This window comes from Puma concolor, chromosome A3 (genome assembly GCF_028749965.1).
Source record: "Puma concolor isolate L17-30 chromosome A3, mPumCon1.1.hap2, whole genome shotgun sequence".
Lineage (NCBI taxonomy): Eukaryota > Metazoa > Chordata > Mammalia > Carnivora > Felidae > Puma > Puma concolor.
This window is the reverse complement of record NC_141669.1, coordinates 20,082,706-20,154,749: the sequence shown is the minus strand read 5'-3', so window position 1 is coordinate 20,154,749 and position 72,044 is coordinate 20,082,706. Positions and strand designations below refer to the sequence as shown.

The 72,044-nt window shown below is 41.7% G+C and overlaps 1 protein-coding gene across 2 annotated transcripts; it reads left to right on the top strand.

Annotated features, from left to right (window-relative positions):
* Nucleotides 1-23,203: 23,203 nt before the first annotated feature.
* Nucleotides 23,204-56,240, top strand: DNAJC27 (DnaJ heat shock protein family (Hsp40) member C27). Of its 2 annotated transcripts, none has more exons than XM_086700137.1 (7): nt 23,204-23,470; nt 28,874-28,956; nt 33,221-33,290; nt 46,572-46,736; nt 47,247-47,369; nt 50,592-50,752; nt 53,617-56,240. In XM_086700137.1, exons 1-7 carry the CDS (start codon nt 23,393-23,395, stop codon nt 53,747-53,749), a joined length of 813 nt encoding a protein of 270 aa, XP_086556263.1. In that variant the 5' UTR covers nt 23,204-23,392; the 3' UTR covers nt 53,750-56,240. The 2 variants fall into 2 exon arrangements, with proteins under 2 accessions (XP_086556263.1, XP_086556262.1); XM_086700136.1 differs by having other exon boundaries at nt 23,204-23,479.
* Nucleotides 56,241-72,044: the final 15,804 nt, after the last annotated feature.

Below are 72,044 nucleotides of genomic sequence, written 5' to 3'. Positions count from 1 at the left end.
TTTGAGATGTACTGGGGGGGGGGGGGGCTCATTCTCGTGTTCCTGTCCTCTAAGTCACTTCCAAGAAAAGCAAAACAGACCAAGAAAACATGTCACAAATAGTAAAGGTTGGCCTGTATCTTCATTATTTCTGCTCCAGATTATTGAATTCTTCCTCGTCATAATTGGTGCATGCATCAATTTGCTTTTGAGGTCAACAGCAATCTATTCTGCTTCTGGAAGCTCTTGATTTCTGAGGGATTTAAGGAGTCCAGGGTAAAGGGGCAGGGATCAGGGTTACCCCTGGACACAGAGCTGTTGACATCCACTCAAGGACCTGTTGAGTTAAAAATGTCAAATGCATTTGAGGAAACTATCACGGGATATTTTCTAGCTTCCACCTTACATTTCTGGAAAATTCCTCAGTGAGGCAGGAGAGGAGGTAAGAGAGGCAGGGCTTCTAGAAAGTGGCCTGCAGAACTTGTTGACTACAAAGGGGGAAAGAGGAGAGTCTTGGTTTGCAGAAGATCCCCTCACATCAGCCCGAATGGTATCCTGTGCAGCTATTTTACTGAGTAAGAGAAATAGCCAAGTTCTTTAAGAAGAGCATTTACATGACTTTAATTTGAATTAGCTTAATTAGATGTTTTTCTCCTAACTACTGGCTAAGATAAATCACTCCAAGGGAACAGAGTTTTGATGAAGTGTGGAAGAGGAGAAAAGGAGAAGTCAGTGTGCATGGCTGCCCCAGGAGGTCTGGCTGGGGCATTTCTGGATAGAGCAGTATGGGGAACATAATTCCCTGGACAGAAGCAAATTGGGAGGAAAGGACAATGTAAAGACAAAGGCACAGGGAAAAAAAATGAGGACACCCAACAATAAACAACAATTTCTCTGCAATTTCACTTAAGAATAGAGCTGCTGGGCTACCCCATATTTTGCAGGGGTGAAAATGGCAAAAGAGTCCATGATGCTATGTCCCTGAGTTTGGTATGGCAGAAAGGGAGATGGCCATCCCCACCTTCATCCCCTAAGAATCTATTCCAATCATGGACTTTAGTTTTTCTGCCCATTGCTACTAAATTTCATGCTGGGGCAAGAGGCAGAAACCTGGCTTGGAACAAGAAAGGTGGATGGAGAGGAGCAGGGCTTATCTCTTCACACCTGCTGCTGCGATCCCTCAGCAATGGGGTGGGGCGACCCTTGGGCCCCCAGGAGGTGCATCTCTGACCTGGAGGTGCTGGAAGCCACACCCCCAGGCATTTTCAGCATTTGTGTCCTTTACTCAACAAAGCAGGGGACCCCGTTCTGCCCTGGACTCTAAGCTGAAGAAGACATTAAAGGGTGATGACCATAAGCTTCAAAAGGACAGCACCCAATTTAAAAAGCAAACCCTAAAACAACTTGGTGAGCTCAGGGAAAGGAAGGAAAAGAAGACTGGATTCTGAGAGCACACTTACTTCCTTAGGGTCCCCTGATTTATATAATTCAAGTACCTGAGGATTCCCAAGCATGACCTCATAGCATCTATGCAGAAGCACCATGAGCACTGTCTCCCCAGAGGGAGTGAGAGAAGGACCAGAAGTGAGACACAGAGGAAGCAGAGGGAAGGTCAAGGGCTGGCACACCAGGGGGTAGCCTCTTATTCCTCCGGGTGCCTATCACAGGGCACAATGACACCACAGGCCAATGAGTCACTTAATATCTGCACCGTGCATCACGTTCAGAGGAGGTTTCTCCAGGCAGCCAGGTGAGAGCCCCGATCTGCCATTCCACCTGTGCACCTGCCGGGTCTCCGGCCACACGGCCCCTCTGGCCTCCCCTGCGCAGTCTCCATCAGCTTGCAGCACTGATTCTCCCGTGGTCACTGCTGCCACCGTGGCCGTCACTGCCACAACTCCTGAGGAACCAGGGCTGTGCAAGCTGCAGTCTCCCCAGATGCCTGCAGAGAGACAGAGCGGCTGCACATGACTCTCCTGGCAAGGGAAAACCAGGGGAGAGCTGCGCCTGCATCCCTGACTAATGATCACGCCTTCAGGAGGGGAGGCAGTGACTCAAACTGTGTGGAGGCACAGCAAATGGAAGAAAGAGTGGGAGGGAGAGAAGGGACAGGGAAGAAAACACAGAGGCAGGGCGGGGAGGAAGGAGAGAAAAAGCAAAGGAACAAAGGCCTTGGAACTCTGAATCTATAATGATGCTCTACCCCATGGCCTCTGCGATCATTAACGTACAAAATGGTGAGACAAAATATCTTCACACAACAGTCCAGCAGTCCAGTTCGATGTCACTTAGGAAGAAAGAGGGGACTAATGTTAGAAAAGATATTACTATAATTGAAATGACTGTAACTTGCAAATATATAATGTATACTGCATAGGCAAATACAGTGTTCTACCAACTGTGAAATCTTAAGGACAAGAACCATGGCTCCTTTTAAGCTAGAAAAGTAATAACATACACTAAAACTGTTTTACTTTGGTCTCATTCCAAGGATGCAAGTCTGGCCAGGAAGTATATTTAAAGACAAATTAGGTTCAGTTTTTCCACAGGAAGTTGTTATGTCCTGGGGTATATCATTTGACATGTGTTATATCTGATGCTTGTAATAATAACAAGCTATGTTATAAGAAGGGATTTGCTATGTTTGTGCAGTATATATGGACATATGGGTGTGTGTGTGTGTGTGTGTGTGTGTGTGTGTGTAAACTAGTTTTACAGCTATATTTATTTTTTTTAATTTTTAAATGTTTTTATTTAGTTTTGAGAGAGAGACAGAGAAAATGGGAGAGGGGCAGAGAGAGAGAGAGAGGGAGACACAGAATCTGAAGCAGGCTCCAGGCTCTGGGCTGCCAGCACAGAGCCCGACATGGGGCTCGAATCACCAGCCCTAAGATTATGACCTGAGCTGAAGTTGGAGGCTCAACCGACTGAGCCATCCAGACATCCCTACAGCTATATTTAAAAGTCCATTTTAGGGGCGCCTGGGTGGCGCAGTCGGTTAAGCGTCCGACTTCAGCCAGGTCACGATCTCGCGGTCCGTGAGTTCGAGCCCCGCGTCAGGCTCTGGGCTGATGGCTCGGAGCCTGGAGCCTGTTTCCGATTCTGTGTCTCCCTCTCTCTGCCCCTCCCCCATTCATGCTCTGTCTCTCTCCCAAAAAATAAATAAACGTTGAAAAAAAAATTAAAAAAAAAATAAATAAAAGTCCATTTTATATTGCAGCCTAGCTGTTCCAATCCTACAAGACCTAACATTAGCTTTTTATTAAAAAAAATTTGTAACGTCCTGAAATGAAATTCACAGGAAATATAGACCACAAAATCACACCATTTCCTAAAATTGACATATTCCTGTGATGTAAAGAGAAATAAAGGAAAGTAATTTATAATGAAACACTTTGTGTTTTAATACATAAGTACTCAGGCACAGCTAAGCCAGAAAATACTATAAAACAGGCATCTGCTTGCAATGAATAAGTTTGGATTTAAGAAAAGTAAGATGACATTCATCTGAATACTGTTGATCTTTTATCTTTCTAGTTAACATTTAGAAGTAAAGATTAAACAAATACGCTTCTACATATCCATAAAAACACCATAGATTAGATAGACACAAATGCAAGCTGATACAGGTGTGTTGACTCAAATACCATGAGCAACATTACCATAAATGATACGATTTTCTGAGCGTTTGAGCAACTCTTGGTAAAGTTCCTGACAAAACAAAAGGCAATATTCCCTCAATTTAACCAGCACCGGCACTGGTTAAAGTATATAGTAAAGCCATGTAAAGTGTGTGTGTGTCTGTGTGTGAGCGTTTTCATATGTAAAATGGAGTCTGCCTCTAGGTTTGGATAAGTATAAGGTTTTCTCCTGCATGAATTTCTGGCAGCATTGGAAATTTGTGGGGGCTTTGGGACAGTCCTTCATTGTGTGGGCCTGTCCATGCATTGCAGGGTGTATCTCCGGCCCCTGCATGGCAAGCCACTGGGGTTCTCCAATTGTTGCCGCAAACAAAGTGGCACCCACAGATTTCCAAACACCTCCCAGGGAGACTGTTCTTTTTCAAGATTGTTTTGGCTATTTAGAGTTCCTTGAGATTCCATATGAATTTTAGGATGGGTCTTTCTATTTCTTCCAGTAAAAAGGTCACTGGGATTTTGACAGGAATTGCATTGAATCCGTAGATCGCTTTGGGTAGTATTGATATCGTAACGATATTCAATCTTCCAATCCATGAACACCAGATGTCTTTCCACTCATTTGTCCCATGCCCTTTGTGAATTTTTAACTATTGGATCAAATTCTCTTTTCTTTGTAAGGATCTGGCTTTCTTAAATCTAAGGTACTGGTCTTACCACGTCCCAAATTCCCACCCATTCCTTCCACTTTCTCGTGACTTAGGAGTCAGTTCTTTCTCAGTATTTCCTGATAGATTGTTGGCAAGGCAAGTCAACAATCTATCAGATGTCCTCTCCACAGACTAAGACTTCCAGCAGGAATGCTAACGAGGAGTTTCCAGAATTAGGTGAGAAATTGAAATTGCTGACTTACACACTTTTCACCAACACCAGGATTCTAAGATCTCTTTTTTCCCCCTTAGACCATGTGTCAAAAACTTTTTTTATAATGCTTAATAAATATTAGTAAATATTTTAGGCTGTACTGGCCATATAGTCTGTCACAACTATGTAACTCTGCCAATATAGTGCAAAAGCCTCCACAGAGCAATATAAAGAAGCACTGACACATGCCACAAGGATGAACCTTGGAAACATCACACTAGAAACAGACACGAGAGGCTGTATGATTCCATTTAGATGAAATGTTCAGAATAGGTAAATCAATAAAGACAGAAAGTAGATTAGTGGCTTCCAGGAGCTGGGTGGGAGGGAGAACGGGGAGTGACTGTTAATGACTATGTGTTTTTTGGGGGGAGGGGCGGTAATGAAAATATTCTAAAATTAGATAACGGTGATGGTTGCAACTCTGTGAATATACCAAAACCCACTAAATTGTAAACTTTGAAAGGTGAGTCTTACAGTATGCAAATTATATCTCAATAAAGCTATTTAAAAAAAAACAACAGGGGCGCCTGGGTGGCGCAGTCAGTTAAGCGTCTGACTTCAGCCAGGTCACGATCTCGCGGTCCGTGAGTTCGAGCCCCGCGTCAGGCTCTGGGCTGACGGCTCGGAGCCTGGAGCCTGTTTCCGATTCTGTGTCTCCCTCTCTCTCTGTCCCTCCCCCGTTCATGCTCTGTCTCTCTCTGTCCCAAAAATAAATAAACGTTGAAAAAAAAATTTTTTTAAAAAAACAACAGTCATAGGGGTGCCTGGGTGGCTCAGTCGGTTAAGTGTCTGACTTCAGCTCAGGTCATGATCTCACAGTTTGTGAGTTCGAGCCCCGCATCAGCTGTGCCGACAGCTCAGAGCCTGGAGCCTGTTTCAGATTCTGTGTCTCCCTCTCTCTCTGCCCCTCCCCTGCTCACACTGTATCTCTCTCTCAAAAAATAAATGAACATTAAAAAAAAATAAGATAAATAAAAATGAAAAAAAAAGTCATAGACAACACGTAGACAAATGGGTGTGGCTGTGTGCCGATAAAACTTTATTTACAAAAACAGTCTGGATGTGGCTGTAGTTTGCTGATCTTTACACTAGACAGCAAGATTCATATAATCAGAGCTGTGCCTTGTTTATGATTAACCTCCAGGACTTAGTATGATACTTGCGAAACAAGTAACCATTTGACACATGTTTGCTGAGTAAATGAATTCAAGAACAACATGGAACTTCCATGCCTTTAGTGAATGTCTTAATAACATCCTTCCTGGTGTCTGTGTAAAACCATGTCCAGTTCCATCTGCCTGGACTTAGCTTTTCTAAGCGACACAACCACTCCTATTATTTATTTCAATTCTTGTCCAGCCTCTCCTCCTCCAAGAACAATGACCCCACTTGCCCATTCATTGCACTACTGTTATGTAACAACCTTACCTCTTCTTCAGCTTATCCCTCTTATATTTCATCCCTTCTTTTTGCTACCTGCAATTTCACATTAATTGATTCATTTATTTATTCAACAACAAATATTTGTGAAGCATAAAATACTGTCTCTTACTTACATTCCTCCCTGCTTCTAAGAAAGGTGGAGACTGGGGTAACCCAAAAGTTAGCCTGAGCTCCACAGTCCCCAGTCTCTGCAGGGTGTCACAGTCAAACAAACAGAGTCTAGCAGCAAAAATTATTTAAAAGAAATTGCAATCTCTATTTGCCTCCTTTAAAGACTACTTGTAAACATTTATTCATAACTTACAGTAATATTTCATAAAAATTTCCTTCTCTATCATTCCTCTGATCTTCATGTCTCTCCTTCCCCCCTGTCCATTCTTTTTCTTTCCCTCCAGCCCAACATTTGTGCTTCCCACAGTGTGATACATAGCATTTTTAGGCCATCCACCGTTCTTTGTATTTATACTCCAACCCCCTGTTGGGGGAGTGAAATCTTAATGGAGGCTTCTAGAGCTGCTGCCAGATTCTTGGTTATTCATAGTTTCTGCCTGAAATCCTTAAGGTTAAGGAATGTAGAATTTCTCTAGGAGGAGTTGCCTCATCATATGCAAGAAAGGATATGTCCACTGGGTAAAAATCCTCAAGATTGCAGGCTCCCACTAGCTGTTCCTCTTTGCCATAGCTGGAACAAATATGGGCCCATCTCCCATCAGCCCAACTTCCAACTGTGGTCAATAACTTGGGGTCGGGGCGCCTGGGTGGCGCAGTTGGTTAAGCGTCCGACTTCAGCCAGGTCACGATCTCGCGGTCCGTGAGTTCGAGCCCCGCGTCAGGCTCTGGGCTGATGGCTCAGAGCCTGGAGCCTGTTTCCGATTCTGTGTCTCCCTCTCTCTCTGCCCCTCCCCCGTTCATGCTCTGTCTTTCTCTGTCCCAAAAATAAATAAACGTTGAAAAAAAAAATAATAACTTGGGGTCGAAAAAATACCAAGGGATCAGTGACCAAGTATTCACAGTGAAACTGCTTGTGACACACTCTACCACACTGAAAACAAACCAGGCCATGAAGTCTCCTATCTGAGTTCAGTTGGCTCTCAGAGCCCCTTGACTGGGTTTGGAGGGCAGCTGACTGACAAGCACTGAGACTTACTGGCCAGATTCTGACTTAAGGGACAGAGGCCGGGCTACACCACTTCCTTTGCTGCTCGAGGCCCTAAACCCTCATCCATTGTCTTTTTCTAGGGGAGATCCTGGTTGCTTTTTTGCTTATTCAGCCCTGAGCCATTCACCAATACTGAGAATTCAATGTGACCCTTGAGGTTGTGATACATCTTGATTCCATATTTTCTAGTATACAATCATCCTTACGTTATCTTGATTCAAGTGCCCTGATCTGCCAGACCTTGTTCCATGGACTCTTGAGAATTTCATGCCACTCCAGCAGGAACACATTGTAAATCTGTTTACCTCTTCTTTCTGGTCATAAATTTAACAGTTTGATCCCCAAATGTATTGATCCACCTTGCTGTTCTTTCTTTAGAGAGTAAAGAAGCTTTACACCAAAATTCCAGTTTTTCTGTTTTTTGAAGTCCATGAGCACCTTCTCAGGAGGGGACTCTGGAGATTGCCACTTGGCTGGTGGCATTTCTCAGCCCCCAGGGCTTTTCACTCCAGTACCAGTGTCCTGGCATGTGTTGACCACGACTCAAGTACTTTTCTCAGATCCCTGACCTTGCCCCTCCTGTAAATTTCTTGGATCTCTGGTAATCATTAGCCTGAGCCAGTAGTTCCAAAGCCCACTTGAGAGCAAATTCCACACCTGGTATCTGGTCTTCATGGGTGGAGTCGGGCAGAAGCCTTGAACTGTCACAGATCTCCTCTCCCTTTGCAGCAGAAGGCAGGTGAAAAACTAGCATCCAGTCTGCAACTACACAGGGGCATTTCTCAGTTTCCTCAAGTTAGTGTGATTATTAACGTGGTTCTCTTTCTGGAACCAAATAGCCAGTGCTAAGCAGCCCATTCTCCCAATCATAATTCTGATGCTAGTATCTTTTCAGAGGTATTTAATTTTGCATCTGCAGCTTGACTCTGTCCTTCCTCTGCTTCATACTTCAAAAGGTTTTGCTCAGGTTAGAAGGTCTGCCCTGAACACATCTATCTCCATCTTAATGAGGAGCATCCTGTTTCTTGCTAACATTCCTTTTGGCCTCCTAAGATGTAGCACACAAAAAACCCAAATTCTCTTCTTTGGCACCACCTCATTGGCTGTTTGTTTCCAATATCTTGCTTCTTATTATTTTCTCCTGAACATTTATTTTTTGAATAGTCAATAGATGCACATGGTACCAAATACAAAAATACCAAGGGATATTCAGTGAGGTCTCCTGCTCTTACTTCCCAACCCTCAGCCCCTCCCCTCAGGCCCCCACAACTGCCAGTCTCTCTGCATGTTCAAAACCTTGGGTGTGCATATTCTTAAAACAAACAAACAGACCAACAGGAAACCTACATATGGTGGCGCTGCTTTGCACCTTTTTCCTTATCTATCTCTTGGAGAGAATTTTATATCACTGACACAAAGCTGCCTCGTTCTTTTTCCTAGCTTCCTGTGGTCATACCATAATAGAACTGAAGCCCCTCCCGATGGACATATGGATTGTTTCTGATCTTTTAGTCTTTGTTTTCATGATCAAAACTGTTAGCCAGATGAAGAGAGGTGAAAATAGCTCTTGAATACCAACAACATCCCCAAGGTTGCAACCAATCCTGTAAGGTTTTATTGGCCTTTATGACATCTCCCACACAGATCAGCTGGTGAGTGTTTAATGACTCTTGGCAGGCTTTCTGTCAGATCTTGGATCCCTGCTCAAGGAGACTGTACGCCTTCTGATGGGGGATAGCAGGCTTACATACGGCCAAGTCTGAATACCCATCTCTAGGTTCCTTTCTCCCCTTTCTCCCCTTTTCCCACATATAGTCTTTATGCTGTATGTGATAAAATAGCAAAATAAATGACAAAAACAATAGGGGGCATGAGAGTTTGGAGGAAAGAAATTTACATGAGCTAGAGAAAAACAAAAAAGAAGATTTTGGAGACAGTATTTGAGCAGGGCCAGGCCAGGGGCTGGTGATGAGGATGGATTTGTGAATTAACGGCAAGAAAAACAAGGACACCTGGCTGGCTCTGCTGGTGGTGCAGGTTGACTTTTGATCTCCAGGTTGTGAGTTCAAGCCCCACACTGGGTGTAGAGATTACTTAAAAATAAAAACTAAAAAGAAAATAAAGGCAAGGAAAACAGAAGGAGCAAAGGCAGAGAGAGGGGAGGTAATAGCCCAAACTTAGAAGATAGGGAGAAGATCAAACAGACTGAAACGAACATTTCATGTTGAGGAGCGATGGACTGTGAGATAGGTTTCATAATGTGGGGCATAATTATGGACAATCTGAATTCATGGATGGTAAGTTTATACTTAATGTTGGAGCCTCTAAAATATGTCTTGCTATCTGGCAGAACAAGTTTCACAGTAATTGGTCCTTTGCTTTTCCCTATAAAATTTAGAATGATCTTGTCAGGTTCCTTTTGGGATTGTACTAATAATGGCATTGATTTGATAGATTAAGAAGAACTGACATCTTTATATTTTTAATTTTTTTTTAATTCTTAGGAGATTTCATTTTAATTCTCAGGAGATCTCTACAAATACGCTTCCAAGTCAAAGTCAAAGATAATGAAGCATGAAGGGAAATAAGACAGCATGAGGGGAGGCCGGCAGAAACAGGAGACAATGGAAACAGACCAGCAGGGACTTCAGACATAGAACTTTTAGATAGAGGTTATAATATGCTTACTATAATTATATATATTTATATATAATATGCTTACTATAATTATAATATGCTTACCATATTTAAATAGGTAAAGGAATGGCTGAGAAATATCTGCAGGGGTAAGGGAGCTATAAAAGTTAGCAGAAATTTGGTTTTGTTCATTGTTCAACGGCCAGGGCCTGGACCATTGCCTGGCGCCTAACAAGTACTGATTGAACAGTTGTTGAGGAAATGACTGAATATCTATACCCTAGGTCTCCTGCCTGGGCTCTTACATATCCAACTGTCTGTTGGTCATCTTTATTAGGATGTTCTTTTGTTTGTTACCCTCAATTCATGCTCAACACATCAAAAATCTACAACATGTTCAAGACAGAGCTCCCCAATGTCTACACTGCTTACCCTTTTTTCTAACAGTATGATCATCATTATCTCAGTACTCCAGCTCTAAAACTTGGGGTCATGCTTTCCCAGTCTGTTGCCCCCATGCCTAGCAATCACTGCGTCTTCTTCTACTTCTCTTCTTCCATCTGTCCCTTGCTGTCCATCCCACTGTCACTAGAGTCTAGGTTTTTTATTACTACAGACCTGGGTAACTACTGGGCTTCTAATTGCCGACCATCCCTACTTCTCTTTATGCTTTCCACCACTCCTAAATTAATATTTCTGAAATGGTAATCTGTGCATGTGAATCCCCTCTCCAAAATGTCTAACAGTTGCACAGAACAAAAGCCAAGCAAGCACCTTGGCCCACACAGAAGTCACACACTCACAGCTTTCTCAGAATACCTATCTCTTTTGGTGTTCCAATTCTTCAACAAATACTAATTGGGTTTCTATTCTGTACCAAGCTTTGTGCTAAGTGTTAGGAAATAAGCAAACAACAGAGACCTAGTTCTTGCCCTCAGCAAACTTCCTGTCTAGAAGGGAAGATAGCCACTTCAGATAACAATTACAGTTCAGGTTGACAAGCGTTATCATAGAGGAAGTTCACAGCTGGTGCAGAAGCCCGTGGCAGAGAAATTGGGGAGGGTAGGTAAAAAACAAGTGTTGGGGGGGAAAAAAAGAACAAGTGCTGGAGAAGGCTTCCCAGAGTAAAGAACTTTTAATCTCATTTCTTGATATACCCCTACTGCAACTTTCTGTGCATTCGTCATCACTCCTTCTATATATTCTCTTTCCTTCAAGATGCATGTTAATTTTTTTCCCCCAGGTCTCACACCCATGGATGCCATCTTCTTCTTAGCTCTGATAGCAATACTAAGGTGGTACAGAGGCCATGCTAGCTTGAATTTATGTATGTATGGAATGCATACATACATCAGGTTGAATCACACAAATCACTGAATATTTAACCATTTTTAAACCCACAAAAATGGCAATTCCTTATGGTCCAACCATATGACTTGAAAACTTTGCCCAGAGCTATCCCTACACGAATCCATCATATACACTTACAGTTTAGCTCAAAGACACAAACTTGTAAAGCAGCCCCACAAATGCTCTCTTATCCATCCTACAGATTTCCATAAGTGTAAATTTTCATTTACATATTCCACATCTGATCACATGTACGTATATAAAAACACGAAGTGACAAGCTCATTCACAAATGTCCTCACATACCACACACCCGCTACACACACACAAAACCAACAGACGCACGCGGTGTAAATCTACACATGCTCTCTCACACACGTTCATCATAACCAACGCATTGGTATACACAGAGACTTCCACAGATACACTTACGCATATCCAGATATATCCACAATCATTTGCCAACTTAACAAAGCCAGATACACATGCACCGTTAGGGGAAAATTTCACCCACCCACTTTTAATTTGTCTTTTTACAGACTTAGATAATGAAGTGATAGAACTATGTTTAAAATAAGAATTAATAAGCTCTGAGCAAAGACCTGAAGAACTCTACTGTAAGTACACTTCATATGTGTGAATGCACTGACTCTGTAACAACACTCTGTTTCACTTCGGAGCTGAGGTCACCCCATAAGCAAGCTCTAGTAGGGAGGTGTTAGCATGTGCCTCATCCAGAGAAGACTTTTTCTATTTCAAGCCCCTGCCAGGCCAACACTCCTGCTGGGTTAAGTAAAATGGAAACCGGTCATGGAGAGGGTGAGCCGTAGTTAGTTCTGCGGTGGATTCCCGGTAAGTTATGACAAGCAATCTTTGTCACAGTTGTCATAGACAGATAGTTGCATGGGCAGGGAACTGGCCATAGCTTGAGTGGGATTTGAAAGTATGTTGGGGGTGGGGGGAGGTGCCAAGAGTGTTCTTTTGTCGCATGTGCCTCTTCCCCAGGCTCAAATCCCTTCTTACTTGGTTCCCCACTGCATACTCTGGTTTCCATGGACACCAAGATCTATCACAGCAACACCATGAGAAACTCTGAGCGGAGAAAAACATCAGGTCAGATCTGCTTTTTTAGCTCTTAGGCCCTTCTGAAAATTAGGTGAGAATTGTTCTTGCAAACTTTTTTTATATGGAAGTGTAACATACTAAAGCGCCTAGTGTGTAGCCCAGGGAATTTTCACAACGTGCACACACCTATGTGACTACCACCCAGATCAAGATACATGACCAGCATCCAGAAACCCTCTTTACACCCCTTTTCATTCACTATGCCCAAAGATAACCAGAATCCTGACTCCTAGTATCACTGATCAGTCTTATCTGTTCTTGAATTTTATATAAATGGATCATCCAGTAATACTTTTTTGTGTTTAGCCTCTTGACAAGGTTTTTTTTTTTTAATGTTTATTTATTTTTGAAAGAGAGAGAGAGAGAGAGCGCAGGCAGAGGGAGGGGCAGAGGGAGAGGGAGACACAGAATCTGAAGCAGGCTCCAGGCTCTGAGCTGTCAGCACAGCTGACCCGGACCGTGAGATCATGACTTGAGCTGAAGTTGGATGCTTAACCGACTAAGCCACCCAAGCGCCCCTGTGCTTAGCTTTTTGAAATCAATATTATATTTATGAGATTCATACCAGTAGTATTGTATAGTAATAGTATAGGTTTCCCAGTAGTATAGTTTGCATAGCAATAGTATAGCATTCCATTATAGGAATATACCACTATTTATGTATCCATTCTGCCATGGCTGGACAAATGAGTTGCTTCCAGTTTTCAACTACTATTTACGGTACTGCTACAAATATTCTTGTACAAGCTGTATATACCTGATAGAGGATATATATCTAGAATATATAAAGAGTTAAAAATCAATAAGAAAAAATAAACAACTCAATAAAACATTGGACAAGATGATTGAACAGACACTTCATATAAAAGGAAATGGCGGGGCGCCTGGGTGGCTTGGTCCGTTAAGCATCCGACTTCGGCTCAGGTCATGATCTCACGGTCCGTGAGTTCAAGCCCCGCGTCGGGCTCTGTGCTGAAGGCTCAGAGCCTGGAGCCTGTTTCAGATTCCGTGTCTCCCTCTCTGCCCCTCCCCTGTTCATGCTCTGTCTCTGTCTCAAAAATAAAAAAAAATAAAATAAAATAAAATAAATAAATAAATAAAAGGAAATGGTCTGTAAACAGCTGAAAAGGCACCCAACCTCATTAGTCATCAGGCATAGACAAATTACAACTATAATTAGATACTAATACAAGCCTATAAGAGGGGCAAGACATGAACTGATAAAATTGAAGGCCAATGAGAATTTGGAAGAACAGGAACTCTCATTCACTGTTGGTGAGTATAAATTGATAAAGCCTACTTTGAAAAACTGTTTGGTACCATCTACCAAAGCTGAAAATACATCTACCCTGTGACAAAGCAATTCAGTCCCAGAGACATGTGGACATCAGTAATTTGATGGACTTTGCAAAATGTTAAAATTACATCAGGCTACTGATATGCGTGACCAATCAGTAGCAGATTGGTCATTTAAGATTTCCTTTCCAACACAATCAGCAGACTGCCTATTTCTTTATGATTATCCACAAGTCTTGTCAACCTCTCTGCCATATCTTGACCTGAACTGCTAACAAGAACTAGGCAAAAAGCAGAGTCCTATGGCATAGCCCTAGAGATTTCTTTCCTTCTTTGCTCCTATTTCTTGTCATTCCCTTCCCTTATTTCTTTCTTAAACTTGTTATTAGGCAATTGAGTGCCATTAACTGCATCTAGGTATGCAGGTGTAAACATTGGTTTGTGCCAAAGTCTCTCCTTCCTGGGGAGCAGCCGGACCAGTATGGCTAGAGCACCTGGAGATCTGAGGAAGAACATTTTAGGAAGAAGGAAACTAAGTATAAAGGCCAAGGGGTTCAAATGAACTTGGCATTCCAAGAAGGAAGGAAGATGGCATTTGAGCTCTTTCTTTAATTCACCTGGTATCCCAGGACGTCTCCCCCCAAATTGGCACCTTGCTCTGAGCTCAGATTCCTTCAGGGGATGATTGGCAATTTTCTACCTGTCTATATTACTGAGTATCACCTGCTATATATTTCTTAATTGCTACATTCCACTTCTTGCCGGCATCCTTGTTTCATTGCCTTGGCACTTTCAAGATGGCTCAATCCCATGGCTGGCAAGTTGGTGCTGGTTGGCATATGGGAACTCAGCTGTGCTTGTGGGTGGGTGTGGAGGGCCTCTGCTCCTCTCTATGCGGGCCTCTCTATGAACTGCTGGGGCTTCTTTACAGTTGATGTCTCAATTCGAAATGTGAACATTCCAAGAAAATTAGAATGTGCATCATCTTGTATTAGTTTTCAAAGCGTCATAATGTCACTTACACCAGTTCCAGGACTGCCCAGGTTCAAGGGAGAGGGAACATAGACCTCCCACCCCCATCAAGGGGAAGAATGTCAGTCCCATTGTTAAGAATGTCATGTGGGAACCTTGAAGTCATCATGCTAAGTGAAATAAGCCAGTCACAAGAGGACAAACAGCTGTATGATTCCACTCATATGAGACACAGAGACAGAAGTGAAATGGCAGTTGCCGTGAGCTAGGGGGAGGAAAGATGGGGAATTAGAATGGGTACAGAGTTTCAGTTTGAGAAGATGAAAAGGTTCTGGAGATGGATGGTGCTAATGGTTGTACGACAGTGTGAACATACTTAATGCCACCAAACTGTACACATAAAAATGGGGAGAATGGTAAATTCTATGTATATTTTAATTTTACCAAAGTAAAAAAAAAAAAATCCTATGGGATGGTAGATAGTGTTTCAGTCATATTTGGAAAATGCAAACTGCCACACGGTCCTCAGGATGGTAGTAGAATGAGCGTGTAGAAGTCTTTGTAGTATCCTAATATCCACGTCCTTTGATACGGTCTAGTGCAGGCTCAGAACTAAAATCCTATACACTAATGGGTAAGACAGAAAGGGCCAATCAGAGTTGGTGTGTTCTCAGGTCCTTACATCGCTCAGGAGAAACTCATCCCATGCCAGTCATTTTTCCAAGGTTGTTACCTCCCCCCTCAACCATCTATCTGATTTTTATTACTCTTCAGAAGCTCCAGATAGTTGTTTTGCATTTTCCCCAGAGTTTATAGTTATCAGTGGGAGTGTTGGTCTATAAGGACTTGTGTTGCCGTACCAGAGCAGAACTTCTCAAGAAATGGAATCTGGAGATAAAAGTGTTTCATTTTTCATTATTAGTTTTCTATTGCCATATAACAAATTGCCACACATTTAACAGCTTCAAACAACAGGCATGTAACATCTCACAGTTCCAGGCATGGAATAGCTAGGTTCCGTAGGCCAGAAATCTCACATCAAGATATCAGAGGGGCGCCCGGGTGGCTCAGTCGGTTGGGCGTCCGACTTCGGCTCAGGTCATGATCTCACGGTCCGTGAGTTCGAGCCCCGCGTCGGGCTCTGTGCTGACAGCTCAGAGCCTGGGGCCTGTTTCGGATTCTGTGTCTCCCTCTCTCTCTGACCCTCCCCCGTTTGTGCTCTGTCTCTCTCTGTCTCAAAAATAAATAAATGTTAAAAAAAAATAAAAAAAAAAAAGATATCAGAGAGCTATGTTCTCATCTGGGGCTCAGGAGCTCTTTCCCATCTCATGCAGGTTTTGGCTGAATTCAGTTACCTAGGATTGAGGTGCCCATGTTTTTGCTAGCTGTTGGCCAGGGGTCACTCTCAGCTCTGAGAGGCCACGCTTAGGTCCTTGCTGTGTGGCACCTTCCGTCTTCAAAGCCAGCAATGGAGAACCTCCCTCGTGTTGAATCCCTCTCACTCTTTTGAATATCTCTTGCCAGAAGAAGCCAGTCCATTTAAGGACTCACTTGATTAGGTCTGGCCCATGAAGGATAATCTCCCTTTCTTAAAAACAACTGATATTGTTGCTGTAGCTGAAGCTGGGAAACGAATACATGGAGCGCTGATTACATTATTCTCTCTACTATTGCAAGTGTATGAATTCTGTCACATAAATTATTCCAGAGCATGGAAAATGAGACAAAATTTCCAAATGTTTTTTATGAAGCAAGTATGACATGAATATTTAAACCAGCTAAGGTAGCACAAAATTACTTAATTCATTATTATATTATTTAAGAATATTATTTAATTCCAATTTTAATTAAGAATATTGAATAGATCAATGGAATAGAATAGAAACCCCAGAACTAGACCCACAAACGTATGGCCAACTAATCTTTGACAAAGCAGGAAAGAATATCCAATGGAAAAAGGACAGTCTCTTTAACAAATGGTGCTGGGAGAACTGGACAGCAACATGCAGAAAAATGAAACTAGACCACTTTCTTACACCATTCACAAAAATAAACTCAAAATGGATAAAGGATCTGAATGTGAGACAGGAAACCATCAAAACACTAGAGGAGAAAGCAGGAAAAAACCTCTCTGACCTTAGACGCAGCAATTTCTTACTTGACACATCCCCAAAGGCAAGGGAATTAAAAGCAAAAATGAACTATTGGGACCTCATGGAGATAAAAAGCTTCTGCACAGCAAAGGAAACAATCAACAAAACTAAAAGGCAACCAACGGAATGGGAAAATATATTTGCAAATGACATATCGGACAAAAGGCTAGTATCCAAAATCTTTAAAGAGCTCACCAAACTCCACACCCGAAAAACAAATAATCCAGTGAAGAAATGGGCAGAAAACATGAATAGACACTTCTCTAAAGAAGACATCCAGATGGCCAACAGGCACATGAAAAGATGCTCAATGTCGCTCCTCATCAGGGAAATACAAATCAAAACCACACTCGGATATCACCTCACGCCAGTCAGAGTGGCCAAAATGAACAAATCAGGAGACTATAGATGCTGGCGAGGATGTGGAGAAACGGGAACCCTCTTGCACTGTTGGTGGGAATGCAAACTGTTGCAGCCGCTCTGGAAAACAGTGTGGAGGTTCCTCAAAAAATTAAAAATAGACCTACCCTAGGACCCAGCAGTAGCACTGCTAGGAATTTACCCAAGGGATACAGGAGTACTGATGCATAGGGGCACTGTACCCCAATGTTTCTAGCAGCACTCTCAACAATAGCCAAATTGTGGAAAAAGCCTAAATTTCCATCAACTGATGAATGGATAAAGAAATTGTGGTTTATATACACAATGGAGTACTACGTGGCAATGAGAAAGAATGAAATACGGCCCTTTGTAGCAACGTGGATGGAACTGGAGAGCGTGATGCTAAGTGAAATAAGCCATGCAGAGAAAAGACAGATACCATATGTGTTTACTCTTATGTGGATCCTGAGAAACTTAAGAGAAACCCATGGGGGAGGGGAAGGAAAAAAAAAAGGAGAGAGAGAGGTTAGAGTGGGAGAGAGCCAAAGTATAAGAGACTCTTAAAAACTGAGAACAAACTGAGCGTTGATGGGAGGGAGGGGAGGGGAGGTGATGGGCATTGAAGAGGGCATCTTTTGAGATGAGCACTGGGTGTTGTATGGAAACCAATTTGACAATAAATTTCATATATTAAAAAAAAAGAATATTGATGCAAAATTTCTCAAAACGTTATCTTACAGAATTTGGTAATATATAACAAAACTAACTATGCATTTACCTTTGACCCAGCAATTCTGTTTTTTTTTTTTTTCAGAAATTTACTCTAAAGACATACCCCCAACAATATGGAAAATACATAAATGTTCATAAATATATTTATTGAAAAAAACATGGCATATCTGCACAATGAAGTATTGTACTGTGTAGCTATAAAAAAGAATGAGCATGATCTTTGTGAACTACTATGGGGTGCTTTCTAGGGTATATTGTTAAGTGAAAAAAAAAGTTCAAAGAACACACACACTTTTGTGTAAGAAAGGATGAATACGAATATATACATGTAACTGCTTACTTTTTATAAAAAGAAACATAAGAAAGAATAAAACAGATTCTAGAGTGATTGGTGGCCCCCAGAAGGTAGGTGGGAAGAGGGAAGAGGATTGGGATGCGGGTGAAAGTAACACTTTTCTGAGTACACCAATTTGTATCATTTTGACTTTTGAAACTACATTAATGTTTTATCTGTTCAAAAAGATTAGTAAAGTCAGCAGTAACAAAGGGGAAAAAACTAAAGGACAAACAGAAATAAATGAACTTAACTGCATTTCAAATGAAAACTCTAACCAAACTAAAGAGGGGAAAAAAGGATTAACCCAATTAACTTTTGAACATAATACTTATACTATATGAAACTAAATGAAACACTGTGTTTGTCAGTTTAAGACAAAGATGGCTATAAACAAATATGGAATTCTAGTTTGAAATGTTTCTATTTTTTGAAATGGTATGGATTAGCAATTCTGAAACTACTTCCTGTGTACTGTGGGTTGGACAAATATATTGAAGGTAACAAGAGCCAGATTTCTCACTGTCAAAGTAGAGAGTTATAAATATGGAAAGGGGGAAGACTAGAATGAATTGTTATGCTAACATGCATTGGGGATATCAGTGGAACTATGCTTTAACATATGAATTTAAATGCATGTACATATATGTATATGTATACATATACATACACATATGTATGTATGTGTATATATATACACACATATGTACATGTATATACACATATACATGTATACATATTTTGGCTTAGTCAACTGAAAGGGCCCAAAGCAAGGGCACCCGGATCAATGAACACACCTAGCATCCAGATCTTGGTTTCTAAATACCATTCTCCACTAAAAGGACCTAGGGATCTAGGGCTCATTGCTGTGCCAGGAAACAAGGAAATACTCAAAACAAAATGGTAGGAACATATCAAAAAGACATAAGAGTCAGCTTTAGCATCAAAATAAATAGTATTAACAGAATATTCATTGAGTAAAATAAGTATATATGAGTGCATCCTGATATAAATTAATAAATGAATGAATGAGAAAGGAAAGCTTTCCCTTAGACTACCAATTAATAAATGTAGGAGGAATGATGGAGTTAAAAAAAAAACCACCATTTTGCATTCATCATCATAAAAATCTCTTCAGTCATGAATCCTTGTTGAACTCTGAAAATTTGTGAAAGTCCAGTGGAGAAAGAATATCTATATAATTTCAAAGTGCCCCTTATAGTTACTTATTATAAATGGAAAAAAGTAACTTTATTGTGGATTAACCTAGTTAACACTACACCTTAACTAAAGTTAACATTATTAATAAGTGGAACAAATTGACATCACCATTTTCTAATATGATAACCTTAAAACTACATAATGTCTTTCCTGTGGTATGTCAGCCAAACCTTACTAAATCTAATCATAAGAGTATACCAGACAAACACAAACTGAAGGATATTGCAAAAATAACTGTCATTTTGGAAGATACAAGCTGAGGAACGATACTAGGTAAGAGAAGAATAAAGATACATCACAACTAAATGATGCTGGATTAGCCTCCAGACTGGGGAACAGGGGAACAGAGCTATAATGGATTTCACTGGTACAAATGGTGAAATTTGAATATGAACTGTGGTTTTGATCCCAGTTTCCCAAATGTTCTCGGTTCAAGGCACCCTTAGTATCACAGTAATTTTTTTCATAGTGTTCCTTGGTCAAGAGAAATATCCAGGTTCAAACAACTTATTAAATATTTATGCACTAACAATTTAGCTGCCATTTGAAAAAAATAATACACATAAATTGAAAGTTTTATTTCATCTTAACCACAATTACTAATGGGATTTGTGCACCTGTTGGACACTGTACAACTTCTCAAACCTTAGAATCAGATTGGACAAGAGCACCCTCATTTCCTGTTTCACATTGATTTTTGTGCTGTACTTGCTTTTTTATCACAACCATGGAAAAATCCAGCTTCCTAAATATATGATATATCCAAGGAATATGGTGCCACCTATTGTTGAAATTGTAAACAACCTCGAGCTAGTAGTTTTGCTTAGTCTTAGATTTCATTTTGTTTGCCTTGAAACCTTAGAATGTAAATTATCCCACAGGTATCCCCTTGGATAACCCTGTGAGGCTGTGTGGCACCCCAGTGCACAGTTTGAGAACCACAGGATTAGATAACAGTGTTACTGTTACACTGTTACATTTTCTGATTTTGATAAATACAGTATGACTACATAAGAGAAAGTCCTTGCTTTTAGGAAATACACATTGAAGTATTTATGGATAAAGAAACATGCCTGTAAATTAATCTCAAATTATTCAGAAAAACATGTGTATATATATGAATATACAGACAGTGGGCACGGTTGATATAGTAAATGTTAACAACTGATGAATCTAGATAAAGGGTATACAAGATTTTATTTTTTTGCTATTCCTAAAGCTTTTCTGAGTGAAATTACTTCAACATAAAAGATTTTTAAAAATGCAACACAATACTACATTTTAAGGTGCATATACATATGCAGTGAAGCAATTTTTAAATGCCTGGAAATTAAAAGCACCAATTCAGACAGTTGCAAGCTTTTATAAAGAGGGAGGATGTATTGGGAAAGGATACAGTATAGCAATCAGTGATATTGTTAAGCTGTATGGTGGATACATAGGTATTCATTATATTACTCTTTATACATTTTATGCCCAACATATTTCATAATTTACTTTAAATATACACCTTTAAAATATGTGAAATCTTTAATACACAAAAATAAAAAAACCTGGGGGTGCCTGGGTGGCTCAGTCGGTTAAGTGTCAGACTCTTGATTTCAGCTCAGGTCTCGATCTCATGGGTTTGTGAGATTGAGCTCCGTGCTCCTTACAGCACAGAGCCTGCTTGGGATTCTCTTTTTCCCTCCCTCTCTTCCCCTTCCCTGCTAACACACTCTGTCTCTCAAAATAAATAAACTTTACCCAGGGCCAACTGCAGAGCTCATGTTTCTAACCCCCACTTTCCAAGTTCACGCTATACACAGCTAATCCCATTTCTTTTTTCTTTTTGTATTAAAGACTGGAAAAGAGAGCTAACTTTGTTTTTTGATTCCACACTAATTTAACACACCCAGTAGAAAATATGTTTATTATGTTTTCGAACCTCAGGAACATCAATATGAAAAAAATGGTAATAAATTTTAATCTTTGGCAAATTTTACTGCCCATATGCCTAATAGTATCGTATCTAATCAGTCTTTTAATAATTGAAAATTTGACATTTTACAGTTATTCTTTCACAACACCAGTTCTATTACAGAGCCCACGGTGAACTAGCAAAGAAATAGATGTGTATTGATTTATTAAATTATGCTGAGAGATCACCTTCTAGATTTGTGAAAAATGAGTATAAATCCAATTATTTTGAACTTTATCAAATTTCTAACCAGGACTTCTATTTCATGGTTGTAAAAAATCCTAGAAGTTTCATTAAATGAAGTTTTCTGGTTGATTATAAATACAACTCAGAGTAAGCTTCTTTCTTAAAAATAATTTGTTTTGGGCCACCTGAGTGGCTCAGCTGGTTAGGCTTAGGTGTGGAACTTTGGCACAGGTCATGATCTCACAGCTCCTGAGTTCACCCCCCAGGATGGGCTCTGTGCTGACAGCTCAGAGCCTGGAGTGTGCTTCAGATTCTGTGTCTCCCTCTCTCACTGCACCTCCCACACTCACATTCTATCTCTCTCTCTCTCAAAAATAAAATTAAAAAAAATTTTTTTTAATCACTTAAAAATAAAATATTTGAGGGGCACCTGGGTGGCTCAGTTGGTTAAGCGACGGACTTCAGCTCAGGTCATGATCTCACAGTTTGTGGGTGCAAGCCCCGCGTTGGGCTCTGTGCCAACAGCTCAGAGCCTGCTTCAGATTCTGTGTCTCCCTCTCTCTCTGCTCTTCCTCTGCTCATGCTCTGCCTCTCTCTCCTTCAAAAATAAATAAACATAAAAAAATTTTTTTTTGAATTAAAAGAAATAAAATGTTTGAAAATCTGACTTATGATAGCTAAGAAATTTTGAGGCTTTATTCACTGTCTTCCTACAATGTATTTCTTTTATGATGCTTAAATCTATCTGAGAACAGAAATAATGCTACTTTTGACCTTGTAATTTACTCAGAAATTGGCAGCCATTCTTTTTCAGGGCACTAAATAATCACATGTCAAGTTCTATTTATCTTCTGTAACCCAAGATAATGACTTAAAAAATCCCTGTTCCTCTCATACATTTTATGCTGTTTTTTTAACCAAGCAGATGTTTTTCTCATCCTCTGGAATGAGACTAGAAAAGTGGTTCTTAGGATTTATTATTATTCTACTGTCATATTATCAGGGAAGGTGTGCACAGATGATGGGGTTAAGTCTGTGAATGGGAGGGAAAGGAAAAATGAAGGAGCATATAGGTACAATCACACAGACCATCCTAGAACTGGAAGAGTGTAAGAAACATCTTGTTTGAGCTTTCTTCCGACAGAGAACTCTGGAATAAAAGAGCAATGACTAAAATAAAACCCAGACTACCAAATGGACAACCTTTTTTTTTTTTTACGATAGCAACGGGTTTCAGATTTTGCCTAACGCCCCTCTTCCAAAACCTGAGCCCCAACTTCCCGACTTCTCCCGGCTCCTGACTTGTCTCTCTACGAGCCCGAGCAAGAGAAACATAGTATGCGGTGGGGGACTAGTAGTGTAGACGGGCTTATACGGGACGGGAGAATTCAGAAAATAACACCCCTATGGTCTACTTCGAATTTTTAGCGGGACTGGGCCTGGACCCACCATTCTCAATACTCCAAGCCTGAGGATCTGCCCCAAACTGCCAATACATTTCTACCACTCGGCTGCAAACGTTAACAGATGCCGCTGTCCTGGCGCCCCTGAAAACCAACCGCGCTCTCAGGGTAAACCCAGCCTGACTTCCTGCCGAGGGACTCAGCGCCGCGCGTGGGCGCGACTCCTGGGAACAGGTAATCAAAACCTCGCCTCTAGAGCCCGGTGATGACGTCACACCGCCCCTTTCTAGCATCGCGAGACTCTCTTCTCCCACCCCCAGTTCCCAGAGCTCCCAACCGCCCGCGCCCGCTGCTAGGCAGCGGCGGGGATGGCGAGCCGCGGAGCTGGGGCGGTGACGATAGCAGCGGTTCCGCCATTGGACGAGGAGGCCTGAGGGACGGGCCAGCCTGGTGAACAAGGAGATACCGAGGCGGGTGGCCCCGAGAGAGCGAGGGCAATGGAGGCTAACATGCCGAAGCGGAAGGAGCCCGGCAAGTCCCTGCGCATCAAAGTCATCTCCATGGGCAACGCTGAGGTGGGAAAAGTGAGTACCGCGCTGGGAGGGGCGGGACCTCAGCGCGGCGGGACGACCTGCCGATTGGCTGGGAGGGCGGCCACTCAACAGCCCGGGGCCCAGCCTCCTCCCCGCCCCTGAGCAGGCCCAGGTCTCCTCCTAGGGGATGCGCCTGGGTGAGGAAAACTCTCGTGACCTTTTTGACCTTTCGCTTGCCCCCCCCCCCCCCACCGACGTCACTCTCCATAAGAAGGTGTCTCATATGGCCGCTAACCCTTGAATGTATCCCAAAAAGATTAAAGGGGCCTAGGTCCTTATCTAAGATCGTCTGCCTATCTTCGTTCTAGGTGACCTGTCCAGGACTTAAGAGGTCCTTAAGAGAATAAAAGTTTAGTTACCCCAGCAGTGCTTGGGAGCCTAAGGGAACTTACTGGGGTGCATGTGAGGATTGGAGCTTGTAAAATGTTGCTCTGCAGATACGGAGCCCAGAATCTACATTGCAAGAGCGTAGCTGATACATTTTTCACGGGGGAAGTGCCGTGGATGTCAAGGAGCCTGCATTATTTTGTTTTGTGTGTTGGTTTTGTTTTTATTTCTGGTAGTTTCATTATATTCATTTTCTCTAAAGCCGTAGTTCTACTGCCTTTCTTCTGGATGTACTGGGTATAAAGCTCTCCCCTAGTGTGTGTGTGGAGGGGGGCGGAAGGAGGATGAGAAAGAGACCCGAGGCCGTCCCCCAAGTGAATTTTAAACTGCCTCCTCTTCACCTAAATTGTCTCCTCTCCCCTTCTGGGTAAGTGGAAGCTGTTGGTTAAGAACCTCCCAAGGTCATCAAATCAATGGCAGAGACCAGATTGGAACTTGGGTCCTCACAGTCTACTGCAGTTCTCTATCATTGTATGCTGTCAAAATCAACTCCAGTAGGATCTGTATCCCAAAAGAGCCGTTAATGGAAGTGTTTAGACCAGTGCCCTACACATAGTTGATGTTCAGTAAATGTTTATTAGTGCCTTTTCTTTCCATTTAGCATTATCCTGTACTATTTATGTATTTGCATATATGTATGTAAGTATTAACATAGCAGTCACTGAAAAGTCAACATTTGTTGAACATCAACTATGTGCCAGGCATTAAAAAGAAAAGAATACAGCCTCTAAAAGGCTTAATAATAATCTGGCCAAGTAAGCATGCATCATTTCTGTAAGTTTCCTATGCTGAATGGTCCAACATTAAAAATAGCCCAAAATGACGAGTATCACATTTATTTAACCTTGCCCTAGATTTATTGGCCAATGTGATTAGACAAGAGAAAGAAATAAAGTATAAAATAACTGGAAAGGAGAAGGCAAAATTATTGTTATTTGCTAATGATATGATTATTTATCTGGAAACCCAAAGAAAATTAACTTGAAAAGCTTTTAGAAAGAATAAGAAAATTCAATAAGGAAAAATTAATATACAGAAATTAATAGCTTTCCTATATCAAATTATATGTTTTTTAAAATCTTTTTTGGGGCGCCTGGGTGGCTCAGTCAGTTGAGCGTCTGACTTCAGCTCAGGTCTTGATCTCACGGTCTGTGAGTTCGAGCCCCGCATGGGGCTCTGTGCTGACAGCTCAGAGCCTGGAGCCTGCTTCGAATTCTGTGTCTCCCTCTCTCTCTGCCCCTCCCCCGCTCATGCTCTGTCTCTCTCTCTCTGTCAAAAATAAATAAAACATTAAAAAATAAAAAAAAATCTTTAATGTTTTATTTTTGAGAGAGAGAGAGAGAGAGAAAGAGTGAGCAAACAAGCAGGCAGAGAGAGAGGGAGACACAGAATCTGAAACAGGCTCCAGGCTCTGAGCTGTCAGCACAGAGCCCGATGTGGGGCTCGAACTCACAGACCACGAGATCATGATCTGAGCCGAAGTCTGACGCTCAACCGACTGAGCCACTCAGGCGCCCCATCAAATTATATGTTTTAATGTTAAATTGAAAAACTATTTGAATTTACAATAACAGCCAAAATAAAGTGCCTAGGTTTAAACTTAAGAACAAACAGGTAAGACCTATATGAAGAAAAATGTCAAACTCTACAAAGGGACATAAAATTGCTCAGGCAAATGGAAAGATATACTTTCCCCTTAATTAGGATCACTCGACATTTTAGAGATGTCAGTTCTTTAAAATAACCTACAATTCAGTTCTAGTTAAAATAACAATAGGGTTTTTTTTTTTTTTTTTCCTTCAAAACATAAGGGTGGCTCAGTCGGTTAAGTATCCAACTCTTGATTTTGGCTCAGGTCATGATCTCACGGTTTGTGAGATTGAGCCCCGAGTTGGACTCTGTGCTGACAACACACACACTTAAATACTGGTCCTCTAATTTCTATAGACAGATTCCCAGGGGTAGAATGCTGAGTAGCTATTTAGTAGCTATTGCCAATTGCTCTTCAAGAAATTGTACCAGCAGTATGCAGTTGCCCTATTTCCCGTAGTCCTGCCAACACAGGTATTGTCATTCTTTTAATGACTCCCAGTCTGGTTAGTGAGAAGTATTACTTTAATTTGCATTTCATGGACTACAGATGAAGGTGAGCACCTTTTCATATACTTACTGGATATTTGGATTTGCTCTTCTGGATAGTGCCCAATTTATACTCCCTACCCATTATTCTATTGGATGATGTATCTTATCAATTTTTCTGGTTCAGGGATATCAGAGATAATAACTTTTTGCTGGTCATATGCATAATGACTATTTGCCTGGGTATGTTATTTGCCTTTTAATATTTTTATATATATTTCTCCATATAATTGCTATTATTATTACTATTTCTATATATTCAAGTATGCCTGTCCTTTCTTTTGTGGTTCTTGTGTTTCCTTTCTTGGTTGAAAATGTTTCCTTAAGGTTGTACATATGTTGCACATTTTTTCTGAAATTTTTGTTTTATGTTTAAATATTGAAATCAGAAGTTCATCTGAATTTATTTTTGTATTTAGAGAAGTTAAGGGCCCAACTTGTGCAAGTGGCATTTTACTAAATAAATCATTCTTTTTCCCTTGACTTTATTTTTTTATTTGAGAGAGAGAGAGACAGAGAGAGAGACCGCACACACAAGTAGGGGAGAGGGGCAGAAGGAGAGAGAGAGAATCCCAACCAGGCTCCACACTCAGCATGGGGCTGGATGTGGGGCTTGATCCTAGGACACTGGGACTGTGACCTGAGCCGAAATCGAGAGTTGGATGTTCTACCAACTGAACTGCTCAGGCATACCTCCCCTTGATTTGAAATATCACCCCTGTCACCTTTTAAATTTCTTCTTTTAATGGGATCTATTTCTGGGCTCTCTGTTCTATTCTACTGACCTATTTGTCTATTTGTCTATTATGCCAATATCATACTGTCTTGATTGGTTTCAGACTGTATTTTAATATCTTTAAGGCGGATTCCCTCCTCTTTGTACTGCCCCGCCCCATTCCTCTTTTTCATATTTTGAGTATTTCTTCTCAGATAGTTGCTCTGCAAAAGTGCCTAAAAATATATTTAAGAAAAATAGTGAAAACAAAAAATTCTGTGTTACTTGGTTTATATGATCTTAAGGACCCTGTCTCTTTGTGTTATAGGGAGTGGTTATTAATACAATTACTTAAATGTGTGTCTCGTTAACCTCTTAGAACTAGTGTTTAAACAGTGTACTGGAGTTAAGAACTGCCAGGTCCCTTAATCTCATGAATCATTTAGAAAAAGGCCATATTCATTTTCATAGGCTATTGTGAGAGAAAACATTTGTGAAATGCTTTCAAGCTGTAAAATGCTTTTTTTTTTTTTTTAATTTTTATTTATTTTTGACAGAGACAGGGCATGAGCGGGGGAGGGGCAGAGAGAGGGAGGCACAGAATCCGAAGCAGGCTCCAAGCTGTCAGCACAGAGCCTGACGCGGGGTTCGAACTCACAGACCGTGAGGTCATGACCTGAGCCGAAGTCGGCCACTCAACCAACTGAGCCACCCAGGCGTCCCTCAAGCTGTAAAATTCTTTTAAAAGTGTAGTCTGTTAGCAGTAGTCACTCCAAAGAAGTTTTTCTTTCAGTTCACAATAAGCTTATTAACTGCTTTTTAAATTGACCGTCCTGTTTAATTTAGGTTAACGTTCATCAGGGAAGGATTTGAGCAGAATAAACTTCATTACTAGCACTCCCAAGTAAATTAGAAGTTTCACGAGTGCTAAGGGTTGTTATTACTGGCACCGAGAAAATTCCATTGGCACTGAGCAAAAGAAAGAAGTAAAATACTGATGTGTGTCCTCAAGTAGTTTACTTTCTAGCTGAAGAGATAAGAGGAGTATACACATGTGAAATGATAATTGACAATACAAAGCAATGTATGCCTGATGGTGTGTGTGTGTGTGTGTGTGTGTGTGTGTGTGTGTGTGTGTAAAATATGTGTGTATATATTAGCATGTATGTGAAGTGCAAGAAGAGTTCAGAGGCAGGCAAGGTCTCTTACAATCTGGTGCTCCAGTAAGGCTGGGCCTTAAAAGATAAGTAAGATTTGTAAAGAAGGGAGAAAGCTCATTCCAAGTAGAGGGAAAAAGTAATGATGAAAGTCAGGAAGTCAGATCTCTGGGAGTTTTGCAGACATGGAAAGCATATATTAGAAAGGTTTAGACAAGGAACACAGATTAGGGCCAGATTATGGGGAACCTTGAATAAAGGATAAAGGAATTTGGATTTCAAACTTGGCAGTGAGAAGCCACTGAAGAGTTTTGAGTTAAGGAAGTAATGTCAGTGCTGTGTAGTATTGACTGAGGTTGGGAGGGAAGGAAGGCAGAAAGACCAACACAAAATTTCCTACAATTGCCTAGGAGTAGATGATGAGGATCTAAACCAAAGTGGTGTCGATGGGAATTGGAATGAGGGGAAAGAGGCAAGAAACATTTAAAAGATTTAGAAAGGCTCAGAATCAAACATGGCTTTAAGATTCTGATCCTCCGTGGTTGGGAAAATGGTGGTGTTATTGACAGAACCAGGATGTCAGCAGGATGAACTGTTTTTATGTATAAGATTAGCTCATTTTTGGACATGTTGAATTTGAGGGAACAGCAGGACACCTCAGTACAAACTAGCCATAGTATTTGAAGATGTTGATCTGCTTTTGAGAAGGTCAAGGCTAAACATAGACATTTTGGTGGCATTGAAAGCATAAGAGTAAGTCTTCTAAACAGAAGAGCCCAAGGACTGAGAACTAAACTGAAAACATATTTGGTTTTAAGGGACGAATATTTAATTTTTCTTTAAAATTCTCACTTTTAGCATTTGTTTCAGTTGTTTGAAAATGCTTTCTTTCCCATTGTGAATGAAGAAACCATAATAAAGAACTGTGCTTATTTTGTATGTTTCCAGAGCGTATGTACTAAAAGAATGCATTTTTATGTTTTTTAGAGCTGTATCATAAAACGTTACTGTGAGAAAAGATTTGTGTCTAAATATCTTGCAACAATTGGAATTGACTATGGAGTCACAAAGTAAGTGCATTGTTTCTTTGGGCTTGTAAATTACATAGATTTGAGAATTTTTCTAAAATGATGTATCTTGAGGGGCGCCTGGGTGGCGCAGTCGGTTAAGCGTCCGACTTCAGCCAGGTCACGATCTCATGGTCTGTGAGTTCGAGCCCCGCATCAGGCTCTGGGCTGATGGCTCAGAGCCTGGAGCCTGTTTCCGATTCTGTGTCTCCCTCTCTCTCTGCTCCTCCCCTGTTCATGCTCTGTCTCTCTCTGTCCCAAAAATAAATAAACGTTGAAAAAAAAAAAAAAATGATGTATCTTGAAATAGAGATTCTGAAGAAGGAAAGATGGGAATAAGAGACATTTACAGATATGTAGTGATCATATCAATTGTTCATCACTGAGCATGTTCTTTTTGCCAGGCCTTGCCTTCGCAAGGGACAGGTATAGGGTCTACAACAATGAGGAAGTCAACAAAAAGCCTACCTAGCAGATGTATCTTTTTAGGAAACATGTTTCTATATAAACATGTCCTATTAGCAGGTATGTTTATAGAGCATTTTGAGGTATTCTTTCCACAAAGTCTAAATAGTATGTCGAATATTTTCTATCAGAGGATTTCCTTTATTGGTTTATGATCTTTATAACCTATTGGTATCTAGCAAAAATGATCTGGGAGAAGGAAAATTAGGAGTAAGTGGGGATTTATCTCGAGATGAATCAAGGGTGGGTTGAGCCTGAGGAGATAGGCTTACATTAGCAGGAAATAATACCACCAAAGCATGGAATTAAGGTAGACTGCACACTCCCTGAAGGTGAAATTTCAGGTGCTCACCATTCTGCCCTAACCTGCCCCCTCCTCTCTTATTCCCTTCCTTTACACACTTTACCCTCCATCCACACTGCACCGCTGCCCTTGTATTTCCCTAGCTCAGTGCAGTTATTCATTCATTCTGTCCACCTATAATATCCTTTCCCCTCATCCCTCCATCAGACTCTTTGACGTGTAAAATGCTCCTGTTCCCATAAGGCCTTGGAATACCTTCTTTATCAGTTAGGACTCTTTAGTTGCAAATGACAGAAATAATAAACTTCTGTATGCTATTTATGGTACTTATTTTAAATTGCCACATGTCATTATAATTTATATATGTTTCATGTCTCCTGCTAGATTATAAGCCCCATGAAGAAGGAGCTATTAGAATAAGTCATTTCCAGTTGCCTGGCACAGTGCTTGTATGTAGTAGATACTCAAAAACTCTACTAGGTGAGATAGATATATCTAAAGAGGAAGTTTGTAAGATTAGACTGTGCGGGCAGCTTTTAAGGAGGTGGACTAAAGCGGTGAGGTTTGTCTATACTTCAGGGCATAGGATTTCATCAGTGATATGCCAGGTTATCCTATTTAAGGCAGTGTTGTTTTGAATTCATGTAAGTAGCTAATTTATTCATCTAAGAAATGAGAATCACCATATTACGCCATAGAACTGTAGTGGTTTATTCAACAGACTATTCTATCTCTGGCTGAAATTTTTTTTGGAAAGCTGCTTGTCCCATGGTGTATCAGGAGGATATAACTCAAACCAAGTCAAGGAAAAAATAATGATAATAACAACAACAATAATAATAAAGAATATTAATCAATTCACATAATCCAGTTATGAGGATGCTGTGCCTTACAGATGGCTGGAACCAGGGACAGAATATAGCTATATAATTTACTACGTCTCTCTCCAGCTTTTAGCTTCCTCTGCATGGCTGCCAGCAGATCTCAGACTCACATTGTAAATTTTACCTCCAGAGAGGGACCAAAGCTAATATACAAATTTAAAAATCCTAGGGAAAGTTTTGATTGCTCAGGTGGGGACAGGTGCCTTTCCCCAGCTCATTTGGCTGTGGCCAACAGAGTGGGATCACTAAGAACATAGCAGAACTCATCTGAACCACAACTGGGAGAGGAAAGGGCTATACTCGTGGGTAGTCAAAAGAACAGGTACCCATTCCGTCCCTCCTGTTATCTACATGGTGAAGCTCAAATTCCAGCATATTCAAGAATTACTTGTAAAGTTTGTGAAAATGCAGATTCTTAGGACCCACCAAGATTCTGGTTTGCTGGGTGTGAGGTGGGCACAGGAATCTGCATTTTTAACGGCCTCTCAGAATAATGATGCAGGTGGTCTGCAGGCCACAACCTAGGAAAGCAAGACCTTGAGGTAGCGAATTACCATTTTTCTTCAGGTTAATTTCCTCTGTCTGGCATCTGAATTAAAATAACTTCGTTGAGTTTCAGTGTGAATACATTTGTGCATTCCTGACTTTATCCGTTCTCAGCTGCTATCTCTTTAAGGCCAAATTTTCTAATATGCATTGTTACACCAGGTCTTCTCTAAAGGCTCTCAGACTCTGTTGTTTTGTGTTGTTTTGCTGTTCTCACATTCTCTTTTATAAGGTGGGTCCTGATTTCACAGATGTTAAAATGAAAACAGATGTGCATCTTGGTTATTGATGAAATATGGTAGAGAGTTCAGGAATAAAATGATTAATGGTTAGCTCGATGTAAGTCTACAAGTAATATAAAACACCTGTAGGCATTATGGTTTCAGAACAGAAGGTGGGTTTAATAAACGTGGACAAGAGAATAATAATAATAAACAAACCCAGAGGTAGTGTAGGGCCGATGAGAGAAAGTACTGATGTCCTTGTATTCTGTTGGAGGGAGTCATGTCAGTGCTGCCTAAACTGAAACATGTCACTGAAAAACATGATTCTAACCTGTTAACTTACTGTTAATAATCCCTATTCTTAACTTAGAGGGGTCTTTTAGGAAATACTTCTTGTGATGAAGAAAACATATTTAAAGTTCAATAATTCTACTTCACCTCAGTTTCTTTTTCCTTTTGTTACATTCAATACAAAGTAATAAATAAACATTAAAATTTTTTTTGAATTCAATACAAGTAAATTTTATACTTTTTATTTTAAAATAGTGTAATCCCATTTTGATAAAAACACTTGTGCTTCTCAGTCACGTCTGTGTATAGAAGAAGGCTGCCTTGGCATTCATCTATATTGATGAAGGCTTTTGCTGGGTGATAGGATTTGGGATAAATTTTGAACTTTCATCTTTGTATTTCTGTAGTGTTTGAAATACTTACAATGTTTCATTAATTTATTTTCCAACAATGGTTTTTCTTGAAAAAAATAAAGAGGCAAATATGCTATGATGTTGGCAGCGTTTAATTCTAATATGAATGGTTGTTCTTTCCCCTTTTGTTCTTTTCTCTATTTTAATTTTTTTTTAAAGAGAGAGGGTGCAAGTGAGTGAGGGGCAGAAAGAGAGGGAGAGAGAAAGGCAGAGAGAGAGAGAACGGGGAAGCAGGGCTCTAGCTCACTCGATGTGGGGCTCAAACTCATGAACCATGAGATCATGGCCTGAGACAAAGTCAGATGCTTAACCACTGAGCCACACGGGCACCCTTAAAATTTTTGAAAAACAAGTTGACTATAGCTCTTGCTCAATGAAGGTCACAAGAAGATCACACAGACGTTAATAAAATACACCTTAACTATCGTTCTGCATGGTAAGCAAGCATAGCCGGTAGTAATTAAGATGTCTTGCCAAGTGAAAGAAAATATTTTGTTTTCCTTCCTCTTACTCCTACTTGTCCCAAATCAGTTTTCTTAGTCTCACAGTAAAAGCCACCATTTGTTAGTAAAAGGGTATGGCCTGAAATATCTTGAGATAAGCTGAAAGTAAATGAGGGTGTTTATTACAGGTGGGTTCAGTGTCTTTATTTTTATTTTTTTATTTATTATTATTTTTTTAATATGAAATTTATTGTCAAATTGGTTTCCATACAACACCCAGTGCTCATCCCAAAAGGTGCCCTCCTCAATACCCATCACCCACCCTCCCCTCCCTCCCACCCCCCATCAGCCCTCAGTTTGTTCTTAGTTTTTAAGAGTCTCTTATGCTTTGGCTCTCTCCCACTCTAACCTCTTTTTTGTTTTTTGTTTTTTCCTTCCCCTCCCCCATGGGTTTCTGTTAAGTTTCTCAGGATCCACATAAGAGTGGGTTCAGTGTTTTTAAAATAAGGAGGCAAGATGATCTGCCAAGTTGCTGGCTTCTGTTGTAAAGATTATCTGAAATCAAGAAAAGGCACTAAGAAAGCCTCTTACATTTCATACACATACCTTTTTGAAATGTATAAATGACATAAATGATATTAATGAGAACGCAGAAACCATAACCTTCTTTGGAATTGTTTCCATTTGAACATTTCAGGGTACAAGTCAGAGACCGAGAAATTAAAGTGAACATCTTTGATATGGCTGGCCATCCCTTCTTCTATGAGGTAAGAAAGCCTTTTTGAGAAAACCAACATCCAGTATTGTCAGTGGATTCAGGGAAAGATCCTGAGTTACCTGAAATGACCAATATTCAAATCACGTATAAAATTAGGTGAATTTAGCTGGTGTTCGTGGCTTCCTTTCTGAGCCTAAACTTCATAGAAACCTATTGGTCTTTTGTTCCATTCCCTCAAACTGTGGTAGGAAAGTTCATTGCTAATGTTTCCAACACGTTTTAACTTTGAAAGGACTGTTGCTTTTAACTTTGTACCTTAGCCCAGAATGTGACAGGATAATTATATTCATACTTGGACTTAGGAATTCAGCAATGCGACTTCTTTCATAGCACAGTACTGGAGTGAGCTTTCCAGTTCACTCTGCAGCCTTATGTGTTACCTCCCTGGGGAGAGTCCCACCTGCTTTACTTTGTCTTCTTGTCCTGAGTAGTCTCAAAGTGAATCTCATGGCCATTCTCTTTTGTTTTTCCTTCCTTGGGTTATTGATTTTCCCTGAAGAGGCTCTCTGTTCTTTTCTAGTTTGGGCCATTTCACTTCTGCTATTTATTATTTCCTTCCTTCTACTTGCTTTGTGTTTCTTTTGCTCTTATTCTGGGTTCTTTATGTGGGAGCTTAGATTATTGATTTGAGACTTTCTGCGTTTTTGATGTGTGTGTTTGGTGCTATCAGTTCCCCTCTCAGCACTGCTTAGCTGTGTCCCACACATTTTGATATGTTGTATTTTCAATTTCATTAATATTTCATCTTATTCATTCAATGTGTTTTTTTAATTTCTCTTGAGACTTTCTGTTTGAACTATGGGTTATTTAGAAGTGCGTTGTTTAGTTTCCAAGTGTCAGAGATTTTTTGGTTATCTTCCTGTTATTAATTTCTGGTTTGAGTCCATTGTGATCAGAGAACACACTGTATGATTTTGATTTCTTTTAAATTTGTTGAGGTTTTTTTCATGACCCACGGTATGGTCTATCTTGGTCTTCCGTGGGCACTTGAAAAGATGTGTATTCTGCTATTGTTGGGTGGAGTGCTCTATAAATATTTATTAGGTCTTGTTGGTCAGTGGTATTGTTGAATTCTTTTATATTCTTGCTGATCTTTTGTTTGGTTGTTCTATCGATTGCTGAGAGAGGGGTATTAAAGTCTCCAACTATAACTGCGGACTTGTCTGTTTCACTTCTATCGTATTTGCTTTATATGTGTTGCAACTCTGTTATTTGGTGCATACATATTTATGATTGCTATGTCTTCATTATATAGTTTTATTTTTATATAATGCCCCCCTCTGTCTTTGTAATCATTTTTGCTCTGATGTCTACTTTATCTGATATTAATATAGCCAATTTTTGCTTTCCTTTAATGTTTGCATGATATATCCTTTTCTATCTTTTTACTTTCAGTCTGCTTATATCATTGTATTTGAAGTAAGTGTCTTGTAGACATGGGTCATGTTTTTCAATCTATTATGCCAATTTCTGTCCTTTAATTGAAATCTTTAGACCACTTATGTTTAATGTAATTATGAATATATTGGGGCACAAGTCTGCCATTTATTTTTCATTTTCTGTTTGTTCTGTTTTCCAGTTCTGTGTTTTCTGTTCCCTGCCATCTATGGGTTAGTCGAACACTTTTTGAATTCCATTTGATTTGTCCATAGTGTTTTTTTTTTTCTGAAAGTAATTAAATTGGATTTTATTTTATTATTTATTTATTTATTTAATATGAAATTTATTGTCAAATTGGTTTCCATACAACACCCAATGCTCATCCCAACAGGTGCCCTCCTCAATACCCATCACCCACCCTCCCCTCCTCCCACCCCCCATCAACCCTCAGTTTGTTCTCAGTTTTTAAGAGTCTCTTATGCTTTGGCTCCCTCCCTCTCTAACCTTTTTTTTTTTTTTTCCCCTTCCCCTCCCCCATGGTCTTCTGTTAAGTTTCTCAGGATCCACGTAAGAGTGAAAACATATGGTATCCGTCTTTCTCTGTATGACTTATTTCACTTAGCATAACATTCTCCAGTTCCATCCACGTTGCTACAAAAGGCTATATTTCATTCTTTCTCATTGCCATGTAGTATTCCATTGTGTATATAAACCACAATTTCTTTATCCATTCATCAGTTGATGGACATTTAGGCTCTTTCCATAATTTGGCTATTGTTGAGAGTGCTGCTCTAAACATTGGGGTACAGGTGCCCCTATGCATCAGTACTCCTGTATCCCTTGGGTAAATTCCTAGCAGTGCTATTGCTGGGTCCTAGGGTAGGTCTATTTTTAATTTTTTGAGGAACCTCCACACTCTTTTCCAGAGCGGCTGCACCAGTTTGCATTCCCACCAACAGTGCATGAGGGTTCCCGTTTCTCCACATCCTCGCCAGCATCTATAGTCTCCTGATTTGTTCATTTTGGCCACTCTGACTGGCGTGAGGTGATATCTGAGTGTGGTTTTGATTTGTATTTCCCTGATGAGGAGCGATGTTGAGCATCTTTTCATGTGCCTGTTGGCCATCCGGATGTCTTCTTTAGAGAAGTGTCTATTCATGTTTTCTGTCCATTTCTTCACTGGATTATTTGGTGAGCTCTTTATAGATTTTGGATACTAGCCTTTTGTCTGATATGTCATTTGCAAATATCTTTTCCCATTCTGTTGGTTGCCTTTTAGTTTTGTTGATTGTTTCCTTTGCAGTGCAGAAGCTTTTTATCTTCATGAGGTCCCATAGGTCTTCAATTTCCTTCATAAGCTTTCTATAGTTTTCAGCATACAGATCTTTTACATCTTTGGTTAGATTTATTCCTAGGTATTTTATGCTTCTTGGTGCAATTGTGAATGGGATCAGTTTCTTTATTTGTCTTTCTGTTGCTTCATTATTAGTGTATAAGAATGCAACTGATGTCTGTACATTGATTTTATATCTTGAGACTTTGCTAAATTCATGTATCAGTTCTAGCAGACTTTTGGTGGAGTCTATCAGGTTTTCCATGTATAATATCATGTCATCTGCAAAAAGCGAAAGCTTCACTTCATCTTTGCCAATTTGGATGCCTTTGATTTCCTTTTGTTGTCTGATTGCTGATGCTAGCACTTCCAACACTATGTTAAACATCAGTGGTGAGAGTGGACATCCCTGTCATGTTCCTGATCTCAGGGGGAAAGCTCTCAGTTTTTCCCCCATTGAGGATGATATTAGCTGTGGGCTTTTCATAAATGGCTTTTATGATGTTTAAGTATGTTCCCTCTATCCTGACCTTCTCGAGGGTCTTTATTAAGAAAGGATGCTGGGGCGCCTGGGTGGCGCAGTCGGTTAAGCGTCCGACTTCAGCCAGGTCACGATCTCGCGGTCCGTGAGTTCGAGCCCCGCGTCAGGCTCTGGGCTGATGGTTCGGAGCCTGGAGCCTGTTTCTGATTCTGTGTCTCCCTCTCTCTCTGCCCCTCCCCCGTTCATGCTCTGTCTCTCTCTGTCCCAAAAATAAATAAAAACGTTGAAGAAAGGATGCTGAGTTTTGTCAAATGCTTTTTTCTGCATCAATTGACAGGATCATATGGTTCTTATCTTTTCTTTTATTGATGTGACGTATCACATTGATTGATTTGCGAATGTTGAACCAGCCCTGCATCCCAGGAATGAATCCCACTTGATCATGGTGAATAATTCTTTTTATATGCTGTTGAATTTGATTTGCTAGTATCTTGTTGAGAATTTTTGCATCCATATTCATCAGGGATATTGGCCTATAGTTCTCTTTTTTTGCTGGGTCTCTGCTTTAGGAATCAAAGTAATGCTGGCTTCATAGAATGAGTCTGGAAGTTTTCCTTCCCTTTCTATTTTTTGGAACAGCTTGAGAAGGAAAGGTATTATCTCTGCTTTAAATGTCTGGTAGAATTCCCCTGGGAAGCCATCTGGTCTCTTATTTGTTGGGAGATTTTTGATAACTGATTCAATTTCTTCACTGGTTATGGGTCTTTTCAAGTTTTCTATTTCTTCCTGTTTGAGTTTTGGAAGTGTGTGGGTGCTTAGGAATTTGTCCATTTCTTCCAGGTTGTCCAGTTTGTTGGCAAATAATTTTTCATAGTATTCCCTGATAATTGCTCGTATTGCTGAGGGATTGGTTGTAATAATTCCATTTTCATTCATGATTTTATCTATTTGGGTCATCTCCCTGTTCTTTTTGAGAAGCCTGGCTAGAGGTTTATCAATTTTGTTTATTTTTTCAAAAAACCAACTCTTGGTTTCATTGATCTGCTCTACAGTTTTTTTAGATTCTATATTGTTTATTTCTGCTCTGATCTTTATTATTTCTCTTCTTCTGCTGGGTTTGGGGTATCTTTGCTGTTCTGCTTCTTTTTCCGTTAGGTGTGCTGTTAGATTTTGTATTTGGGATTTTTCTTATTTCTTGAGATAGGCCTGGATTGCAATGTATTTTCCTCTCAGGACTGCCTTCACTGCATGCCAAAGTGTTTGGATTATTGTGTTTTCATTTTCATTTGTTTCCATATATTTTTAAATTTCTTCTCTGATTGCCTGGTTGACCCATTCATTCTTTAGTAGGGTGTTCTTTAACCTCCATGCTTTTGGAGGTTTTCCAGACTTTTTCCTGTGGTTGATTTCAAGCTTCATAGCATTGTGGTCTGAAAGTGTGCATGGTATGATCTCAATTCTTTTATACTTATGAAGGGCTATTTTGTGACCCAGTATGTGATCGATCTTGGAGAATGTTCCATGTTACTAGAGAAGAAAGTGTATCCTGTTGCTTTGCGATGCAGAGTTCTAAATATATCTGTCAAGTCCATCTGTTCCAATGTATCATTCTGGGCCCTTGTTAATTTATTGATCCTGTGTCTAGATGATCTATCCATTACTGTAAGTGAAGTATTAAAGTCCCCTGCAATTACCACATTCTTATCAATGAGGTTGCTTATGTTTGTGATTAATTGCTTTATATATTTGGGGGCTCCCGTGTTCGGCGCATAGACATTTATAATTGTTAGCTCTTCCTGATGGATAGACCCTGTAATTATTACATAATGCCCTTCTTCATCTCTTGTTACAGCCTTTAATTTAAAGTCTACTTTGTCTGATATAAGTATGGCTACTCCAGCTTTCTTTTGACTTCCAGTAGCATGATAGATAGTTCTCCATCCCCTCACTTTCAATCTGAATGTGTCCTCAGGTCTAAAATGAGTCTCTTGTAGACAGCAAATAGATGGATCTTGTTTTTTTTATCCATTCTGATACCCTATGTCTTTTGGTTGGCGCATTTAGTCCATTTACATTCAGTGTTATAGAAAGATATGGGTTTAGAGTCATTGTGATGTCTGTAGGTTTCATGCTTGTAGTGATGTCTCTGGTACTTTGTTGTCCTTGCAACATTTCACTCACAGAATCCCCCTTAGGATCTCTTGTAGGGCTGGTTTAGTGGTGATGAATTCCTTCAGTTTTTGTTTGTTTGGGAAGACCTTTATCTCTCCTCCTATTCTGAATGACAGACTTGCTGGATAAAGGATTCTCGGCTGCATATTTTTCTGTTCATCGCATTGAAGATTTGCTGCCATTCCTTTCTGGCCTGCCAAGTTTCAGTAGATAGGTCTGTCACTAGTCTTATCAGTCTCCCTTTATATGTTAGAGCATGTTTATCCCTAGCTGCTTTCAGAATTTTCTCTTTATCCTTGTATTTTGCCAGTTTCACTATGATATGTCATGCAGAAGATCAATTCAAGTTACATCTGAAGGGAGTTCTCTGTGCCTCTTGGATTTCAATGCCTTTTCCTTCCCCAGATCAGGGAAGTTCTCAGTTATGATTCCTATTATACGGATATTGTTGCGTTTGATTGCATCACTTAGTTCTCTAATTCTCCCCTCATACTCCTGGATTTTTTTATCTCTCTTTTTCTCAGCTTCCTCTTTTTCCATAATTTTATCTTCTAATTCACCTATTCTCTCCTCTGCCTCTTCAATCCGAGCTGTGGTCGCCTCCATTTTATTTTGCACCTCATTTACAGCTTTTTTTAGCTCCTCATGACTATTTCTTAGTCCCCTGATCTCTGTAGCAATAGATTCTCTGCTGTCCTCTATACTTTTTTCAAGCCCAGCAATTAATTTTATGACTATCATTCTAAATTCATGTTCCGTTATATTGCTTAAATCGTTTTTGATCAATTCGTTAGCTGTCTCTACTTCCTGGAGTTTCTTTTGAGGAGAATTCTTATGTTTTGTCATTTTGGATAGTCCCTGGGGTGACGTGGAACAGCAGGGCACTTCCCCTGTGCTGCCTGGAGTAACTTGTATTGGTGGGTGGGGCCGCGGTCAGACCTGATGTCTGTCCCCAACCCACCACTGGGGCCACAGTCAGACTGGTGTGTACCTTGTCTTCCCCTCTCCCAGGGGCAGGATTCACTGTGGAATGGTGTGGCCCCTGTCTGGGCTACTTGCACACTGCCAGGCTTGTGGTGCTGCTTTGATGGGATCTGGCGTATTAGCCGGGGTGGATCCGCAAGGTGCACAGGGGCAGGAGGGGCAGGCTCAGATCGCTTTGCCATTGGTGGTCCCCTGTGGGAGAGGCCCTGCAGCACCAGGCGGGAGGCTCACCTGTCGGAGGGATGGATCCACAGAAGCACAGTGTTGGGTGTTTGCACAGTGCAAGCAAGTTTGGTGACGGGAACTGTTCCCTTTGGGGTTTCGGCTGGGGGATGGGAGAGGGAGATGGTGCTGGTCAGCGCCTTTGTTCCCTGCTGAGCTGAGCTCTGTCTTCCAGGGCTCAACACCTCTCCCTCCTGGTGTCCTCTCGCCCTCCCGCTCTCCGAGCAGAGCTGTTGACTTTTAACATTCCAGATGTTAAGTCCCGCTGGCTGTCAGAACTCACGCAGTCCGGCCCCTCTGCTTTTGCAAGCCAGACTCGGGGGCTCTGCCCTGCCGGGTGGGCTGCCCCTCCACCGCCCCGGCTGCCTCCCGCCAGTCCGTGTAGTGCGCACCGCCTCTCTGCCCTTCCTACCCTCTTCCATGGGCCTCTTGTCTACGCTTGGCTCCGGAGAGTCTGTTTTGCTAGTCTTCTGGCGGTTTTCTGGGTTATTTAGGCAGGTGTGGGTGGAATCTAATTGATCAGCAGGACGAGGTGAGCCCAGTGTCCTCCTACACCGCCATCTTCTCAAACTCCTCCATAGGGGTTTTGAATAAATCTCTGAATGGCCGCGTTAGTGGGTGGTCTAGTTATAACACTATTTAAATTATCACAGTCTTCTGATATCATCATTTTAACAGTTTGAGTGGAATTGTAGAAACTTTTCCTCCCTTTGCGTCTCTTTATCTTCCCCCATTTATGATTGTCTTAAAATTTTCTCAATATACCTTTAGAACTGCATGAGACAGTGTTTAATCTTTGCTTAACTGTCACACATAATTTAGAAAACTCAAGAAAGAAGGAAAGAAAGCCTGTTATAGTCACTCATATTTTTGTTTACTCTGATCTTTCACCCTTCGCTGTATTCCATACTCCTTCTTCATCATTTCCTTTCTATTTAAAGAACTTCCTTTAGCCATTCTCTTAGCATAAGTCTACTGACAACAGATTCTCTCCTAGTTTTCTTTGATTGAGATTGTCTCAATTTCCCATTTGTGCCTGAAGAATATTTTTTCTTGTTATAGGGTTCTGGGTTGATATTTCTTTTTTTTTTTTTTCAGCACTTGAAAAATAGTGTACTTCTTTCCTTTGGCCTCCGTGGATTCTGATGAGAAATCTGCCCCTTTGGCTACAGAGAACAGGCTTTGTTGGGCTTTTATTTGTCTGTACCCATTGACATTTCTAAGTTGTACTTCTTCAGTTACATATCTTAGATATATGAGGCAAAAGAAAATCCAGGAAACTTACCACTGTGTCATTCATTGGGCCTTGAGGTCCCTAGCTTATCTGCTTTCTTCTCTCTACCTTCCAATGTCTTCTTATATAGGTTTTATATATACCACTCGGGGTTTTTTACCTGTACTTAGCAGGAAGAATAGGGAAAAGTATATCTACTCTATCTTCCTGGAAAAAAAATAATAATGTAATGCCTGTAAAATCTTCCGTCTTGTGAATATACCCAAATATATAGGTAAAATGAATTATTTTTTTAATGTTTATTTAGTTTTGAGAGAGAGAGAGAGAGAGCAAGCAGGAGAGGGCCAGAGAGAGAGGGGGGCAGAGGATCCAAACAAAGCAGGCTCCATGGTGACAGTAGAGAGCCCAACACGGGGCTCGAACCCACGAACTATGAGATCATGACCTGAGCCAAAACCAAGAATCAGATGCTCAACCGACTGAGCCACCCAGGTGCCCCTAAAATGAAATCTTTTTAAATGTGGAGGCTTATACTTTACAAGTATAGAGTACTGTCAGTGAAAAAAGAACAGAAGTTCTAGATTACCACAAACTTGACACAGATTCTAATTACTGGAAATGCTAGAATAAATCTTAGATTTCTTCAAAGTCATAAAAATGGAGAGTTAGAAAATGTCTGAGAACTAATGTGGTCCAGCTTCTTTCTGCCCATTGTAGGATTTCTTTCTGTAGCATTCCTGATCAATGGCCATCATTCATTCACCTCATACCAATATGCCAGTTTCTGTGTTGGCTACTGGTAATACATAGCCCCTGTCCACATGGAACATAAATATGTCAGAGCACAACATGTTGAACAAATGACAGATTGCTTAGGAGCATTTAATATCCAGCCCTAGCTTATCTGGGAGGACAGGAAGTCTTGTTGAAGGAAACAATGTTTATATTGAGCATTGATGGATAAGGAAGGGTTACGTAGATTGGTGGGAATCCAGGGATGGTACACGGGATAGTTTTGAGTGGTACAGACTGAATAGTTTGGAGAATGAATGTCTCTAACGATGGGGTCACACTGCTTCACAAGTTCATCCTTTATAGAGTTAAAAACTCTAGATTAACGGCTCCCTTATGAAGGCTGCCTTCCTTTGACGTTCAGTATTAATTCTGGCCTTGTTTTTGGAGCAACATACTGAGTCTGTGCTTCTACAAGAGAACTTTCTAATATTTGTTAATCTGGTCTTTTTCAGGTAAAATATTTTCTAGTCCTGCCCCAGCTGGGCCTATCAGCATCCTTTGTGGGTAATTTCTAGTTAGTTGATAGGGAGCTGGGGACCGAACATAACATTCCAGATTGTCTAATGAAAAACACTGAGTGTTCCTTTACTTCCTACCATTAGACACCAGACTTCCGTCAATGCAACCTGAAATTATAATAGCTTTTTTTCAGCAGCTTAAAAAGATAGAAGCATAATTAATAGAAGCTCCTTGAAATCACCACTTCTGAAGTACCTTTTCTCTGAATAGCTTTGATTTCTCCTTTTTTGTCAAATAGTTGGCTGGCTGCAGCTCAAACCCTCCTTTTTGACAAGACCGAAGCCATCGTCTTCCTAAATCCCAAGCTGCCCAAAGTATACTTTTGCTCAGCACACACCTGGTTTTGAAGCACCCATAGCCATTCTCATGATCCCTGACTTCCCTTAGTCCTTGAGGCCTGTCCTCCATTGAAGCTTCTGTTGTCATCTGTCCTCCAGACAGGTTTACCCAAAGGGTCTGCTGAGAAAGGACAGTCGCTTAGAGTGTGAGACAGCACTCTCCGAGGAAATGTCAGAGAGGATTGTGAGGGAATGGCGGGCCTGTATCTTACCAGCAGTCCTGCTTCCACTGATGTACACAACTATATTCTGGGGCTTGTTGGTAGGAGTTACATGTTCTATAGAAACCTCTTGAGGCCCAAGTGGATATTAAACTAGCAGCTTTCTCTGACCTATAAGCTGGAAAGTTTGCCATCTTTGCTTTAAGAAATAATCCCGATTCCCTTAGCATCCTATTTAATTAAACTTTGGATGCAGCAAGACTTCCAGGACTAATATTAGAAAGCTGTTTTGGGAGATGAGAATAATAGAACTGTAGGGGACCATTGAGGCATCGACTTTGACCTTTTCGTTTTTACAGATGAGGAAACGAAAGCTTGAGGTCATAAAACAACTTACTCAAGATTACAGAGGTAACTAGCTGCTGAGCCCAGACTTGAACTTGAGTCAGTTGAAAGAGAAATCCGTGGGGCTTGCCTAAGTCTCTGTTTACACACAAATCTGCCTCTGGATAACATCATTTGCATCTTGGAATTCGTTCCTTTCCCCTTTGGCCTCTACTTTCATTCCTGACATTCAGCTATTCTTTTTTATTTTTTTTAATGTTTATTCATTTTTGAGAGACAGAGCATGAGCGGGGAAGGGGCAGAGAGAGGGAGACACAGAATCTGAAGCAGGCTCTAGGCTCTGAGCTGTCAGCGCAGAGCCCGACGTGAGGCTTGAACTCACGAACTGCGAGATCACTCTAGACCCACCAGGAGATCATGACCCGAGCTGAAGTTGGACACTCAACCGACTGAGCCTCCGAGGCGCCCCCTGACATTCAGCTATTCTTGATTTAAAATGTCTCAAATACTTTCACCTGCTAGGCCCTGTTGGCGACACAAAGATGGACGTATCAGGATGCATGCCTTCACATTCTTACAGTCTAGTGGGGAAGGCAGTTGTATATGCTACCAACTATAAAACTAGACAGGAAGTGATAACAAGCGCTACTAGAAGCACAGAGCCTGTGGTGTTTCAGGGATGAAGAAGTTAGATTCTGTTTGGCAGGGGTAGGAGGTTAGATGATGAGGCTCGGGGCAGAGAAAAACTACATGAAAGATACGGTGTTATAGCTAAACTTGAAAGATTGAAGGTAAAGAGGTGTCTGTTTCCAGGTGGAATTAGGTTTGGGGGAAGAGAGATTATCCAGTTTGAAGTGCAGCAGGTAGGAGGAGGGTAAGACTGGAAAGTTGGTGGAGGTTTGATCAGAAACTTTTAACGTCAATTAAAAGAATTTGAACTTTAGGAGGTTGGCAGTAGGGAAACACTAAAGAATTTTTGAACCGGGGCTTTCAAAAGATAAATACACAGTATGTATAATGTTGCTGGGGAGATTACTTAGAAAACTCTTGGACTGGTAGTCAAGCGATAGTGTAATGTTGGCAAGTGGAAATGGAAAGGAAGTGACAGGTGCAGGAAATATGGCAGAGGAAGCTTCTACAGGATTGTTTGTCCCTGATGTGCAAAAAGGCAGAGGAAAGCAGCAAAGGTTAACGCTAGGCTTTCAATCCACGTGACTCAGAGAATGGTGTGCCTCTAGTATGACTAGAAGTTCAAGGGAAGGAAGAGATTGGGAAGGAGTAAGATGGAGGCTTTTCTGTTGTACACATTGGATTTGAGATTCTGGCAGGACATTCAGCTGGAAGAGTCTAGAGCTAATTGGAAATGCAGGTCTGCGAGAACAGATGAAAAGGCTCACCTTGCAGGATCTCACAGTTGAAACTGTGCAGGTGGCTGGTGTTGCTGAATTGGGAGGAAGGATGGAAGAAGAAAGTCTGAGGGCCCGGGACAGGATTTGGGGAAGGATGGTGGCAGGCTGGAGCGGGAGCAATGGAGAGAGGAGGAGTTGGTAAAAGACCAGTTAAGAACCTGGGGAAGGTGGTGTATGGGAGCCAAGGCAACATGAGTTTCAGGGAAGAAGGGAGAGGCCCGTTTTCACTACTGCGGGCGGGCTGAGGACCATGAGGACTGGGGAGAAGACTCTTGCCGTTCATCACTTTACATTCTTTATGGTTTTGTTGGTCTTAATTGTAGAGGATAGCTTCTTCTGTTTCTGCAAATTAGTAGGCATAGGCAGTCTTGGTTCAGGTGTCTATCTGTACTCAGAAACCTAAACTTCATGCCTGATGCGTGTAAGATGTCTTCATTTCTTACCGCATATCCAGCGTGAGTGCGTCTACACTGGAATTCCATGAGAAGGTGGGTAATGCGTGGCCTCTGTCAAGGTTCTTACTGGAATTTTGGCTGAAACCCCCAATCTGTCAGTGTCGTTCCTCACCCACCCCACCTGTCATTGCCTCTGCCACGTCAGTGTGTCCTATACTTCGTGCTGCCTCTTCCTAGAGTTACGTACATGCCCCAGAAGTGAGACACCGTTTCTAATAAAAAATATCAAAGGACAATCAGAATGAATGTGAGGAAGGAAGGAGGAAGGTGCTTATATACACTGTTTTCCAGGCACCATTTAGGTGATTTGCCTTCAGTATCTCATTTAATCCTCATAATAACCCTGTGAAGTGGTATTGTCCCCATTTTACAGATGAGGAAACTGAGATGCAGAGAGGCTAAGTGACTTGCCCAAGATCACACAACTAGTAAGTAAGTGTGAACCCAGATCTGACTCCAGCGCCTGTGCTCTTTCCCATTACATCACACTGAGGCTCTGAGTTCAGAGTTCTAAAGTTGGTGTGCAGACCCAAGAGTCATGGGGAAGCTCTGCCTGATGTTCTGGGGGAGCCAGCTTTGGGATGTGATATATAGAGGTCTGTGCCTATTGCTGACGCTTATGTCATTTTTGCCTTAAGTTCTTCGTTGTTCACTCACTTTCTGGTTCTTCCTAAGAAGAGCTTCACTCTATGGAATTTGTGTTATTTTAAGGTCTACTAACAAGAATTAAAGATTGATTGCCTCAGGGTGCCTGGGTGGCTCAGTCAGTTAAACGTCCGACTTCGGCTCAGGTCATGAACTCGCGGTCTGTGGGTTCGAGCCCCGTGTCCAGCTCTGTGCTGACAACTTGGAGCCTGGAGCCTGCTTCGGATTCTGTGTCTCCCTCTCTCTCTGCCCCTCCCGTGTTCATGCTTTGTCTCTCTCTGTCTCTCAAAAATAAATAAACATTAAAAAAATGTGCCTTGGGGTGCCTGGGTGGCTCAGTCGGTTAAGCATCCAGCTTTGGCTCAGGTCATGATCTCGTGGTTTGTGAGATTGAGCCCCATGTCAGACTCTGTGCTGACAGCTCAGAGCCTGGAGCCTGCTTCAGATTCTGTATCTCTGTCTCTCTCTGCCCCTCCCCCCTCAAAATAAAATAAACATAAAAAATTTTTTTAAATAAATAAAAGAAAATCGAAAAGATTGCTTCCAGGGAATGGAACTCAAGGTGAGGAGGGTGGGACAGGAGGCTGTTGTTTTCATCACGAGATGAAACTTGTTTTTTTTTTTATCATGTTATTTTGATTTTCTAAAAAGTCCCTTAAAGACCAGTAGATATTGAGATATAATAGCAAATACTATGACTACACCAAAGAACACACTTTGTTACATTCATGACTGTGAGATATATTCTTATAAAATCACAAAACCTACAATTTGTGCACCTGTTCTTTTATGTGAAGGTTCGTAATGAGTTTTACAAGGATACACAGGGTGTAATACTGGTCTATGATGTTGGGCAGAAGGACTCCTTTGATGCCCTTGATGCTTGGCTGGCAGAGATGAAACAAGACCTTGGACCTCATGGAAACATGGAAAATATTGTATTTGCGGTGTGTGCCAACAAGGTAACTGCTTTGGAAATGTTTGCTCAACCTTCTGAATTCATTATGGGAGGAGTGTAGCTCTGAGTTTGGGGGAAGAAATGAAAAGAAGTCCTTATTCTATGATATAGGAATCAACATCTTTTCAAAACCTATGTCCCTAAGACATAAAGAATAAAACCACAAACTCTGGTGTACCAGGATATTTATCCATTTTCTTCTGGTGCCATACTTGGGGAAGGGTATTGGTGACTGAGCAGGATAGGTAGACCCTCTGAGTAGGAAGAGTTTTCTCAAAGGAAAAAGTGGGAAGTGTGGGACAGGCACTTGCCATTTTGCCACAGAATATCAGTCTGTGTTCAATATTAACAATTTTTTTTGTCCCTTGTGGTCCGTATAATTGCATATACTAGTGCTGGGGGTTCCTTTAGGAGTGGTTTTTGCTTCAAGAAAGAATTGATGAAGACCTCACTGGGCCTGTTTTAGTGGGTCATGTTTGGGGTCTTCTCTCTGTCCTCCAACTTCCTATTTCAGATTGACTGTACCAAGCACCGCTGTGTAGATGAAAGCGAAGGACGTCTCTGGGCCGAAAGCAAAGGGTTCTTGTACTTTGAAACTTCAGCACAAACCGGAGAAGGAATCAATGAAATGTTCCAGGTAAACTAGCATTGTTTTGTTTGTATCAAGGCTGACCATGCCCAGTTTTAGTTTAAATTATGAGAAACAAAAATGTAATAGGAATTTGTCATTAGAATAAGCTTGGTCTTTCAGAAGCTGGTGAGAAAAAGATAGAGAGAGAAAGGGAGAGAGAGAGAGAGAGAGAGAGTGTGTGTGTGTGTGTGTGTGTGTGTGTGATGTCTGCCTGCTGACTACAGACCTGGGTGATTGTCAGAGTTACTATGGGAAATTCTTCAAAATACAGATTTCTGGGCTCTAGACCCACCAGAAGCTTAGTGCTGTGATGGAGCTCAGGAATCTATATTTTGAAAAACCTTTCTAGGTGATTCTGATGATCATCAAGTTTAACGACAGGTATTATATACTGACAGTAGAACAAAGATTTTCTTTAAAACTGCCTTTGGTTAATGGTGTTACATTTGCACGCATAGTTATGTGGAAGCATTACTTTGGCAAAATTGCCTTGCCAGAGTGAATGTGTATGGTGCAGCTAGAGAATAGGGGACTGTCATTGCAGAGTCCAGCCAGTCACACATAAAACTAAGGTCTTACCCACCAAGTAGGCGATGGAAGGATGTACTCATATTGCAACCTGAATGAATGGTCATTTTTAAAAAATTACTAATCTTAAATCATTTTAAGGGAATGAGGCTTTTTAAAATAATAAATTATAAAGTCAACTCTTAATTACAGATACATTTGGAGGTAAGTGGTGGCATGAATTATGCATTTTTTCTTATGAATATATCTGATATTTTGGGAATTTTTAACATTTCAAAGAGTGTAGCTATACTGTAACGAGTTGTTCTTAATTATTGAGTGGGATTTTATTTCATCTTTTATGCTGAATTTCTTTCTCATAAGATGTCACCGCCCCTACTAGAAGACAAGTTTCATCCTTGGCTGACAGGCTGAATTGGGCATCAGTAGCTTCTATTTCAAGACCAAATAAGGTTGATGTTGGCTTGCCACACTCTGTATCCCATTTAGTACATGGTCCTGTGTGAGTTTGTACCTATTCATGTGCAGTAACGATGCTTAATCATTTGAATAGTATTTTATCATTCTGGCGAAGTTTACGTGTTTCATCTCATTTGAGACTCTTACTGTATGATGGGTATTGTTCTCATTTCCGATGTGATAGTATCTAAGAGTAGTAAAGTGACTTCTTCAAGGACTATAAATAATGACTGTTGAAAATTAAATTTCTTTCAGCACTTCAAAGGCGATGGTCCATTCTCTCCTGGCCCTTGTTGAATCTCATGAGACGTTAGCACCCATTTTTACTCTTATTCTTTTGTACATAATGTGTTGTGTTTTTTTCCCCATCCAGCCACTTTCAAGAGTTCATCTTTGGCTTTTAGCATGTGGACCGTGTGCCTGGGTGTGGTTCTCTTTATATTTGCCCTGCGTGGTGTTTCTTGAGTCTCTCAGATTGCTAGGCAGGTGTTTTTCACCACTATTTGTTCAAAAGTTTTTTGGCTCAGGGTGTCCGGGTGGCTCAGTCGGTTGGGCATCAGATTTCGGCTCGGGTCATGATCTCGCGGTTTGTGAGTTTGAGCCCCGTGTCGGGCTCTGTGCTGACAGCTCAGTGCCTGGAGCCTGCTTCAAATTCTGTGTCTCCTTCTCTCTCTGCTCCTCCCCTGCTCATGTTCTCTCTCCCTTTCAAAAATAAAGACTAAAAAAAAAAAATTTTTAAAGTTTTTTGGCTCTATTTCTACTCTTTTCCTTCTGGGACTCCAGTTACATGTGTATCAGACCATTTGATTTTGTCCCACCGTCCTTGAGGCTATGTTTATTTTTCTTCCCTTTTGCTCTCTTTTTCAGATTGCGTAGTCTCTATGGTGACAGTGCACAGAGTATGAGATATGAGCAGGATCAAAAAATAGTTTTCACTTCAGACAACAAAAAAAATAGGCAAAGAATCTGAACAATTTACAGAAAAAGCAATAAGCATATGAAAAGACACTCCACTTCACTTACAATTAAAGAAATGCAAATTAAAACTGTGTGACACATGTAGGTTTGGCAGAAGGGAAGCTGTATGATAATGCCCCATAGTGACAAGGGTGTAGAGAAATAACACTGTCAGACACTGTGATGGGAGTGTAAACGGCACCGTTTTTTCGTATGAAAATTGTCAAAATCAAAAATTAAAATGCCCATACACTGTTATTTAGTACTTCTGCTTTTAGGAATTTGTTTTAAAGCAGTATCTCCACAAGTGTGTGGAGCTACACACACACACTCACACTCACACACACACACACACACACACACACACACACACACACACACAAAGTATTCACTAAAACACTGTGCAGTAGCAAAACCTGGAAACAATAGCCTTGTCTAAGAAAATAGGGAGCTGGTTAAATAAATTAAGATATAGTCACACAGCGGAATACTGAACAGTCATTAAAAAGGAAGAAAGTGTCTAGAGGCAGCTGGAGAAAGGGCCCAAGGTCTATTTTTATGTGAAAAAATGCAAGGAGCTAAGCAGTATGTTTAATCTGCTCTCTTTTATGTAAAAATTTAGTGTGTAGATGGAGGTACTGGTATTCTGATAGAAAATTTTTCTGGAAAGATACTCAAAAAAAATATTAACAATGGTTACTTCAAGGAGAAGAACTTGAGGGACAGAGAGACATAGTTTTCATTTTACACTTTCATTTACCATTTGAATTTTTCTAATGGTATTCATCTACTACTTTTTTTTTTTAACATTTATTCTTTTTTGAGAGACAGAGACAGAGCGGGGAAGGGGTAGAGAGAGGGAAACACAGAATCTGAAGCAGGCTTCAGGCTCTGAGCTGTCAGCACAGAGCCCGACGCGGGGCTCGAACTCACAAACTGTGAGATCATGACCTGAGCCGAAGTCAGACGCTCAACCGACTGAGCCACTCAGGCGCCCCTCATCTACTACTTTGTAACTTCAAGTATGGTTATTTGAGAATAGGATTATGAGCCATTTAAATTTTATTCCTTATACTTTTGTGTTCTTAAAAAAAATACACGAGCACACGCACACACATATAAACATACACAGTAGGATGAAAGAAAAAAAATCTTCCAAACTATATTTGCTTTATGGTGAATTTTAAGAGTTATTGGAATGTATTAAAATTCTTTAAGTTATGCTTAAAAGGAATTCCTGTTTTCACAAAGTCAGTTCTATTCTGGGATGATCTCTTTTTGCAGACCTTTTACGTATCCATAGTTGATTTATGTGAAAATGGCGGGAAACGTCCTATCACGAATAGCAGCGCTAGTTTCACCAAAGAACAAGCAGACACCATTCGCAGAATTCGAAACAGTAAGGACAGTTGGGACATGTTGGGAGTCAAACCTGGGGCCTCAAGGTAAGCAATGCTCTAGGATATTAGTGCTGAGTGCTATCAGTTGTCAATATTATAGGTCTGGTACATCTTCTTGTAATTGGCTAGAAATATGAAGTTTGTAGAAATGTATTAGATTGTGTTATAACTCTTCTTCACTGAATTAACTGAGTACCAGAGAAACAAAATAGAGGGCACAGTTGCCTGATGAGGGAACTTTGTGGTGTATTGCATAAAAACTTTCTGAAACAGCATGCTCTGATTTTGTCTGTGTTGAAAAAGAGCCTACAAGCAAATGTAACCTTAAAAAAAAATACCTTACAAAATCATAGAGTTTTAGAAGAGGAAAAGAACGTTAGCAGCTTATCCAAACATTTCATTTTATAGGTGAGTAAACTGGGATTCGTGAGACTAAACACATGTTCAAGGACCCTAGGCTGATTCTGTCTCTTTTCTACTGCACTTAAAATACTGCTAGGTCCTCATCTGTGTGTGAATTTATGTTAAATGGTTTTATTTTTAGCCAAAAGAAATATTTGGGAGGAAGAGAAATACAATCACTTTTCTTTGTTGCTTGTGTAAAAATAAATCCTTGTTCAGTATGGTTATATAACTTTTAACAATGTAACGTTTCTGTTACTGCACATATTATAATTTTTATTGGAATTATAAGGGTTCTCGGATCTTTTTATTTTATACCATAACTTTTCTCCCCATCCTTCTCCCTTTCTACTTTTTCATCTTTATTCCCACAAAAGAAAACTACATGTTGAAATGCCTTCTTGGCACCAATAGCATTAAGTTTCTCTTTTCCATTTTGGTCTCATAGCATATCTTCGAGTCTAGAAGGCAAGAGGGGAGGGGGAGAGGAAGACAGTAACTGGTCACCGTGACTTGCCAGGCATTACTGAGGAGGCTTTAAGCACCTGAACAATTCAGATGGTCTCATGTATGTAGCTCAATTAATTGTGCCTTTTAAATGTCCTTTTGGATTCCCATAGTCTCCTTCTAAAGTCTTCCGTTTCACCTCCAAGAGATACTGGCTCTGAAATTAAGAAACTCTACTTGTTAGTTAACTTAGAACGGGAAGGAAAAATAAAATTTGGGTTCCTTACTTATTTACTATGTTAATTGGAATCTACCAAAATTTATAGGACCTCCTTAAGTTCTATACTGTTAATCAATATAAACATGTACTTTTCTTATCTTTGTTTCTCTGGGTCTATCAAACAAATTTTATATGGCAGTGAGCACATTTCAGAGAACCTATAAGCAGTTTTTAAAGGTATAAAGAGTTTTATTGTCTGTTCAGTGATGTGTTTACTATTCTTGAACTTTAAGAAAATTTTCATTTTCAGTAGAATTAATATGTTACTTTGTTAAAAATATTTAATATATTTTTTATTTTGGAGAAGAATTCTGGCAATTCAGATTTCTTCAGAGAGGGAAAATAGGATTTTTGTTAGCTAATATCAAAAGTAAAAAAGCCCCGTGCATGTTTTAAAACAAGAAAATTGGGGACTCGTCTGAGAGCAGAAAGCGAAAAAAGCCTTACAATACATGCCCCCAGCCCGAACTGTTAAGATGACCCTGTGGCCTCAGTCTTTCCAGGTAGACACACAAATTTTCCGTCACCTGCAAGATAATCAAAGACCATCTCTAATTCAGAGAGCCAAATAGAAATCCTTCTGATGAAAAAGGAAGGAGAAAAACTAGGGCATTTGGGAAAGCACCACATCCAGGCTTGTAGGATGATTGGAGCCCTGAATGACACAAGGAAGGTGGGAAATAAAACCATCTGGTAAGGACAGGGCTAAACCTGGCCAGAGGAGGCGCTGGGCACTTAGAAGCGTCTGGAGCCTGACACCAGAGGATGCTGAAGAGCAGGGAGAGGGGCATGTGGTCTCCAGGCTCCTCCCCAGCCGGTCCCTGCTTCTTGAAGAGCTCCGAAGCCTAAAGAGCCCTCCTGGAGCTTTCCTGGCCTTTGCGGACACATTCTGAGCTGCTCCTTTCCTCTCTGGATTATGTTCACTTCTCTCTCTCTGTAGCTCTCAGGTACCCCTCTGCAGCGTCCCTTTCTTGGTCAATGGTGTGACCATCTTCCCTGAGCCTGAGTTCCTGTGACCCTGGAACTCCTTTCAGCCCATTTCCTAACATTTTCTCCACCCGTACATCCAGCTCATCATCTGCTTCTGCCAACTCATAATGTTATCTCTCGTCTTCGCTTGTTTGTCTCCACAAACACCTTGATCCAGACTCTTGGGACTTGTGCTTGGGTTATTGTGACAACCTCCTACCTGTCTCCCAAGTTCAAAAAACAGCTTTCTTAGCACCCTTTTGTCACGAAACACCTACTGATGTCATTGTTCATCAAATCCACTTTTTTGTTGTTTTAGTTCCAAGGCCCTTCTCCTACTGACCCCTGCTTCCTGACCAACTTTGTTTTTGTTACCTCCCCGCGGTGTCCTCATGGAACTTCATGCCGTGGCCCTGCTGTTCCTAGTCTTTGCCAGCTCTCTCCCAGTTGCTGTGTCTTTCCCCACCTTCCTTCAGAACCCTGTTCGAGAGGCCTTCCCCAATCGCCCCACACCCTCATCGTGAGTGCCTGCTGGGTACTGCGGACCTTTTCATCGGATCTTTCTTTTACCAAGGGCTTTCTTGGTGTTTCCATACTCACTTCACCCTGTGTTTCTTTTTCTACTTTTATGTAACGTATTACTTATTTGTATATTGTTGGTCTCCTAGTCCTTTAGTCCCCCTTTTGAGAAGAGGTGGTCATTATTTGGGAGATACTTTCTGCAAGAGTTATCATGGAACCCCTGACAGCCCAGCTGCAGGGGGCGGGGGCTGGCCTGTGGCTGACACAGAGCTTTGCTGCTCTCTCGTAGGGATGAAGTCAACAAAGCCTATCGGAAACTCGCTGTGCTGCTTCACCCTGACAAGTGCGTGGCGCCTGGTAGTGAAGATGCCTTCAAAGCAGTTGTGAATGCCCGGACAGCCCTCCTGAAAAACATCAAATAGGAAGTAAGAGACAAAGACAAGTGTGGGCCTCACGTACAAACTGACTCTCCCTAGACGGGAAATAACCAACATGGATTTTTTTTCTCCACAAAATCCTACTGCTTTTTTCACCCGTGTTGTCATTTGTAAATTAGAAATCGAGGCGCCTGTTACCATTTCGCAGACATTTTTCAGAGCGGTGAAGAGAACCGAGCACCCCTTGTACACTGTAGTTCATTTCATATTTCCAGGTAATCTGAATTTTTTCCCTTTCATTTGTAAGCTCTGTAATTGTAGCATCCCATATGCACTTCACTCAGGAAAGTCCGTGAGGTTTCTGGAGGGAGGAAGGAGGAAGGAGGATAGGAGAACCCTTACACTTTCTCTTTCTTTTTTTTTTTTTTTTAAATTCATCAGAGAAGGAAACAACAAAAACAAGGAAACAATATCAAAAACCCCCAAAGTTTGGTGGAACCTCACAAGCGAGTCGCTCCTTTTACAAGTTCCTTAGGTGGTATTTGAACCATCGTTCAATCTATAATTAATGAACTCTTGACAGCCCTTTGGAAGTTTGTGAGTTGAGGTGTTACAGTTCTGAGTGGAGCAGCCCTTTCGGCACCTGCAGTCTGGTCCCCTTCTCCAGCCACCAGGGGGAGGGACGAGCTGGTCCTGACAGAGAAAGGGCCGTGGCAGCCACGAGTTCTGGCTACACCGGCTGCTCCTGGGCTTGGCCCGGATCTGAGGCCTTTCTTTAGCCATGGACTTGGGCACTGGTAGTGGCAGGGAGTATCGTGCACCTAGGGATCAGGAATCTGACCCCAAACAGAAGTGCTTGCAGGTCACACTAGAGCTTGTGCACGTATCCCCAAAGGGCAAGGCCAGAGGCAAGGCCAAAGGGCAAGCCCACCCTGCCGGGGCTTGTCTGATGCCCGGCGGCAGAGAAGCCCCCCTATGAGGCTTATGCCTTTTCTTGTTTCTGCATTGTCTGCCCCGGATAGGCAGGAAAGGCAGGGTAGTCCCCCACGAGCCGTGCCTCGTCCTCACTTCCTCATCTACATTAGCTCCCCTTCTTCCTCTTCTCTTCCTCTTATTTATTTATTTATTTATTTTTAATATACCATATCTGTCATTTCTCGCTTCTTGAATCCCTGGCTTTTGGCCACTGCCTCCTCCAGCCTCCCTTACAAGCCTTGACCTTACAGCCCTCCCCAGCAAGTCCTGGTTGACCAGAGACAAGTATGGGTCCTTGGGGTGGTGGTGGAGGGAGAGATCTGAAGGCCTGAGTGGAAAGAATCTCTAATTTTTGCTTTGGCTCCATATTTCTGAATAGTGATAATTTTAAACTACAGATTATGAAAACTAGTTTCACCTAGAGAAACACATTCTCTTGCCATAGTCTCCTCCTCAGTATCCAAGGAATGGATGAAGATCAAGTATATCGAGACTGACCATTCTTCCAGAGCTTACCGAACTAGTCTCGCTGTTTGACCCGTATTATCATCAATCTCGGTACGTTACTCATATTGTTAGCTGTGACCACCCTGCACTAATTGGGGCTTTAGGGTACATAAAATTTTACTGTCTGTGAATTTTAAACAACTATCCCATATTGATCACCAAACAGCATTCACCTTCTACCTAAGAAGAAAAGCCAGTTTGGTTTAACTCAAGCCCTTTGCAGTCTTCTGGATTCTTCTCTCCAAAGCAGCTTCACTTTGTGCGGCTGCACTAGGGCTGCATTGAGCTTGTTGTCTGGAAACCAGAGCATTGTTTTCTAGTATGACTTTTCATCTTGGTGATATTGAAAACGCTTCTTTTTTTTACGAATTGAGCTCGATATGTGATTTCCTGGGGATTTTGCTCTGGACTTTTAATTTTAAATAGCTTCCAGGACTACAGAATTCCAACCCAAAATTTTTGCAAACTTAAATTTTGCTTAAGGCCTTCATCATGCCTAAAGTAATTAAATGTAGATGTATTCTTGCAACAGAATTAGAGTCATGTAAACGAGGGATTGTGCATGGTAGTGTCAGCCGACATTGACGTGACAGCTCAGAGTATGTGGCCCTGTGGAAAGCCTGTGCCGGGTTCATCACTGTTACTGAAGACCAGACTGGTCACCTCATTCAACTACGTTGTGCAGATGAGCAGAGAGGTCTTGTGCTTCCATTCCTATATGAGTGACTTGTTGGAATTTAGCCTGATTTTGGTTCTTACGTCTTGGAACTCAGTTCCCAATACCTTCATTATTCATGTGAAGGGTGGCCGTGAATGACTTCATTTATGTAAAAGAAAGAAGAGAAGAAAGTTAAACTTCAGGGTCCTAGAATTGGTCCGAGTGCCATAATCCTCGAGTAGAATATTAAGGGATAATAAAGCATGATTTGCAGTGCAAAGGTTTTCAATACAAACTTCATACAAAACTTCGTAGACCTCTGTGCATTAATTTAAATTCTTGGTATAAACGTGTACTTTATGGTTCAACTTGATTAAAGTCCTTCAGCCTTGTTAATCCTTCATTTAGGATTTCAAAATACATCGGTGAGAGTAACAAGTAGCAGAATCATTCCATCGGCTAAAAAAATTTGATGGAGAATTTCGTTTTTCAGAAAAGAATGAAAAGTTTCGAACAGCTCTTATTAAAGAAAAGCCATTACCTCCACGTCTGAGTCACCAAGAATTAACAGTTTTAAAGCTTGTTAGAAATCCCTTGAGGCCTTTCCAACTAATTGCCCATCCTACCTAAGCACTTTAACATACACCCTCCTGTGTCCCCCTCCTTTTCCCTTTGTGGCTTCTTTTGAATTGATGTTCTCAGCTGTCAACACTTTTTTTACTCCAGCTCATCATTTCATTTCTTCACACAGATGTGTCCTTGGCTCTGTTAGCCTGTTAGCTTAAAAGTCCAGGCCTAGAGTATTGTGCTGCTACCCGGGATAAATTGCTGTAATTCTATAGGTTGCACACTATTCTTTAAGGCTTACATTTACCTCAGGAAACTTACCCTAGTATGTGCTCATGCATTGAATTCTCAACTGGTAAATAATTTCTTTATATCCATGAATAAGCCAGTACCTAGTTCACTGTTAGTTAAAAGAGCCATAGATAAGGCAGCTAAGTTTCTGAAAGAAAGCCAGAGTACGTAAGCAGCCCCCAGGAGCCCTGAATCAGTAGCGCAGTAGCTGCTCCCCAGAGAACAGTGACCCGGGGCGGGGGGGGGGGGGGGGGGGGGGGAGGGAGGGAGGTATTTCAGTCCCAAGTTAGAAAGGGTGGAGCCGTGTGCAGATTGCCTCTGACAGTGACAGTGACAGTGCCCTTCTCAAAAGTAATTTCTGTAGGCGCTGGAATGTCACTCCCTTCTCCGCTGCACTCCATCTAGCTCACTCTCAGTCTGCCAACGTTTTTGTAAAACTTTGGAAAATGAGTTTAGCTGCGAAATATAGCTACCCACCTTCCCTTGCAAGTTTTGCAAAGTGAAGAAAGGTTCACACTTCTCATATTTGGTACTTAGCACAACTGTAAGACAGTAATGTTTGCACATTGGTTTTTCCATTAAACATTTCTAGAAAAAACACAAAGTTTAAATTTGTGATGTGGGTAAGTTAGATTGTGTCTAACAAGCAGTGCAATATTAAGCCGTGCCAAAAAGGCTCTGTTGGTGAAATGACTTGTTGGCAGGTCGGACGGCGTGGGTTAGTGCCCTGCGTTGATTTCCCACGGGGCGATCGTCCCCTCTGACTGTGAATGCAGAGTCTCTAAAGAAACCCTTTGCTCTTACGAGGTAATTTACATATTTGCTTTCTGTCGAAATAACTGAAAATGTTAGATCCAACAGTTGTTTATGTCTTGTATAGAGAGTGTCATATGTATTTAAGTTGTGTATTTTTATAAAATAAAGCCAAAAATCAAACATCGGTCCGTGGGCTGCACTTACTTGTTGAGACACTGGTCTTTCCTGTCTAACGTACTAGCCTAGAAGCAGTCCAGTCCCTCACCAACTGAGACCTTAGAGCAGACATCCTTCCTGAGTTTCCAGTTGGTAAATGGAGGAAATTTTATTCATCAGTCCGTCAGGCAGTTCTAACCTTGTTAAGTTATGGTAAAAGTGTTCGGATCTCTTAAAGATCATGTTTGCCTTTTTCATTCAGATGAAACTGTTATCCTATTTTAATAACTGGTCCCTGGAAGCAAGAATCCTTAAGTAATAGACTGTTGTGAACCCAGAATTTGAAAGGGGAAGCCTGGTAGGGCCAACCCACAGAAGGCGGTGTATCTCTGGAGCTTTCAAACGAGAGCCGTAATTTTCATTGTGAACAATGTATGCTCTCACCTGAGAATGGCCGCCACTGTTTGGGGGAGAACTGCTCTGCCCTACATACTGCTAGCATGCTCGAAAGGGGAGCTACCAGATTCTCCAGTGAACCACCCTTGCTCCCTAGCCAGTCCATGGGATGGGAATGTCACCCCAGCTGAACCGACTGGCATCCTTCTCTCAGTTCTAATTGGAGCTAGGAAAGCAAACTTCCTCTCAGGAGAGGAACGTAAGATAGGAGGAGTCCTGCTGATGCCAGCGACCGTGATTCCAACGTCATGGAGAAAATTTTGAAAGGATGAAGCAGACATCCTTTTTAAAAATGTTTTATTTTTGAGAGAGTACAAGCAGGGGAAGGGGAGAGAGAGAGGGGGACGGAGGATCCGAAGCAGGCTCCACTCTGACAGCAGTGAGCCCCATGTGGGGCTTGAACCCACAAACCATGAAATTGGGACCTGAGCCAGAGTCTGAAGCTCAACTGACTGAGCCACCCAGGCGCCCCCATAAAGCTGACATTCTTAAAGACACAGAGTCCTGGTCCCCGAAGTGTCCGGGGCTGGTTGTCCTTCAAACCCATATGCCACCCCAGAATGCGTCCCACAAATCTCCAACCACTGCATTCTGCTTAGGCTAGTTGGAGTTTGCTTTCTGTTAATTGAAACTAAAAGAATATTAGAAGATAGTAGACTTCAAGGATTCTAAGCAAGGATGAGAAAGCTATGGTCTGTAGACTGGTACATTTGGTAGGTGTATTACAACATTTATATATTATAATATATCCAATTACTTGATGTTTCTCAACTGGAGCCTTTGGCTATGTCTTAAACCAATAGTAGCCAGTTGTAAACTTAAAAGAAAAATTAGGTTTATTCAATTTGTTTCAGGGTCAATTTAAGAAGCAAAATTTTATCTATCAGGGGCACTTGTAATTTCTTAAATTTCCTTAAATTTTAAAGTATTCACTTGCCATGCATGTATTAAGCACCTGCTATGTGTCAGGCCCTGTTCTAGGCACTGAGTACATAACTGAGCTCAGAACCAACAAAACTCCCTGCGCTATGGCACTTAGTGCTCTAGTGTGCTGTGTGTGTGTGTGAAGTTTTGAAGAAAGGTTCTTTTTTTTCTATAGGCTTATTTGCTATAGGTTTATTTCTAAAGAGGCAAGTTTGTACTTTTTCAGAAGTCTTCAAGATATGCAGCTTCTGATTGCTTCTACATACTGAAGATCGTGTAGGTTGTTTAAAGCCGTATTAAGGTTTTTTGGAGAACTTAATCATTATCATACAAAGTTCAGTTTTTCATATTGGACTGGAGGAAATAGTTCCAGACTTCAGGAGGTTCTTTATATATGTTTTAGGTCTATAATTAATGTATTCTTTCAAAGCAGTTGATAAGGTTGTATTTATTTGGAGGGAAAATATCTAGGATTTAAGTTGTTTTGGTTAAAATAACGTGTACCTCTAACATCCAGTTAAAATTTTGATCAGTTGACTGTTGTAAAGGATGCTATGACTTCAAGAAAATTATTCTCCCTGCATCCAAAACAGTTGGTTGTTAGTGATCATTATAAAATCAACAGAGGCAGCCCGTGACAGCATTTTACCGAGGCAAGAGAAAGTCAAAGTCTTCTATGATCCAGAGAAATTAAGATGTGAGGTGCCTACATGCCTCAGATATCGGAATGTGAACATTCGGCTAGTTTCAGAGTATGAGAGAAAACAAAAGGTTAATAAAGTAAATACTAAAGAGAGAAGGCATCTCAGTGGTTCCAAAGGAAAATAAAATGAAAGAAACTATCTCCATTCTGAGTAGCGAAGGAGCAAGTAGAAAAGCCCCAAGTCAGTGTTTGTCAGATTTTTTTAATGGACAGAACCCTATATTCCTTTTTTTGTTTTTTGTTTTTTAGGTATGGTAGCTTTTTAAAAAAATTTATTATTTTTTTTTTAAATTTACATTCAAGTTAGTTAGCATCTAGTGCAACGATTTCAGGAGTAGATTCCTTGATGCCCCTTACCCATTTAGCCCATCCCCCCTCCTACAACTCCTCCAGTAACCCTCTGTTTGTTCTCCATATTTGAGAGTCTCTTATGTTTTGTCCCCCTCCCTGGTTTTATATCATTTTTGTTTCCCTTCCCTTATGTTCATCTGTTTTGTCTCTTAAAGTCCTCCTATGAGTGAAGTCATATGATTTTTGTCTTTCTCTGACTGACTAATTTCACTTAGCATAACACCCTCCAGTTCCATCCGCGTAGTTGCAAATGGCAAGATTTCATTCTTTTTGATTGCAGAGTAATACTCCATTGTATGTATATACCACATCTTCTTTATCCATTCATCCATCGATGGACATTTGGGCTCTTTCCATACTTTGGCTCTTGTTGATAGTGCTTCTGTAAACACTGGGATGCATGTGTCCCTTCAAAACAGCACACCTGTATCCCGTGGATAAATGCCTAGTAGTGCAATTGCTGGGTCGTAGGATAGTTCTATTTTTCGTTTTTTGAGGAAACTCAATACTGTTTTCCAGAGTGGCTGCGCCAGTTTGCATTCCCACCAGCTGTGCAAAAGAGATCCTCTTTCTCCACATCCTTGCCAACATCTGTTGTTGCCGACAGAACCCTATCTTTCTAGTGAACTCCAACATGGGATCCCTGTATATAAAACATCTGAGAGCAATGTTTAATGAGGATAAGTTTGTGAGTTGACAGTTTTAACATCAGTCCTTATGAAAGCAACCAATCAGGCAGTTCTGCCTCCCAAGGCAGATGGCAGGGTTTCCACCAGAAGATGAATCCCCATGCCCTTCCCTCCTGCTCACAAACGCTGGCTGGGGGAGCACCTCACCCAAGAGGGTGATCAGCCTCCAGGAAACACTGTTACAAGCTGCTGTCAGGCAGTCTGTACAGCTGGCAGGCTGGTCAGGGACTCTGATGACCTTTTAGACCTAAGGGAAAGCACCATGGCTTTGTGTAGCGAGGCAAAGAGCTGAGCTGCAAGTCCTAAGAAATGAACAAGACTTCTAGGGGCTGCGGCTCCCAAAAGAAGAGGAAGAAAGAAAGGCCAGATAAGAAGAGGCAGAAGGCTGGGGTCCTGGGAAGGATAGTTGGAAAGACCCTAGATACTAAAAATTATTAGATATCAGGGAATATTAGAAAGATAGCCACAGAGAAGTGCTGGTAACAAAGACAACCAAAGGACTTTTAAGAAGACGGTATGTTTTATTATGTGATCACCATTTTACAGATGAGAAAACTGACACTCAGAGAGGTTAAGTGACTTGCTCCAGGCCACACAGGAAGCTATTCAAATCTGCTTGCCCAGCTTCAGAACCCAGGCTCCCAGTCTATGCTATCAGCCTCAGGATCAAAATTTTAAAATATTCTGCTTTACACTCGTAAGTAATATTGTACCCTCTTGTACCATGTTGCTTAAATGAAATAAATAGGTTGTATTTTTTTAAAGACCATGAAGGTACAATTTTCCTTGTAATGACACAAGTTTATATCCTACATGTGTGCACAGGAATGAAGGAAACTTCTTTCTGAGGGTGTGCAAGCCAAGAGGGAGTTAGCATGGCAACTTAAGTAAACAGTGTGTTAAAATGTGGAATATAGGGGCGCCTGGGTGCCTCAGTCAGTTAAGTATCCAACTCGGCTCAGATCATGATCTCGCAGTTTGTGAGTTCGAGCCCTGCATCAGGCTCTATGCTGACCGTGTGGAGCTCGCTTCAGATCCTCTGTTCTCCTCTCTCTCTGTCCTTCCCCTGCTCGTGCTCTGTCAATAATAAATAAACATTAAAAAAAGGAAACAAACCCAGAGTCCCAAAAGAATAAAACAAAACAAAATGAAACAAGGACTACAGTACATTTGGATATATTTATTAACAAGTTTTTTTTTTCCATGAGATTTTGAACAAACCCATGCAGAAACTCTGATTTCAAGCCTCTCAACAGCTTGAAAATCACGTCCTAAGGGACATCCACCCAAGTCAGCAACTGAAGGGTAAAATAAGCCTGAGAATCTGAGAGGTAGATCCTTTGCAGCACGTGTCAGCCTAAGGGCTTTGCTTCTAGGTGATTTTCACACCCTTAGTTATTCCCTTGCCTTGGTTAGAACCCTATGAAGCCCTAAAGGGGCAGTTTCCCTCCCCCCCACCATCCCATAGTCCGGCCTTTTGTGTTAGAATCACTAGCACCACTGGAGGAAAGACGCTTTATAATCACCAAACTGTCCACAGTGATTGTTTAGGGAGTGGGCTTTAGGGGATGAGGTTAGGATAGTTTGACTTTCTACCCTGTTGTCTATATTATTTGTATTTTCTCAATGAATATAAACTGTTTTGGTCATCTAAAAAGTTAAATGAGGGGCGCCTGGGTGGCTCAGTCGGTTAAGTGGCTGACTTCAGCTCAGGTCACGATCTCGCGGTCCGTGAGTTCGAGCCCTGCGTCAGGCTCTGGGCTGATGGCTCAGAGCCTGGAGCCTGTTTCAGATTCTGTGTCTCCCTCTCTCTCTGCCCCTCCCCTGTTCATGCTCTGTCTCTGTCTCAAAAATAAATAAAACGTTAAAAAAAATTTTTTTTTTAAGTTAAATGAGGGGCGCCTGGGTGGCTCCGTCGGTTGAGCATCCAACTTCGGCTCAGGTCATGATCTCATCGTTTGTGGGTTCAAGCCCCGCGTCGGACTTTGTGCTGACAGCTCAGAGCCTGGAGCCTGCTTCTGCTTCTGTGTCTCCTTTTCTCTCTGCCCCTCTCCCACTCACCTCTGCCTTTCTCTCTCAAAAATAAGATAAAACATAAAAGAAAAAAGGTAAATGCAACAACAAAAAGCTAGATGTGGTACCAGTTTAAAAAAAAGAGAGAGACTCACTCTAAACTGTTCGTGGGAACCTCTAAGTAGGGTGGCTCTGGGCTGTAATTAAATCCTACCTCTTTACATTAGTAGGAACTTTATCCTAAAAGAGAAAAAAATCTTTTCGTTTCTTAAAAGTTTGTTTGAAAAGCTAACATAGCAATCAGTGCTGTCTGACTGGAATTTCAAATTCGCTTAATGTAGTCACGTATCCATGAATTCACTCTCATATAACACAGAAAGGGCAGAACTGAAATGGGAAGGCTGGGATAGAGCCTTATCTCTCCTATTAATTAAGAGAGCAGCCTTGGGCAAGTAGGTTCACCTTCTGAGGTGCACTTTCCTAAGTTATTATATGAGGCTGTTGACTAAAGAACATTAAATAACACCTAAGGTCCTTTCTAAAGACCATTACTTTCTGAAATTTGACAAAGGCCATAAATTCCAGGCCCCCAGACCTCTTGTAAATAATTCTATTGTAACACCGCCACTCTGAAGAAAGAGAAGGAAAAGGAAAAGAAAAATGATTTTAGAAAAATGTTAGTGAACTAGGCTCTTCCTAAAGTTAGGAATAATAGGCATTGTTGAACCCTTTCATTTCCTTTCATAAAGAAAACCTTAAACTCCCGCTACACATGATTGTGATTTCTGCTCACTTTACAAAGGCAAAAGGTGTTGGGAACTTTTAGGAATAAGTCCACGGAGACTCAGTTGTTCAAAGACATTCTTTATTCCTGTGAAATGGAAGTCATCTTGGGTCCTGAGGTCACATTTTCCACCAAAGGTGGGAACACTTAAAATTTGCCTCTTAAGGCAAGTTAGTCACTTCTGGGTTTAAACATGATCAACTCTAGATTAAAACCCAATAAATTTAAGACCCCTGCCTCCTCATACTTCTACCCCCTTCTTTCTCCGATGGGATCTAGACTTGGGGAAAAGGGTGCCTTACTTCTCATCTTGGCCAAGAGAAGCATTTTGGGGCCCTCGTGCTGTCCCCTCACTAGTGGCCTCGCTGTGCTCTAGCAGACCTCACCTGGTGTGCCATCTGCTGCTAACGTCACAGGCCTGCCCTGGCCTCCTCTGCCCTGCTCCCTGGGCCTCTTAGCACCTCTGTGCCCTGCCCACCCGGAGGGTGGATAACTCCAGGCCACCTTCCCCCCAGCCCCACCATGAGGCCCAGGCCCTGGGGCCCCTTTCAGTCGTCACCACTCTGACTCTGGTGTCCTGTCAGATGCAACTTCATACCAGGCCTCCCCTGGAAATTGCAGCCTCCCAGGCTTCCCCTTGGAAGCCCCCTGGAACTTTTCTATCTGGCCCTAGGGATTACTGGTGTGCTGGTGAAGTGGATCTTGGGGAGGGGTGCAAGGAAACTCTGATTTGTAGCTTTTGCCCAGCTTCCGTCGTGCAAATGCTCTCATCATGGTTGATTTCAAGCTAGGAAGATACACCACTGAGCTTTCATGAGCAAACTCCAACCTGGCGCTGTTTACTCCAGGACAGCGTGGGAATGTTCGGGCAGGGGCATCTCTGTGCATCCCCGCACATTGAAGCAAAGACCCTCCCCTTTCATCTTGTCTTCTCAACTACATTGTCAGCAATTTGGGGCAGGATTACATCTCACAGCCTATCTCCCAAAGCACTTCTCACAGTGACTTGCAGGAGGCACTCAGTACTTATGATGACCGATTACACTCTTTAACAAAATTGCCACTAAGGACTTTTTTTAGTTAAATTTTCTTTTTTTACTAAAGTACCACTGACATACAATATCCTATTAGTTTCAGGGGTACATCATAGCGAATCGATCCTTTTATACATTATGAAATGATCCCCACGTTAAGTCTAGGTGCCATCTGCTTTTAAAACCTCACTGTTTTTGCTATTAGAGTTATGAAGGTGGCTCACTTCTTGTGATTTTCCCTAAAGACCAGATGGAATTAGTCCGATGCCCCACAGTTCCTCAACCCTGCACCCGAGAGCATGCCTGCCATTATTGCCATAGAATTTTTTTTTTTAATTTTTTTTTTCAACATTTATTTATTTTTGGGACAGAGAGAGACAGAGCATGAACGGGGGAGGGGCAGAGAGAGAGGGAGACACAGAATCGGAAACAGGCTCCAGGCTCTGAGCCATCAGCCCAGAGCCCGACGCGGGGCTCGAACTCCCGGACCGCGAGATCGTGACCTGGCTGAAGTCGGACGCTCAACCGACTGCGCCACCCAGGCGCCCCGCCATAGAATTTTTAAAACAGCAAGGTATGGGGGTTCGTGAAATGTATTTAGTGGGAGGGATTTGGTTGAAATCAAATGAATTTATATCATGGTTTAAATTACTAGGCAGGAAGACCTAACTTAACTAACTGGCAGCCTCCAATCAGCCTTATAAGTGGGCATTAAGTCTTTGATAGTCTTTTTAGCTTGAAGTGTATGATTCATTGTAAGAAAGACCAATGAAACACCTACTATTTGCAAAGTAGGTGCTTTAGGAACTGAGGAAATGTATAGGACAAAGATTCTGGAAGTGGGATCTGGGACCAGCAGCCTGGGCCACCTGTGTCCCGTCCTTTGTCCCAAGAGACTGAGCTAGGGATTGCTTAGAGCCTAGCTCGGTGCACCTGTGCAGTCAAAAAGAGAACAGATCTGGGAAGTAACTCTTCTTTTCTTCCCTCCTCAAACACCTACTCTTGCAAGCCTTCTGTTGCCCCATGGGATAAAGTCAGAGTTCCTACTGTTTACTGAGCACTTACTATAGATCAAGTACTTTCTCAGCAATTTAAAAGCATTTTTTAAATGTTTATTTATATTTGAGAGAGACAGAGAGAGACAGAGTGTGAGCAGGGGAAGGGCTGAGAGAGAGGGAGACACAGAATCCGAAGCAGGCTCCAGGCTCTGAGCTGTCAGCACAGAGCCCTATGCAGGGCTCAAACTCACAAACTGTGAGATCATAACCTGAGCCAAAGTTGGACGCTTAACCGACTGAGCCACTCAGGCGCCCCTAAAAGCATTTTATTTCAGTCTCACAATGACTTTTTAGGATAAAGATTTTATCCCCATATTATGGATAAGGAAATGTGCTCAAAACGGTTAAGTACATTATCTAATACCATAGTGTATTATTGCCTTATGATCCCTCCAAAGATATGTCCATTCAGAACCTGAGAATATGACTTTATTTAGAATAGAGTCTTTTCGTATGTCATTAGGGTAAGGATCTTGAGATGAGATCAGTCTGCATGAGGGTGGGCCCTAAACCCATTAAGAATCCTTACAAGAGAAGGGGAAAGAGACAGACACGCAGAGAAGAGGAGGCCATGTGAAGACTGAAGCAGAGACTGGAGTTAGAAAGCGGCAAGCTGAGGACGGCCGGTGGTTGCGGGCAGCTACCAGGAGCCAGGGGAGGGGCAGAAATGGATTCTCCCTCAGAGCCTCCGGAGGGAACCAACCTTACTGATTTGGACTTGATTTTGGACTTTTGGTCTTTAGAAGTGTGAGAGAATCAATTTCTGCTGTTTTAGGCCTCCCTCCCAGTTTGTAAAATGTGCAATGGTGGCCATGGGAAACTAATACAATCATTGAGCTACTCCAAGAGTGGCACCTGTGTTCAGCCCGGGGCCTGACTTCAGAGCCCTTGCCATTCTCCACAACACCGCACGGCCCTGGCCTGGTATAATCCAGCCTCCTTCTAGCTTCTGTCTCTTTACCCTCCCGTGTGCTCTAGGCAAGTTCAACTTCTTGGTGTTCTCCGTATATGTTGTTCTGTTCATGGCTTTGTGCCATTGTAACTGCTATCCCGTCGACTTGACATGCTGTTATGGACTGAATGTGTCCTCCCCACACCGGGTTCATATGTTGAAGCCCTAACCCCCAGCATGGTGGTATTTGGAGGTGGGAGTATTTGGAGGTAATTAGGTTTAGATGAGATCATGAGGATGGAGCTTCCTCTATCCACCAAGTGAACACGCAGTAAGGAAGCAGCCATCTGCAAGCCAGGAAGAGAGCCCTCACCAAGAACTAAATCTGCTGGCAGATTTAGTTGATCTTGATCTTGGACTTCTAGCCTCCAGAACCGTGAGAAATAAGCATGTGTTGTGTAGGTCCCAGGTCTGCGGTATTTTGTTCTAGCAGCCTGGGCTGACTAAGGCACATATTCCTTTCCCCTCTCCTCTTTGCCTGGCAAACTCTTACTGAACTTTTATATGCAGCTCAAATGCCTCCATCTCTGAATTTTTTTCTAGTCTCACCTCTGCTCCTCAGGTACATTTAGTAGATTTTCTCCTTAGCAGGGCAAGGTGTCCTCAATGTATTACTTCTTGGCAGCTGAGGACTTTATCTTTTCTATCTTTGTGTCCTAAGTGCCTAATAAAAGCATAATAAGTATTTGATGAATGAATGAATGAGTGACCTGTGTTGCTGTACTGTGGAATAGGTTGTAGATCCTCCAACCACACAATTCCCAACAGATTATGAAACAAGTTACAGAATACAATTGAATGTTGATTTAAAAGGAGGCCCAAATGAGAGTAAGAAAATAAAAGAGTGTGGGTGCCCTTAGCACCCAAATATGTTGCTCATTAACCAATCAAATCTTGGTGTAGTTTTCTTGATGAAATTTGTCTAAGTGTTTCCCTGGTTTGTGGAAGTTCTTCACAAAATTGACAAGAGAGTTGGCTTTGCCAGGAACCAGGCCTGGCCTTTGAGAGGCACCAGAACCGACACTGTCGATGGCCTACCCAATCACCATTCATCCTTCTTCCTTGCTGGCAGATTCCTAATGTTATCCAGGTACGTGTCCCTCACTGTGTGGCTCAGTGGTAAATCATGAGGGATTGAAACTGTCCACAATGGTATCATTTCTATTGCCAGTGATTGGTTTGGAAGTGGGCATGTGACCCTGCCTTGGTCAAAGGACATAATGGGCATTCTTCTGGGGAGATTTGGGAAAGAATTTTGTACTCCCAAAAATAAAGGTATAGGAGAAAACTGTTCCTCTTCTTCTATAGTACATTGTCATTTCTACAAATGATGCCGGACTGTGGTGCCATCTTGCAGCCATGGGGAATGTTACCTTAATGATGGCAAAGCTGATATGCTAAGGGTGGCAGGGCAGAAGATGGAAAGTCACATGAACCTTAAAGATGGTACTGAGCCATTGAATAACTAACCTTAAACCTGTTCTGTCCAAAGAGTGGGTAGAGGTCCTATACAAAAACTTGTTATAAAGGTAATACATTTCTCTACCATTTAAGCCATTTTGAATTGAGTTTGGGATTATTAAGACAGAAATCACCCCTTGGGGCGCCTGGGTAGCTCAGTCGGTTAAGTGTCCGACTTCAGCTCAGGTCACGATCTCACGATCTCGCGATCTCGCGGTCCGTGAGTTCGAGCCCCGCGTTGGGCTCTCTGGACTGATGGCTCAGAGCCTGGAGCTTGCTTCCGATTCTGTGTCTCCCTCTCTTTCTGCTCCTCCCCCGTTCATGCTCTGTCTCTCTCTGTGTCTCAAAAGTAAATAAACGTTTAAAAAAAAAACATTTAAAAAAAAGAAATCACCCCAACAACTATCATATAACCCAACTGCCAAAAATGTTGCTGGCCCCACCGTGGGAGAGATATCTGAGAACGCCATCATTTTCAGTGTATTAAAGACAATTTCTGCATAAAACTACAAATTTTACCCTTGAGAGGGATAAATCACCAAGCTTTTAACACCTTTAAAATTATTCATTTATTCCTAAGCATTCCTTTCTCCAAGCATTTACTTAGTGTCTTTTCTATGCCAGTCACTCTGCTATACTCTGGGATAAAAATATAATGAACAATAAGTTTCAACTTATAGCTAACATCTAAATCCTTCACATCTTTCTCTCTAAAGCTATTTAAATGTGCAGCTGACCTTTGAACAGCATGGGGGGTTAGGAGCACCAACCTCCACACCGTTAAAAATCTGAGTATGATTTTTGACTCCCCCCAAAGTTAGCTACTCACAGCCTCCTTTTGACCAGAAGCCTTAGCGATAACATAAAGGTTTGATTAACACATATTTTATGTTATACGTATTAATGCTGTATTCTTATAGTAAAGTAAACCAGAGAAAAGAAAATGCTTTCAAGAAAATCATAAAGGAGAGAAAGAAAGTACATTTACAATACTGTTCTGTATATATTCACAAAAGTCCATTTGTAAGTGGACCCATGAAGTTCAGAACCGTGTTACTAGGGTCAACTGTATTATTATTTAAAAAAAATTTTTTTAATGTTTATTTATTTTTGAGAGAAGAGAGAAAGAAAGCATGAGCAGGGGAGGGGCAGAGAGAGGGAGACAGAATCTGAAGTAGGCTCCAGGCTCTGAGCTGTCCATAGAGTCCAACAAGGGGCTTGAACCCATGAAGTGCGAGATCATGACCTGAGCTGAAGCAGACGCTTAACCAACTCAGTCACCCAGGTGCCCCTGTAAATTATTATTTTTAAACAATGTTTATTTATTAAAAAAATTTTTTTAACATTTATTTATTATTGAGAGACAGAGAGATGCGGAGCATGAGCAGGGGAGGGGCAGAGAGAAGGGGAGACACAGAATCGGAAGCAGGCTCCAGGCTCTGAGCTGTCAGCACAGAGCCCGACGCGGGGCTTGAACTCACAAACTGCAAGATCATGACCTGAGCCGAAGTTGGTCGCCCAACCAAATGAGCCACCCAGGCACCCCAGACAATGTTTATTTATTTATATTTAGACAGAGAGAGAGAGAGAGACAGAGAGAGAGAGAGAGAGAGAGAGAGTGTGTGTGTGTGTGTGTGTGTGTGTGTGAGCACGTGGGGAAGGGGCAGAGAGACAGGGAGAGAGAATCCCAAGCAGACTCCGCACTGTCAGTGCAGAGCCCCACGTGGGGCTGGATCCCATGAACCGGGAGATCATGACCTGAGCCGAAATCAAGAGGTGGACGCTTAAGCAACTGAGCCACCCAGGCGCCCAAAATTATTTTTGCTTAAAGGCGTATTTGAACTTAGACTTCATTAAAACAAAAAACAGACCACCTAACTCCCGCTTACGGCTACATTCATACGAAATTACGAACAAGATGCAGTCTCCAGCTCCATCCAGGTTAGTGTCTGTGACTTGTGGAGCAGCTCTTGTTGAGAAGCAAGGAAATGCGGCCCCTGAGAGACGTGCCCCTGCCCTAGGAAAGTGCGAGAAGGGGGCGCGGGCCGAAGTTGAGCCAGGCAGGGAGACGGGAGACGTGCTCACCGCCCCAAGAAGTGACAGCGCAGGAAGGAGAGAGCAGAGGGCTGCCAGCCAGCAGAAAGACTGAGTCAATGCTAGCACCTCCTAAAAATAGCAGAGCAGGGCTATAAGCTTTCCTGTCCAAACAGATTTAAAGCTGACAGGTAGTGTGGGCTCTGTGGGGCTGTTAATGAAGGGAAGGGCTAGAGTCATCTTGACTGGAAAGCCTTGCACTGGAGGCTCTGGGTCATCGCTCAGCGGTGAGGAAAGTGGTCGCTTGCCTCCCCCTGGTCGGGGCTGGTTGCACATAAAGCCAGAGGCATCCTAGAGGAGGGGTGAGAGACAGACCTGCTGAAACCCACGCTGAACCTATTTCACCAAGATGGGTTTTAATCAAATGAAAAAATTTAAATTAAAATAAAAGCTCTAGGGGCGCCCGGGTGGCTCAGTTGGTTGAGTGGCCGACTTTGGCTTGGGTCATGATCTCGTGGTCCATGGGCTCAAGGCCCGCGTCGGGCTCTGTGCTGGCAGCGCGGAGCCTGGAGCCTGCTTTGGATTCTGTGTCTCCCTCTCTCTCTGCCCCTCCCCTGCTTGTGCTCTATTTCTCTCTGTCTCTCAAAAATAAAGAGAAATTTAAAAAAATCATAAAAACTCTAATAAAAACAAAAAGGGCTAAGCCCTTGATCTGGTTTTGAAAAAGCTTAGCATGTATTCCACTGAAGAGAACATTTTCAGAGAGGTGCCTGGCACCCCCCACGTGGCACAGCAAGGTTGTAAAAAGGACGGCAAAGCGGGTAGCTGACTTCCTTCTGCCAGCGCCTGTGCAGTAAACAGCATCTTTTTTAAGAGCACAAGAGGGAAAACAATGCCAGCATGAATTATTTAACAGCTATAAACGTTACTATCTGTAAAAACACATGAATATGCTTACCCAAAAACCTGTGCGTGTCTAATTTGAGTGCAAATCCACATGACAGCTTCATGTGCGAGGCCTGAGAACTTTGTGGAACGAATCCTAGAGAGCATTACTTAATTTGGACCACTGTCTTCCGGTAGTTTTTATTTTGTGCCTTCTTGCCAGTTTTCCCTTGACAGTCTCTTCCTTTTCCAAACCATCTTTTATTCCAAATCAATCCTCTGAGAGAACGGAGCTGGTCAGGACCTGTCATTTGTCCAAATGAAGCCTCAACAGCTATAAAGCCCAAACGTAGCAATTCTAGCTCGGCATTCAAGGCCTTCTGTGATCTGGCCCTTTTCTACCTTTCTTGCCTTGCCACGACTTCTCTTTCTACACCCTTCTGCTATCCACCTGCATTCACCATTCCCACACGCTTGCTGGACTTCCCCGCCTCCACGTCTCTGCTCCTGCTGCTCCCTCTCTGCTGGCTGCCCCTTCCTCATTCCGGGCAAATACTCTTCCCCCTCTTCCTTCTCAGGGGCATCCTACTGCACGGAGCCTTTTCTGGTCTCCTTTTTTGAAGCAGACATTATGAATGCTGCTGAGTAAACTTCCGCAAGAAGCTTGACCTGGAAGAAAGAAGATAAGGTGGCAGCTAGAGGGAATGAAGAACCCAGAAGGGTTGTCATTTGTTTATGATTTAAGATGGGAGCGGCCTTGCCTGTTGACAGGGAAGAGTCAGGAGAGACGGGGAAGGAGCAGAGTGGGGTGTATGGGATGGGCTCCAGGGCAAGGGGAGGGGCTAGCCCTGCACAGGAGGCAGCGACCTCTCCTCTACAATCTCCACTGTACTTTTGGATCATGTATGCTCTGATCTAATTGGGGGGGGGGTGCTGAGAAGGCCACTCTGCCTACAAAATACCATCTTTCTTACTCCTTAGTGAAATCTGAAATACCATCTTTCTGACTTATTCCTTTGACCCATGGCTTTGACCATCAATCCAAGGTGTGTGTGTGTGTGTGCGCGCGCGCACACACGCATGCAT

What these genes read in the sequence shown, in the direction of transcription:
- DNAJC27 (XM_086700136.1), top strand. Translation starts at nt 23,393, where the DNA reads ATGGAGGCTAACATGCCGAAGCGGAAGGAGCCCGGCAAGTCCCTGCGC. An exon ending in GCAACGCTGAGGTGGGAAAA is followed by an intron (nt 23,480 to 28,873) that starts GTGAGTACCGCG and finishes TATGTTTTTTAG; the next exon opens with AGCTGTATCATAAAACGTTA. An exon ending in ATTGACTATGGAGTCACAAA is followed by an intron (nt 28,957 to 33,220) that starts GTAAGTGCATTG and finishes TGAACATTTCAG; the next exon opens with GGTACAAGTCAGAGACCGAG.